The sequence below is a fragment of the Anopheles stephensi genome, chromosome 2 (assembly GCF_013141755.1).
Source record: "Anopheles stephensi strain Indian chromosome 2, UCI_ANSTEP_V1.0, whole genome shotgun sequence".
Lineage (NCBI taxonomy): Eukaryota > Metazoa > Arthropoda > Insecta > Diptera > Culicidae > Anopheles > Anopheles stephensi.
Genome location: NC_050202.1, coordinates 35,129,708 through 35,201,796, shown reverse-complemented (window position 1 = coordinate 35,201,796; position 72,089 = coordinate 35,129,708). Strand labels below are relative to the sequence as shown.

The 72,089-nt window shown below is 43.4% G+C and overlaps 1 protein-coding gene across 1 annotated transcript; it reads left to right on the top strand.

Moving 5' to 3' along the window:
- The first annotated feature begins 17,252 nt into the window (after positions 1 to 17,252).
- LOC118508249 (protein embryonic gonad) lies at positions 17,253 to 68,302 on the top strand. Its single transcript, XM_036047863.1, has 4 exons — positions 17,253 to 17,269; positions 17,355 to 18,613; positions 45,118 to 45,195; positions 66,509 to 68,302. The coding sequence occupies exons 3-4, from the start codon at positions 45,118 to 45,120 to the stop codon at positions 67,601 to 67,603; spliced, it is 1,173 nt and encodes a 390-aa protein (XP_035903756.1). The 5' UTR covers positions 17,253 to 17,269; positions 17,355 to 18,613; the 3' UTR covers positions 67,604 to 68,302.
- The last annotated feature ends 3,787 nt before the right edge of the window (positions 68,303 to 72,089 follow it).

The window sequence follows — 72,089 nt, the reverse complement described above, 5'->3', positions numbered from 1 at the left end:
TTTTATTTATTTGAGATTAATTGTGCGTACGTAATCGGAGTTGTACATTAAACTGTTAAAAATACTTATTAAGGTTTTCCTACGTTCTTTCTCCATAAATCAGGCAAAATATAATACATACGCACACCATAGCATCAGAAAAAAACCTCCCTTACACCCATTTTGTTTACGATCCTGTTAAATATCGATGTACCCTTGTTTGCTCAAACACAACAAAGCTGCTCGGTTTTGATGAAGGGATAAAAGAATAACTCCAAACTCGAGCTTCCCTTTCTATACCCAGCCATAAATAGTTGATTAATGAACACTTATCACATGTTCACGGAGCGTTACGGGTGCTGAACCGTGTTTGGCAAAACATTTTAGCCTAAACGCTTCCTAAACTGTTGCCTCAATTGCCGGCGGAGGGTTGTGCGCCGTTGGTGCCGTTTTGTTTGCATGATTTTAACGCTAATTTCTGTCCGCTCGATCGCTCGGGCGGAGCTACGGAGAAAGGTGCTGGAACGTATGTATATGCGTTTCAGGATGCGATAAGATTTATGTTGACACTTTAGTAAGGCTGTAATGTCCTGCTTGGTAGAGGCGGTGTAACTCAACTCGATACAAACGGAAACTGTGAGCTACATGGCGGACAACGGAAAGCGAACAAGTCGGAGGTTTGGGCTGGCTTCTATGTTTGCCATTAAAGATGTATCATTATAGGCTCATGAATGTTAGGTTGATTTATAGAGCGAAGAAGCAAATGGTGCGCAAGAGCCGACACCGACCAAATAGCAGTTGTTGTTGTTGTGTGAAATGCGCGTGTTTGTGTTCCTTTGCGCCGTATTTGGTATCAATAAATTGAATATAAGTGCGAATTTGGATACGGTTGGTGTAATTAGTGCATCAGTCCCGATTTTGACATGATTCCGAAAATGATACTCGATCGCGTCATATTGAAGGCACACCTCTCAAGGCATTCGGTAGGATTAATGGCACAAACTCGCACATCCCGTTGGAATAAATACGGCTGTATGCATCGTCAGATAAATTTGAGGTTATCACAGCGACACGGTTGAGCGAAGGGGAGTGGAAGATGCCAGCGTGCTGGAAGGACGTGGAAGTTGTTTTGCTTTTTCGCTCATCACAAAAAGGTAAAGAATTTCACAAGTGCAACGATGCACCACAGCAAGTTCCCTGCAGTCGCGGAATGGGCCAAAGCATCCGTGAGTGATTGTCTTGCTGTTCGCATTATTCTTGTTATTAAAGTTTCATCGCGTGAGCATTTCGCGATATCATCTCTGCCGCTTAAATCACGGTTACGGATACGGACAGCCTTGTTCGGCCAGGGGTTGTTGTTGTTTTTTATTATTATTTCTGGGCCCCAACGGGTCCGTTCATTTGGTTTGGCAAATAATTTATCTTCATTTAATTTTATTTTACCGTTTTTGCCACCTTTTTTCCCGTGGCCGGAATGCTCATTATAAGCAAATTTGACATGTGAATACGTGTCGTTGACACTTGCTGGTGCTGGTGCTGGTGCTTACGCGTGTTCCTCTATCTGGCACGTCTCGGTCAATCGGTAACTGATGATCGACTGCGCTCTCGCCGTGAAGAATGCTGCCCGGATGATATTCAATTCCTGTGACCTCATTTACGCGTACGCGTTCAAAGGGTAGCAAAGGAGAAAAGAAGAAACTAACACATAAATAGTGCAATACACGGCCACGTACTTGATCCGCTTAAAATATCATCCCGAAAACGAAAAACCCCGGTAGTGTGTACTAAACTGCTCGGAAATTCCCACGCTTATTTATGAGGAGGAAGTGAGTGATAGGCTTCCATGGTAGGGGCGCTTTCTGCACACTGAAACGTTTTAATTTAAATTATCTCACTTCACGAAGTGAATCACAGTCCCGAGAGTGGTTTGCTAGCGATGTCCATCTCGTACGTATGTACCCACTCCGTATCTCGGTGTATCTTATCGCATTAATGTAAGACGGCGATACTGTGACGGTAACGCATTACTCAACAGCTCCCCACGAGAGACGACGCAGCAAGTGCTACGTCCGACCCACCGATCATCCTGAAGAGCAATTTGAGATGTTTTATGACTGTTTGAAGCTGAGTAGAGCAGAGATGGATGTAGTCTTCACGTTGTATTTTTTAAGACAAACTCTGTCAAAATATGGATTAATACTTCAATATGTCTTAAATTGTTGATCGCGAGTGATCATTCTCTTGGAAATAAATCTACGCAACTAAGGAACAAGTCCACAAGAGATGATAAACTTTTTGTAGACAGTGCAAATTCTATTAAAACGTTCATACGCCAAGCGACGTCTATAATGGTCCTACCGTCACCCAAAAGAAAGCATATCTCCAGGGCATTCCGAACGCGTTCCTCCTTGGTATGCCCTTCTCCAAACAGAGTCTCTGTTGGCTCTCTGGCCTCCAACTCCGGTGTCCGACGGTCAATAAATAGAGCGTTTTTATGGTTCACGTGAATTCATTAATCCGGCAAAACAGTGGGACGGCCCCGAGAAACCCGGAATCGAGGCTAGCTTCCCCAAAACCTAGCGGGGGCAACTGGTCGCAAATCTCACACATGGTCACAAAACGAGCGCATAGTGCGCCCGGAATTCTTGAGCGGGTGAATCTTCCTTCGCGAAGCCCCATCGCACTAAGTGGATGGTTTTGATTGTGCAATTAAGATAGGTAGATGGAAGCCGAGCTCATGCCCAGCAACAACTACTCAAGCATCCCGTCGTGACATTCGGCTGAGGTACGACTGCTGTGGGTCGTAAATCGTCTGGCGACTCGAGAAGGCGAGATGGGTTTCACAGACTGCCCAGCGGTAGAAGTGTTTGGAAGTTGAATCGGTCAGAAATTGGACCAGTAAAAGTGGTCTGATGGGAAAAAAGTGAATGAGCTTTACTTGCGCTCAGGTAAGTTGCAAATTTAAGCATCATCTTCGTCACAGTAGCTCAGTAATGTTCATCCGAGAAAAAGAGTTGGACCAGTTCTAAGAACTCTTCTGCCAATGCCAATAAACGCAAATCCTTGTGTCCAATTCAACTGCGACTATCCTCATTGGTTTGGTCTCCTGTCCTACGAAACACCTAGAGCGAATTCGAAGCCTAAAAGCGAATAGCACCCAGAAGCACGTTGCTCCTATTTAATCGATGATTCGTGAAACATCTCTAGCTCCTTCTCCCCACCATGTTCGCCGTGTTCAACCATACGCCATGCTTGATTGACTTCGCGCAGACAAACTCCTTCCGTGTCCGGCAGCAGCAGACAACAAGGGAACGGTGCAGAGGCACGCTGTTAAAAACGAAATGGTAGCAATCAAATTTATTAAACTAGATTTTCGCTAATGAAAGCATTTCAGCATCGTAATAATTTTCATTTAAAATATCACCTATCACTATCGGGGGCCGTTTACAATCGTCGTCGGCCTCGTCAGGTCGTCAGGGGCAGGAATATTCACCATCCCACGGCCCAGATGAGGCAAATGCGTTGTTGTTGGATGCCCGGTCCGTGTATGAATCAGCACAGGTTCACCCTGAGAAATCGGTGGGGAAGCTTAGGCATTCTCCTCTTGGCATGCTCGCTCGAAGCTAATGGACTGGCGCACACCGTCCTGCCCGACTGGCTGACTGACTGACTGGCCACATTTAGCGGACCGATCACGTTGAATGGCAACTCTGTGTCGAGCTGCTGGGAAATGATGATGATGTTCACGATGATTGAATCTTGCAGTGGCACAGGTCCTAGTTAAAGTAAATGGTAAGTTTCCTAATGCTTTGTTTTGTGGCGCGGATGTCTCCATCGGGGTACTGCGCCAACCGTACGACAATGCCGTGCTAACGGTGCTGTCGGTGCTCTCGGTGCGATGCAGGTTGGCTCAATAAAAAAGGGCTTCGAATATTTTGTTTTGTTGTGATTAATAGATTTTGTAGGTTTGTATCAGTCTGCGCTACCGGGCTGCTGGGAATGGGATGATTTGTGAACACGTCATCACAATAACCGCTTTGTCAGGGATGGTGCAGCTTGATAGTGGTTTGCAGGGCTATACGGCTCCAGGCCAATTTTTCCAGGCCTTTCAAGTCGAAACGTTGAATTGAAACAATTTAGCTACAAACAAACAGAAAATGGCTTGATGCAAAAATGTTCCCTTCCCCGTTAAGCCACTATCCTATGCTTGCAGGTCAATAAAATGAAAATGATTACGATCGTCTGGTTAATTTTGTTCCTTGCCCTGGTTCTAGAATGATGGGCAAGGCTAGGTGATCCGAACATCGTCGAGTAAGAAATATTCCAAATCCAATGATCCATGAAAATAAACTAATAAAACGGTTCGAGCCCCTACCGTCCGTTCCGTTCTCACACGGTGCATCATCAACTGATTGATCTTGGAATGATTTTCTCTTTCATTTTCTGCGCCAGCTACCGGAACATACTGCCCAGCCCGACCCAGAGTGAGCGTGTGTTGAGAAACGCCTCTTGCCGGCAAGATAGAAGCTCGTAAAACGATCTGGATAGCATAAAGTTTTCCTTATTATTAAATTAGATACTTTTAATGATTTAGATTCCGATATGCGGGACCTTGTCCCGAGAGCTGAAAGTTGGACCGTCCAAGTAGCAGCAGCCCTCGAGATCGAAGCCTGGTGCAATAAATTCCGTACGAAAAAATAGATTTTTAATTGACTCGCCAAGATAATAATATGGATCACTGGGTAGGAGTATAAAGTTGAAACCGTTGGAACCGACCGCTTCCTTCACATAGGTTCGCTGAAACGGATCCGTGCCTGTGCCAACAGAGCCGACCCACCTTCGCAGTGCTCCGCAGTTTTGCGTATCGGGTGCAATAAATCTGCTTACTGTCGTCAGGGTACGTTCTACTACGACTGACGAGCAGCAGGCGGTTTGGAATCCGTCTTTGCGGTTCGAAATGATTTCGGAATGAAATACTTATGGCGTTTGTTGCAAGATGTGCAACGCACCGCGGCTATGCCTCATGTAAGGTCAGTTTTATTGCCTTTGGAGAGCGGGTATGATGATAACAATCTTGGCAGTAGCATTGACCCTGAGAGCTTTACGGACTCTACGGAAAAGGTATCTCACAAACTGGAGCACATGCGACACGAATGACGCACTCGTTAGCAGATTCGCTTTTTGTGCGGTTCACCGATTCCTGGACCTGGTATCGATGAATCTCAGGCAATGATTAATCATTTTTCAGTGCATGATTGTGTGTGTGCGTGTGAGGGTTTATACTTACACCACTGGTCAACATCTATCCAACCACAAATGCAGCTGAATGCTGAATGCCCGCCGACATCCCATGCCGTGCAGCATTTGTTTTACCTCTTTTGAGATAATTCGTCACAGATATAGGACGGCCTTCTGCAGGCGCAGTCATCGAAAAATCATTGAACTGTTCCGATTCATCTTTGTCTGTCGCAGCGAGGAGAAATCCTCTGCCGAAAACTGTTTTGCGCTGACACAGCGTAACCGAAACAATGCAAATGCACCCTCGAGAATGAGTAATGACCGGGGCAAATATGGACTTCGTGCTGCTGGGACAACGACCCATCAGCTCCGCCGCAAGACCGTATCGGGCGAAACAAATGCATTCATTCTTGGATGCAATTTTCGTGCTGCGTTCGTGCCGTTTTCGATCATCCGTTTGGTGTGGTCCCTTTTCTGATTTGCCCTCAATAGGACAACTAATCGGTTCTGGTCAGTTGGTATTTAGCGTGGTGAAGGAATGGGTTTTTGCAAGCCTCTCCACGGCATCAACCGGCCAGAATCGGTTGCTAATGATGGACGAATGGACGGTGGCGAATCGAGGAGGGCTGAAGCTGGTCACATCAAACAAACGCAAGGTGTTGTTTTTGAAGAGAGTGTCAGCTTGCGTTGACCATCTGAAATAAACTTGATATTTGAAGATGTAAACTTGGGCGAGCTGTATCAATGGTGAATAAGTCCTTGTGTGGATAGAAACATTGTGTGATATTTATTGTATTATGTTTGTGATGAAAAGTTCACACTTAACGCAGGTATTTCAGACTTGAGTTGGTGTTTTAGATTTTTTTTGAACTTTGACCACACAAGATATCATCGGAACTTAAGTTCTCCTTTACATCTGGGCCCCTATTAATCCTGGCCCATGGTAAACTACGTCAAAAGAAGGACAATGGAGGAGCCGCTACAAAGACGAGCTCTACGAGCTGTACGATGTACTCACCATCGTGCAGCGAATTAGACTCGCCAGGCTCCGGTGGGCTGGTCACGTCATGAGAATGACACCGGACAACCCAGCCCGTAAAGTCTTTCTAGGTCGTCCGCACGGACAGAGGAGGCGTGGTAGGCCCAAATTGAGATGAAGTGATGGCGTTGATGCTTCCGCCAGAACGACCGGGATAACGGATTGGCAGAGTACGGTGTTAAACCGAGAGCGGTATCGAGGATTGTTGCAGTAGGCCAGGATCGCAAAGCGGTTGTAGCGCCTGATAAGAATGTAAAGACGGTCAAGGATATCCAGATTGAGATACTATTTTGAGAAAATAGTATGATAGGATGAAGATTAAGAAGAAGGAGTACATGTATTTTTTTAATTTTAAATCATAAGTTATGAAGAATATAAACAGGTTCGACTTGATATTCCGTTAACATGAGCTGAATCGTCATCATTAAGCTTACTTTCCCACTGGTCGTCATTAAGTTGGAGTTTACTTCTATACATAAAATATCAACTTCTATATTCTAACTTCAATACTATATACAATAATAAATATATAATTCTTTATATAGCTAGGGTAACTGTACCAGTTTTCGGCACGTTAGTGCAGCTGATCAGAAAAAATACTAATACAATTATTAAACTCAATAATTTTGATTGTAGGTGGTATTATTTTGGTTGTAAAACTATCAAAGAATGTTTCAGCACTCATGATTTATTGTTTAAACCCAGTTTTGTAGAAATATTATCAAAAATGCAAACATTGGTTTTGCTTCTATTTTGGGCAGAATGCTCCTATTTTGGGTAGGCTGTGCTCCTATTTTCGACATCACGAATAGACGATTTGAAACACTCGAATAGGTGTAATTAGTTAAAGAAAAATATTTTAATCATTTTTCTACTCTTACTTTGCTGAAATTCTTGATAGAAAGTTGTTAAATAATTAATTGTATATTGCCCATTTTAAATATCAAACTGCCAGATTTTGACGTGCCTCGAAAATCGCTCTGAAATTGCACTGGATTGAGCTGTCAAAAATCAACATTTTCCATGTACCTATTTTCGGCATCCTTTAAAGTGGAAAAATAATCATTTATTCGATTTTTAAATTATCAATGAGCTTTGAATAAATTTTAAACTAATTTTATTGTTCAGAAAAATTGAAACCCCAATTTTTTTAAGCTTTAGTTTGCTTAATCTCAGAACTGCCGAACTATTGGCACAAACCCAATCTGACGAAATGTTTTGAGCTCGGCACAAATAATTCGATATTTTGGTAGATGTCGATCTAAATGCGTCGAAATTTCGTATTTAAAGAATTAACAATGATTTATTCCTTTAAAAGCAGTTGAAAGATCATTTCATTTGCGTTTTTTCCCATAATTTTGCTATTTTTGCCGACCTGCTGAAAACTGGAGCAGTTACCCTTTATATTCTAAACTATATATTCCAAACTTCTATCTATAGAGTCCTGCTTCAGAGATGTCATGTAAAGTTCTAAATGATTGTGTCAGAAGTGCTTTATAGGGTTCAAAAGTGATAATTTTGTTTCGAAAGCCGAATCACGTATCGGAGCGTCATTACAGTTTGAAGATACATAACTTGAGACCAGATCAAGTTCTACTACAACCACAAATCGGGATGGTAAAGACACTTTTAGTCATATTTAGTTAGACATTTAGGATAATTTAAAAACAATATAAATGATTCCTAAAATTGTTGCCCTATGAACTGAAGCCATATAGCAATACGGCCAGGCCGTTCTTTATGAATAAAAAAAAAAAAACTGAAGCCATAAGACATTGAACGTATTTTATTTACTTGTGAGAAATCGCTCCAACTGCATACTTCATCAACGAAAGCCAAACTGTTTCGAAAATCATGTTGTGCATCAGCTTATCATTGGTGGAATCAGCTTATGGTTATGTTGTCTTATGAGTTGCTGCAGCCAAACGAAATGATAGCAGGGAAAGTCAAAACAGTTGACGCGTTAAGGTCGAGCGTCGTACGAAAAAAGTCCTAAATCGACTGATCGACTCGACAACGTCATGTTGCTGCACGATAATGCTCGGCCACACGTGGACATACTCGTGAAAACGTGTTTTGAAATGATTAAATGGGAAGTTCTACTCAAGCCACAATAGTGCCTCGACATTGCATCTTCTGGTTTCTATCTCTTTGGAATGATCAATCTTGAACCATTTCTAGTAAAGGGATCCATCAGTTGTTAAAAAATAGATAGAAAGAAATAGTAAGCGATTAAAAATACTTATAACATTGAACGCACAACCCATTCTACCCAAAAAATCTTCAGTTTGTCTAAAGTTAACTGCAGAAGTAATTTATATATAGTCCTGATAGTACTTTAATTAAAGTTGATATTCGAGGGATTGTTTTATTCAACAACATAGCGATAATACAATTGGGTCTAAGGTAGACTTAGGCTATTAAAAGTGGCTATCTCTCCGCCTATAACTACTCAGAACCAAATTGTCATGTTCGACCTTTTAAACCGTCCTCACGCGACAGAAAATTTCTCAACGCTAAATAAGTGAGCAAAGCGGAGGATTACGAGCTCAAGCTACGACCAGTTTAAAGCAATGCAAGTCGCATGTTTAAAGACATTTGCTTTAAAGACTCGCCAAATAATTTACCCAAATTTAATACTCACTCGACGAGCATCGTTGGGCTATCACCGTTTTTTCCCTCGTTCCCGATGATCGCCCAACACCGGAATCGCTCTTTTTGGCGATCGCGGTAATGATCAACGTCGATGGATGTATTTACCTTTATAAGCTTTTAAATCTGACGCTGATACGTGTTCGAATTCAATATAAAAATGTAAATCCGCGATCATAATTTTGCTCAGCCGACGACGCAGCCGACGCACGAAACACGTGCGCATTCCGCTCTGCTCGTACATGCGGATGACAGAATCTCGGTCTTGCTCTTGATGTGAAAAACAACAAAACAACATACGACGAAAGTTAACGGAGCCTCAGGTTGCGATGAGTTCGAATTTTGACGCAGCTCGATTTAAATTTACACTCATACGAACTTGGATACACATTTTGGCACTTACTGGAAGGAACTTCCTAAAGGGACTCGTCGCATGTTTGTAGATTGAAAATTATATCATTAAGTCGTCTACCTAGTCCAGAAATGGTCTGACAACAGTTAGGTCACTAGAACCATGAGCAGAAAATCTTGATTACAAACTCGCTTGAAAAGGTAAAGATAAACTGCAATATGCGCTTCAAAACTCAGGTGCATCTCAGGCGCGAGCTCGAGTCAAACAATATATTTTTTTATAGCGAGTCACATTTGCTTCTCGCTTTGCATCAGCGCTCGTTTTTGCCCAAGATGGCCGCAAAGGAGATTACTGTAAGGTCACAAACATGGACAGAATTTATGTGCTAAATAAAACGTAAAGTTATTCACAGTTTCAGCCGAAGCGAAGAAGAATGCGCCTCACAGTCATTAACATCGATACGGCAACGGCACACAACGGTTGTTTCGGGTGAGATTGCCTTATGAAAGGTGTGTCCGGGAGATGTGCCGGAGGTTAAAGCTGATATAATTACACCTCTTTGATTTACTGCTCTGTGTCATACTGTCAGAGAGCAAAGAGAGACTCCCTGGATATTCTGAAGAAGTCTTAATAAGGGTAGAAATTAATTGTTTTCCGAAAAGATTAGTAATAAGAGCTAAAGTTGGCTAACGTGTTGCCGTTTTTTAAGCGATTTCAAATTCTTGTAGCGCCAAACTTGAGTACCTCTTCAATAGCCGGGGTTTTGTTTGACTTTAAAATGTCCCTCGAAACTAGATCGATTGCGGCCGATGAGCGGTGCAACGCTCGATGGGGCAATTACTCCGTACGTGCTACGATTGCTTAGCCAATATTTACATTTCAAGTGCCAAGGTCCATTATTGGCCGGTGCCACAAAGTCCAAGGCAACAAAGGCTAGGCCCACGTGGTGATGCGCACCGAGCTGAGCTGGTTTTCATTCGAACTATCTTAATGTTTCGCAAATATTTGTCCAGACTCACGCACTCGACCAGTTCGGGATCGGTCTCTTTAGCTCTAAATGGTCCACTGCTCGAGCTACGCTTCACGGGATTAGGCCAATTTAGTTGTGTGTAGTATTTTGTTTTCGGACCAACGACAAATAGCCTCACTCTGTTTGATCGGCTCACCCTTTACGGATCTCGGGCTCTGAGACTCTCTATCTCTCTCTCTCACACACTCTCGTCCGTTTTAGCCGGCGTTGCGTTAGTTACCGTATCTGGACCACCTTTCATTTGACTGGGCTTAAGGAACATCATTGGGAGGGATCGTCGGGGACATTGCGCAAGCGCAAATAGTAGATATCATCCCTACCGAAAGCAGCCACGATCGATGGGCCTGTGAAAATTTATTAACCTCATAAAAGTCGCTCTGCTTGTCGGTCAGCGTACAATGTCGAAGCCGTTATAGGTGAAGGGTCCGTGGAGACGATTTGTTCTACCAGTCCCCTTCAACAGCACGGAAGCCTGCATTCGAAACTTCCCCTTCTCTCGTCGTGTAGAGGATCCGCTTTTGGTCTAGACCTTAGTCCTAAAAGCTAGACAAAAGTCAAACCAGCAAAAGGGACAACGGAGCAACACATCAAAACATTGTTAGAAATTCATAATCAATGCTCGAGCGGACGAACGAAACCCAGGCGCTTCTCTGCCAGCCTGACAGCGCTTGAAACGGCCAGATCGTTTATTGTGCTTTGTATGATTTGGGGTGTTCTTCTTCCTCCGGTTTTTCGGGTTACCTTTACCGCTGCTCCGTTTGTTGCTCCTGCGGGCTTGGTTTGGTTTGGTCTCTTTTCACCGGTTGACACCTTGGGATCATAAATTATGCCTCATTGAGTAATGAAAAATTGTCACGCTGCCAAACGACGGCGAGCGATGCCGTGTCGTCTAAAGGTTCGGCTTGTGTTGTACCAAACGGCGCAGGACCCATGGATAGACACTCGTAACGACCTATTGCAGTTTTGCGAACAATGCCGGCCCGGGACTGGTGGTGTGTTCGAATATTTGTAAATATTTACACACAACGCTAAGATACAATAGTATTGTTTGTTTGCCGAGGGACGGGTCAAAGTTTTATACCGTTTTGATGAACTGAATGCTCGACGATCGACTCCAACGGTGTGGTACTTCGAGTAGGAGGAGCGATACAAATCCGTCCTTTGCATTGACCATCAGGTATTCGTTTGTCCTTGTGCTAATGATTAGAATTTTGTACTTGATGTTGTATTACATCTAGACAAGTTCTTTATCTTGACTTTTGGAAACCTTTATAGATTTGTTAAGGTAAATATTGTATTATATAGTGTCTCTTACATGGCAAGGCTTCATCTAGACCGGTACTACACTGATGTCACTATCTATAACTATCAAAAACTAAGTAAGAGTTATTTTTTCAATGCATTTTTAAGCAAACAAATATGAAATATTTTGCCAAAAGAAGCAAAAAAGAAACAAAATAGAAATAGAAACCAGTTTGAAGAACTGAGATTATTGTGAAAGAAAGGGAACTTTATTCTTCGGCAATTGGTTTCAAATGCTTTTAATTAATTTTAAGGCCTCATGTTTTTGACAATTTATTCGTTTTAATTGCCATTGGCATGTAATGTTTGTACTTGTACATCAATCGAGTTTTATATACTTACTTTCACTTATTAATCATAAGATTGGCCAGTGTTTTTCACTCATTTGCTGAGGAATTTGAAGTCGCAACATGTACTTTTATTCAATGTTGAGTTTTTATGTTTGTTATGTTCAGTAATGTTTTTCCAAAGATATTATCCCTTTTGAGCAGTTTAACACTGTGTATTTTTAACTGTGAGATAAATAATGAATCTGAATAAATCATACATAATTTTTATTAATTTTTCACACTACCTTTACTTTTAATTGAATTAATCTTAACATAAACCGTAATTTAAACATCCTTCATTGTTGAACATTTTTAAGATGCAATTTTTAAAGATTTGTGATGTTTTAGATTTTTTAATGTCTTTAGCCATGCCACTATTAATTATTGATACATGAATGAATAAACCATCCTGCGAATTTGGCTTGTCATACAATTTTAATATTTTGTTATTTTTCATACTTCGAGCGAGCGCCGTATTCCGATATTAAATCACACAAACTGTCTCATTTGCACGCAGCCTGATGTATCTGATGAAATGTATGTTGTGCACTCCCACCAAAACGTACAACAAAATAGTTTTACCCGAATTGACCCATTACCCAAAACAAAGTGCACCTTTTGCACGGATGCTGTCCGGCCGCTCCTTAGTGCTCAATTCCTTCGGGGTTACTTACTGCCGCGGAATGGACATAAATTTGCGTCCAAGTTTATCGTGTTGCGTATATTGTAGAATTAATTGGAATACATATTTTTTCGGCACCGATCCGTGTGCTTTCTTTTTCTTTAGCCTCACGCGTATCCTTCGATCGCTGAAACTGAATGGGATCCGACTTGAAGTCCAATCATCTGGGGAGAGCTTCCAGGCCAACGGTATCAAATGTAGCTTTTGGATGGGTTGGTGGTGACTTGCTTCAGAGCGCAATGAAATCATGCGCTTACCTTAGGCACATTTTGAATGGGTGGAAAGTTTGTTCGTTTGTTGTTTGTTTTAAATCTTAAGTTCGTATATTTTGTTGATTTACTGGATTACTGTTCCGTGTGTGCGTGCGGAGTGTTGAAGAATGCTACGGTTTATTGATATTAAGTCATTTTTATTGGTTTTGGTTATGAAATAATGAGGCATGGATTTTTTGTTGTTTTTATAACGGATTGGTCAAAATTTTTTTTGAAGAGCTGGCTCAGAAGATACGCCAAATACTAATGTGATGTTGTCATATAAGAGAAAATCAGTAAGTTGGAGTTGTGCGAATTATAAAACTATTTTTATGATTTAAGTTTTTCAATAATAAGTTGTATTAGTTAAGGGCGGTCCTGTATACACCAGTCTTAACACGGCAGCACTGTGGATCAAAACTCCTGCATTTCATCACCACCCCGTACGCAGGGTAAACTATCCAGTTTCGGACCACAGACCTAGTCATAGAAAGGCAGAAATAGCAGACCAAGACCTCTCAAGGTTGTGGTGCCAAAGAAGAAAAAGAAGGAGTTGCATGAGTTTTATTGTTATAGAAGGTTACAAATCATATAATGGAACTTTTGATTCACTAGACCAACTGGAAAGTGGAATATTACAACCCCGTTGTGGAATGGATTTATTTGTTCAGTTAGCCTATCAACAGAAAAATTACAAAATAGATTTGGACGGCTTTAACGAAAAAAATTTGTCTGATTTTTTTAGTAGCTACTTTCTTAATTTGAAGCTAAATAAATTAAATTGTACCGTAGTTACGTCTCCCCTAATGGTGTGTTAAATTACATCAAATGAATGCAATTTTTCCACAACGATCTTGAAATATTATACTATCTGCTTGAAAAAATCCCTTAAGTGATTCAAGACATCCATTACTTGATTAAAAACCCGTTGAGGTAAAGTAAAAAAAAAGTTTATTTTGAAATTTTGTTCAAACTAATACGTACTAGAGGCAACAGCAGCGTCAGTGTCCTACGGCCAGACCTTGGTTCAAATCCCACCTGGGCCGCTCCGCCATAGTGAGGACTGACTATCCAACTACATGGTATCATAGAGTTTAGTAGTTTAGGGCTAGTCTAAGAGATCGTTTGGCTAAGTAAAAGAAGAAGACCCTTAATATTATTGAAAACCGAAAAAAACCTGGAACCAATCAGATCAAATTGAAATGACACATCGGAAAGCGTAGAAGAGACTTAATTTAGAGCAAATGTTTAACAAACATGCCGCTATTTTGATTGGCGTGGATAGTTTTGCCTGACGAACAAATGCTATTGTTCTATATTTGATAACAAATTTCCTGGAATGTTCAAGAGCACGATAAAACATAAAAGAAATCGCGAGTCATTGGATATCAATGAAATAAAACTGATGTTATATTCGTACTTCTAAATATGCTATCAAATTTGTTTATCTCGAAAGAAGGTATAATGTATCACTCCTCGGTGAAGAGGTGAGGTGATAGTTCTGCAAATGTTGCGCTTTAATTGAAAAAAAAAAATCGCTGTTTCGCAAAGCAACTTACCGTTTTGTGATTTGGAGGGCTACATTGTTTACAGCCTTTGGCATTCTCACACTTCGCGGTCACACGTGGCCAATTGAAACGGCAAACGGGGGCAAAATATTTCAAATATTTACCTAAATAATTGAAGGATGCAATCGTGTGCTGTATCACGATTTCGTGATTGCGTTAAATCATTGCGTCCTGTTTGGGTAGGTTGGTTGGCCGCATGTCGATAAACGTGAACAGCGCGCGTTGCTGATAAACGCACTTTCTTCTTGCGCATCTTGACGTGCGATCATTCACGATCGTCGCCAAGCTAAGCGTCAGGCCGAATGCCCGTTTGTGGCTGGAAGGCATGCCGGAGGAACCATATCTCTCCTTCTGCTGCCCTGTTCGGGAGAGGGAAAAGCAGAAGCCTTTCCAGGAGCTGACCACGCAGCACACCGATCGTCCACTGGATCCGGTAGACGACGCGGGACGAACATAATCACCATTCAATAACTAATCGCGCCAACTCGAAAGTCAATTTGACCCACAAAAATAAGCAGACATCGAAATGGGAAATAGCGTGGAGGCGCATCATCATCGCCGGTTTGCGCAGGTGAACGGGCAGCTTTCGGTTTGCAACTGAAGCCGCGTGAAAGGGATTCATGGACGCATCAGTCCCGGTAGTCGGGGGCTTTCTGTCCGAGCAGCAGAAAAACACGCCAATTCGCTATCGAGCGATCACCAAACCCGGCCGCCAAAGTATTCTGAGGTGACAACCAGCGAACCAGGATAGTGGTGGATAGCTTGAAATGTTGGCAAAGCGCATAGTGCTTCACTGTGAGGCGGCGATAAGTTGCCTGGTAGCCCAGCACTGCCGCTCCGTACCCGTCCCAAGCGCACACGACTATCGTTTGCTTCATCGGTGCAGATTAGCTGAACAATCCCAGTGTGTGTCCAGCGAAAAAGTCTGCAACACGACACGGGGACCCTCAGATGCCTTCCCTGACTAAAATCGGGTTAGCCGACGACGACGATGGTGGGAATGGAACGGTGGAACGGTGGGCTGGTGGATTGGTTGGCAAACATGAGGGACAGGTTGCTGTGCGATGGCGACTGCTGAAGGCAATCGTTCCCCGGTGCCTTACGGGTATGGCAGATGCGCAAGTGTGAACCTGCGCCGTGACCGCCGAATAGTGAGCTGCGGATCTGAAACGGGAATGAACGCGCGAAAGGAAAGGACAAATCTTTATGGAAATAAATACATTGGAATGGCTCACTCTTTGCAGCGCGATGTAAACGACGGAGACGCAATGTAGTTTCCTTAAATTAATTCGTCTTGTTTATCTGACGCTTCGGAATAGTGTTTTCGGTTTTTTGAGACATACATTTACTTTCCAAGCCCTCATGATCGCTAGCGTTGCATGCAATTCTTGTTCGTTTGAATTATAAAAATGAAGTAAGACTCTAGGTAATAACATGCATTCAAAATTAGAAAATGTTAGTTTAAGCACAAAGTAATGCAACAGTTTAAGTACAAGTTTTTAAGTAATTTTTATAATAGAAGAACATAAAATAAAATATAACAAAAAAAAATCAATATGATTCTGAGTGACATAGAAAATTTAGAACACTTTTTAAAATAAAATAAGATTTTCGATAGCAACAAAGCAGAAAATATGAATGTTTCTACTTCTTCTTTCTTGGCCTAACGGCCATATCTGGCTTACTAGACTTAATACAGTAAAGTTGGATAATTAGTCCTCACTATGCAGGAACGGCCCAGATAGTATTAGAGCCCCGGTCCTGCCGTGTGAAGACCGGCGCCGCTGTCGCATCTACGATCGGTACGCTCTGCTCAAAATTTACTTATGTCAATTAACTGATTTATCCATTTTAAAGAAATTATTACTTTCCTATACAATATTTGTCATACATTATTTAGTGTAAGAATAGTCCATAAAAACAATTATAACGTAGAAGAGCTATAGATTTCTACTACAACAGTCGAAAAATGTTTCAAGTTATGATACTTTCAGTTGACAATTTAATGAATCTCTAAACAACAATAATTTTTTTTGTAGATATATTTCTCTTTCATCTATGAAAAGAAAAAGTTTTATTATTTTATTCGATAATAATGAGCATTTTGAATAATTTGTTTACTATTAAGACTAATGCATAAAGGTATTATTAGTCTTACGCGCCCTGTACTAACCTTACTAGCAAACAAAATCATGATGAAAGAGATAAAAAAAAATCTCAAGGCATACAACGTAAAGTAAAACAGATATTCAAACAATAAACACGATCATGAAGGCAAGAATATCATAAGTCAATCTGGTCCGATCGCATTAAATTCTTGAATTCACATTCTTTACATGTAAAACAAATTTCATTGTTTTAATATTCGAAAAAATATTCTAGTTAAACTTTATCCATCAAGTCTCATAGCATTTTAAAGAAATTTCAAGCTGACTCCAACATGTACTTCAAGCAATGTTTTGTTTACGAAATAAAAATAAAAGATGCGCCTCGATACATCCCAGCGTAACCGGCTCTCAGCAGGCACTCACAGCGAAGGGATTGGAAGCCGTATCTCACCAGAAGAGCAGCAGGAACTCAGAAGATGATCTCTTGTTTAGTTACATGTGCGCACGGGACAGGTTCGCCGGCGGTGAAGGATGCTGCGATGCTGCCGCTTGGCTCTCGCACATTGTTGTGGCTCGTGGTGCGCAAGCCCGAGTGCGAGTGCCCGTCGTCGTCGTCACGAAGACGACGCTGGGGGCTTCCCTATACACAAGGTGGCTTAGCGCATCCGCAACGAGTTCGAGACGTTCGAGTGATGAGCTCGATGGCCTACGGCGAGGGCGCCTACCGCGAGTGCTACGGGTGAGCGACGCAGGCAACAAAAGGCAGCCAGGGAAAAAAATAATAATATGGGTTTACCTTGATTTTACTTATATGATTCCCCCAGTCGTGATTTGACTCTTCTCCGTTACACATCTCATCTGCGCTGCGGTGCTTGTGGTCGTTTGTTTGCAGTTTGTTGGCTGTTGGCCGGCATCGCTTCTATCGCTCTGTGAAGTGTGTGTGTGTGTATCCGGTTCTGAAGGTGGTGGGGTTCGATCGGTCACCCGGTTCGCGAGAGACCCGATTACGACGGCTGGTGACGGCTCGCTGCTACCGCTGGGGCCTTGCTGGGGCAGTGTTGGCGGAGTTCCGGAGTGTGTGGCAAACGTGCGATCGAGCAACATCCTTCGAGGCCGGCATGGATCGTGTGGATCGTGAATCATAGGAACCCGATGGCTTCTTCTCGATCGCTCGATATAGATCGGGTCTCACGCGAATTGCGCGCAGCGGCGGTTTCGCATTTGTTTGCGTACAATCATTCCGTTTGGTTCGTGCGTTGTGTTACATGCTAGATGAGCAGGCGGAAACGGTTTAATTTTGCGCGGCGTTCCTATTGTTGTGGTGTATGTTGCGTCTGAAGCCGCTCGCCCGAAGATTCCCCAACCGGTCGTAGTCGCAGGAAGTAAACAAGCAATCCGCCTAGGAAGGCAATCAATTTTTGATTGATCTGTGTTTGATGGTTAAAGTGAATCGAAAGAACAAATCGTTGTGCAGTACTTGCCGAACATCAATGAAGCGATGATTGAATCGTATTGTGGGTTGTGTAAAAAAAAAAAACGCTTCGTATAAAATTATGTTCCTGTTGTGCGCTTGTGAATGACATGTGTTACACTGCTCAATGTTAAATGATGATAAGTTTTATCTGTAAAGTGCGTGAAGTTTAAATAACCTCAAACCCAGCACTGCAAACAAAATTCCATCGTTGTGGTGCTGACGGCAGCTGAGCTCGTTGCAATCGACGAATAAAAGACAAGTGATTTGTGCGCTGTGTAAGTGACGAACCTGTATGTGAAATGTCAACGGTCAGTTCGAAGCCTTCTAAACACGAGTGATGTGCGGATATGATGCAAAGTTATGTGTAGCAACATCAGATGTATGTATTTTGCTCGTGCACAAATAATTTGTAAACTTACCCACGTTTAGTGACAACCGATCAAGTGATGTCGTATGGCCGTATGGCCGAACGAAATCGAGAAGTGATACTGTTCGCTGACACACATTTGCTGCTTGCTTGTAACGCGCTTGTCACCTAGAAAACTGTTCCTGCTCACTACAACCATTCAGCTTCGACAACCGACAGATTCGACAATTTTTTGCAGAAAGGTAAGGCCCGCTTGGAAGAAAGACAACTTATAAATATGTGAAACTTTTACCGAAGAGTATTGCCCAAATCCAAGCACCAAGCAACAAAATAAGCCGTCTGGGAGTTCACCCCGTGTGGAATGCTATCGTAGCAGGAAGCATGCCCGAAAGTGATGCGACACTTGTGAGACCTCCGGCGAAGACGCTGGGGCGGCCTCGACATCGTGGCATTATGAAGCCTTCCTTCCGCAACGGTTGGTCCACCTTTTGCGGACGAGTCAGCCAGCGAGCTTTACTTGTTGCGGTTCAGTTTCAGTTCGGGTATGCAGTGTACCCTCGAAAGGAGAAGAACTTTTATGCTTATGTTAATTACATTGCGAAAAATTGTATCCCCGCGAGTGATTCAGAGGATGTTTTCTTTTCGGATCGATTTGGTTAGTGTGATTTTGACCGATCCTTGGTTCTCTGTAGTTTGGCTATTCCAAAAGGCAGTTTCCGTGCCTTGATTCAGTTCGGTAAAATTCAACGGGTTTTTTTTTGTTAAGGGTCGTTCCCTTGAACCCGTTTACCCTGGAACCACCCCGGGTTCTGGGAAGTCTTTGTGTCGGGAGCTCGCGTTTTATGGGTGTGTTTATTTTTAGTGTTAGCGTGCGATATTCCTCGCAAAGCGGGAGTCAGCATTCGATTGCCTTCAATAGACTGGTTTCGTTTTCTGAACCGGATAGGATGGATTAGGTAACGACAGAGATCTGACCGTATTTCCTGTGTGTTTGGGTGGGTGTTCGACCTGTAATTAGTTGATAATGGCTTTAATCAACAGCAAGGGTTCCACGTTAGCGGGGTTTTGCTCACCTATGTGGCTTGGGCATACACTGATTAAGGTAGAACTGGAGCGGACAACTTCAGGTTGCTGGTGGGTGTGTCGCATTGTAACAGATGTTGCCGCAGTTTGTCACCTTTGAAGCGATGACTAACGGAACCTCACAACCTGAAAGATGTTAATGAAAAAATGGGAATGCTCGCAGCGGATGCAGGTTGCATGTTTGAGTAAAGGTGAGCCGGTGATAATTGTAAAGGTTGAGGTTCATTGACGTAGAAAAATGTGTAACGGAATCATAAGAATTAGATTTTAAAGTTTAGATTTAAAAGATGGAGTTATTGTAAAAATTAAGATATTACCATAATAATAAAGTCAATTAACTATCCTGTCAACTGCTGCAAACACTTGCGGCTTCTAAAGGAAAAGAAAGTCTTTGACTGCGCCGTTGACAAGGACATGCTTGCAACAAATGAGCTGTGTTGTACGACTCCGGGGCTGGGGCCCAGAAAGGCTGTGTGCGAATTTCGCCGTCCCAGGAGCCAACCACAACCAAGCAAACTGACGGAAACATCTCTCCCTGCGGTGAAATGAGGCTCCAAATCACAGCATTCCTTAGATCACACAGGTATCCATGCGGCCACAGTGGTAAATGGGAAACCATTATCTTGATCTCTTGATCACCTGCCGTTGTAAAAGCGGCGCACCAGGGCCTCGGAAGGCCCTGCAGTTCACTTTCAAAAGTCAAATTCCTTCGCGATCATCTCGCACAATGTGCGCCAGCGAATGAGATCAAAATGTCGTGAGACGGATTCCCGGTTACCGGGTACTGCGACTGCACAACACGGCCGCCTAAAACTGCACCGTACCAATGTGGCGAACTGCATCTTGGACTTGGTGTATCACCGTGTGTGTGTGTGTGTGTGTGTGATTGTTTACACTTTTAGAAATGCTGCTGGAGCTAGTGAGCGTGTGCGAGCGCGCGCGCGAGAATGGGAAAAAAGATTTATCGCATCGATAGGGGCAGACGACATCATGATCATAAATATCGACAAGCGTAAAAAGGCGGTTCCAAGGGTGGCGAAGGAAGGACTAGCCGACCGAGCGGCCGTTTTGCTCTGTCGACGGCAGAGGGTCGCCAGAAAGGCTAAGGGGATTTCCGTTTTCCCCTCTATCCGAGCAAGTGTGGACCTAAACTCGGGTGGCAACGATAATGCGTCTCGCGGCATTAGAGAAAAGCGAAAGGCCAGAAAGAGTAGAAACAAAAGTAAAAAAAAAATCGGCCAGCTTTATCTTTCACTCGGTGGCCGCAGAAAGTGACTGTCAACAAATGTGTTTTCTCGGGCTTTTTCATGCATCGTTCGTGCTTTGATGGTGGACGGGAACAGGCCGAGGGAAGGGTTAATTTGATAACCCAATGCAATGGACGAGCGACAAGGCGAACAAGGCGAGCGCGAACGCGTAACGCTTGATGCATTTTTCTAATGGTGCGCTCCCTATAGCGGTAGGGAGGGCAAAATGTGTAATGATTAGCTCGAATTGATTCGTGTTTGCAAGCTCCGCCCATTGTTGGCGCTTGATAATGCTTTTGAGACATCGCAATAGTGAAACAGGCGTTGAAGTCTTAGCTGAAACAGGGCTATCATTGGGAAGACTTTCGATTGCCGAACTAACCAGCTGATCGTTTGACCAATTATGGTGTTTAAATTAGAACAGGAGTCGTAGAGGATCAAACTTAAACTTAGTATATAAAATATGAAAGTCTTTTTTCCTTGGCACCAATACAACCTCGAGAGGTCTCGGGCCTGCCATTTATGGCTTTCTGTGACTTGATTTTACCCGTAGCAAAACAGTCAGCCCTGCGTACGGGGAGGCGGTTTTGATGGGATTTGAACCCCGGTCCTGCCGTGTGAAGACCGGCGCCGTTACCGCACCATGAAAGTAGTTGTTGCTATTCTCCAAATAACGCATTCTGACCAACTTTGGACGGCAAATGTCCATGTTCGGATCGGATCACCACCTGCTGGCGTGAACAAGCTACACGTTAAAGCTCGGTCCGTGTAAACAGACGCTCCGAAAGGACGCTCACACAAGAATCCCCCGCCACAACCGTTCAACGAGCGGGTACAGTAAGTAAATTGGTATCCCCACTCGCTGATGGATGAGTGAGGTAGAATGCAAGCCTGGGCATTAGGTCAGTGATGCTAATTTGAGTGCGTAAACGAATACGGCATACTGATCAGCGTGGATGACTGGAGCCAGCAAACGGGTAATGATTTACGATCCTTCACGGAAATTGGTTTCCGCAGATCAAGCCGTATAGCGATCGTCTTGATACGCGTCAGAATGTACGGGATCGTGTGATGTAAATAAGATGAGAACTATAAATGTATCTACTTGCTTTCAATCGGAATGATGTTTTGAAACCTAGTTAACGTGTTAAGAAGCTGCTTTTTTAGGAAATCAAGATTGGTGGGTGTACCACGTCAGGCGAGATCACGTCTGATCTATTGGTAATAACCTACTTAAATTTAGTTATAAAATAACAATCACGTGACAGAGTTTTTGAGTCGAACTTACAGAGTTTGAGCCATTTCAGGACCATTGTCTAGGTGAAGTGAACTATTGATAGGCAGAAGTGGAATTTGACGCTTTTTCTGGATCATGATCAAGTTTAACTAGGCTCTTGTTAGGATGAAGCAGAATTTTGTCATGGAGAACTGTTCTACTCGTCAATAGTCCACTTCATCCAGATCACGGTCCAGAGATGCCTCGTAAATTATCAGATCTTCTCAGGAAACTTGTATATTCGAGTTAAGGCGATCCGGTAGGACCTGGGCTAGAATCCCATCCAGACCTTACCTTTGAAGTGGGTATTGGCTTTTCAGCTTCATGGTATAATTAACTAAAGTCGATGAGCCAGGAAGCAAAATCGGATTATTTGGCACTTATAGAAATCTGGTGTTCTGGCACAACTTACAATGTGTGTTATGGACAATTAGGAACAATTAAGTGCCTTACAAGAATTACGAATCAGTTCAGTGATCTCATACTAAGGTACCGTTTTGCTATTCTATTTGATTTAAAAAACGCCTTTGATTAGCCTACGATTGTCGTAAACCGGGACGTTACCATTGACCCTAACCATTGCAATTGCACGTCGTGGTAAGCTCGAAGGTGATAAATATTTAAATTATTTATTGCATCGCTTTCAGGTGACACTTGTACTATGCAAATGCAGCCCCATGTCGTTTTGCCAATGTAACACATTGTTCGAGCGACGATACTCGGGTCAACGCAAAGGCGCACAGCCACCGAGTCTTGGGCCTGGGATTCACGGCCGTTTTCCGTCGACTTTGAACCCAACAGTTCGTGTTCGCTTCTTTTGTACGGCTGCCGTTACTGCGGAATCGTTGGTCTGCTTGGCAATTCATTGGGAATTATTAGCGATACCATTTTATATGCTCACGATACGTGCCATGGAACCGATGCGATGGGAAGACCTTATGGGATTGAGGGAATCGATTTTGGGCATGCCTTTCCTCATACGTTGCTGATATTAAGGGGGGAGCAGCAGTTAGCATCAAATGTAGCATCCTTTCGAGACATGTCTGTCGCAAAACGTTTGTCGCAAATTTAAGTGCCAATCGAATGCGCTACATTATCATATTCTTCCGTTTAGGCGGGCACGAATTAAAACGCCCTCAAGACGTTGGCGCCGTGCTGCAGCCATCCACCATTGGCAAGGTTGTGAAGCGAGCTGGTTTCGTTTTTTTTTTCACCGAGTAAGCCACGCTCAATCCTATGATCCTAATCCTGTAACAAAAGGTAAGGGTAAGAAGCCCAAGATGCCGAACGGAGAAAAGGAGCACGTAAGAAGAACCTTCACCCATACGAGATGATATGTTTTCATTCAAGCAGCAGAACATGACTTCTGTTTATGATAATTTGCTCACCGAACATATCCTCGATCATCTCGCATTACAAGTGATCGGTAGCTACCGATGCTGCGATGCGACGATCATCAGGGGGCGGCAGAACTTGTTCACTTCTGGGCCAGAGCGCGCCAGCCTGATGAAAAGAATTCGATCGTGTTCGAACGTTGACATCGATCGGGGCGACATAGTGCTCCCCGGTAGCCCGGTGAAAAGTGTGTGTTTACCTCGGTTTCGATCGTTGCCATGATCAGGAGGAGGCCTTGGTGGTGTCCCCAACCGATGGTGGGAAGATCAACGATGAGGCAATGTTATTCAAATATATTTGTCTGAGCCCGGATCGTTACAAGATCACGAGCTGAGCGGTGTAGCAGCAAAAACCAGAAGCGAGAAAAGAGAATCGCTCCAGAATCCAGTATCCTACACCATCACATCCAGGGATGCTACACCACAATCCCTGAGAAGCGTAGATTCGCCTGCCTAGGCCAATTTCTTTCCACCGAACGTGTCGAATGTAATGCCGTAGAATTGCAAAGTAGTAGTGTAGAAGCTGCTGGGCATGCTGCAAGCACTAGTGTCCCGCTGTGTCAGCCCTCGTCAGCTGGTTCTGTTTTTTGTTCTGGGAAATAGATAATGTATTTAAACTCTATATGTGAAGGCTGCATTTTGTGCCTAGGTGTTACAAGAAAAAAATCTCAAGTTTAACAACTTCCTAACAGTTGGATACGTATTTAAATATAGCTAAATTTAGCTTTGAAACAAAACTTGGCAGAAAAATCAACTTGATAATCCAATCTCGCTATGTGTTTCAAATCTTCTTTCAAGTGATTTGCAACCTCGAGTCGAAGACTTTCTACACGATGCAGAATGTGAAGTGGTACGTGATGGTAATGCGCTCGTAATGAGACAGCAATGACCGACGCGTTTGATCGCCTCAAGTAGCAGATCGTAATCTCACCAATTTTGACATCAATACCTCATGACGATTAGGCCGACTGGGCAGACCCGGCTGAGGTACACATGTGCATGTGCCTTTTTTCTCTCTTCGTATTTTGCAGCGTGCTAGTAGCTTCAGGGTCTTGAAACAGCTAACTGGATCGCTGATTCCATCCCGGCGCGGGTCTATAATTAGACGAACGTTTGCGCTCGCCCACCGTGGGGCGTTAGCTTACCAGTAACCAGGTGCAAATTGTGTGTGGATTACCAAAATTCATACTTTCGAGACCCACTCCACACACACGCTACACTTCTGGCCGTATCGGGTGGGTAGCGCCTACTTTCGCCTTCCGTCAGCACTAACGAGCTAAGAGCGACGCTGTTATGACATCTTAATAATAGCCGAACGGTATCAATTTCGTGGATCAATATTTGCTTAGAGTTTGCTCCATTTTTTGTTGGTCTTTGAGGATCTTTCTCTTTTGGGTTTCTTGGAAGAAAGAAGGTCGGCAGAAAAAAAACGGCCACAACCACAACAGTGCACTGTTGGTTTACGTTGCGTTCCAATTTCAAGTATCCAGCAGGTCGAGATGGCTGTCGAAAAAGTGTTCTGTTTTTAGCGCTTGCGCTTGGCCTCGGATCGTAGAAATGATAGGTTTCTCGTTGGCATGATGTGTTAAAGATACTACAGCCACACACACACACATTGATCTACACAGTGTGTTGAAGAGTTGAATGAGTTCGTGATGTTTTCGCGTGGACACACGCGATCATCGACGAGTCTTCCCTGGGCGTTTTTAAATGTTTCTCAAGCTCTCGGCTGTGAGTTGGAGGATCCGGTGGCAAACAGCAGTAGATAGGTCGTCAGCAGCGTCATCGTAGCTGATCATTGCTGGGGAAGCACGTTTTTAGATTTTTTTTGTGTTGGTGAGTTGCTCGCTTGTTGACTTAGACATTCGGTGTCTGTGACAGCGATCAGGTCGGTTACTGTCGGTGCCTATTTGTCCTGTGCTGGGAGCTACATTGGAGCACTTAGGGTTTTTGTAGTTACCTGATTAGCTTCAAGGTTTTCTTTCATATGGGAAGGTCCATTCTCCTCTAAACACCCGATATAAATTTAGCCGCATAAAGCGCCTTTAGAGCATTGATAAGAGAGTTGAATATCTCATCTTTTACCAAGGTTCATCTGATACTCAGTATCTTACTGTTGCATCGTAAAAAGGACATCAGGTGTGAAAATTTATGCACAAAAACCTATATTTCATCGGTGTTAAAGTGATCCACAGCTCCAATAACCACTCGCTAATTGCACTTGACTGATACAAAAACACGAACCCACTTCAACGATTCCTGGCCCCACAAAGAAGCTCACAAAACGCAGGTCCAACTGTATCGGGCAATCATCATAATGATGAGCTGTCTACGCATAACTGAGCATTTCAGTCTGTGGTATCCCGGTTTAGCCAGCGTACTGACCAGTTCGTAATTGCTGTCCCTATATGTACGCAAGCCAGAGACTTGCGGCTTTTGTGCAGAAATGGCAAACGGGTCCGAGTGAAATGAATTCGAATGATATTTTGATTGAGATATTTCGAGCATTCGTAATTTATTGAGAAATTACGAAGAATGCGATGATACACCCGTTTCGGAACCCTGGGTCAAAGTTTAGTGCAACGCAAAAGGGGAAGTTTTTGGGTGCGGCTCGTTTATCTACCCGTAGTAGTCGAGTCGGCAACGAAAGCAATGCACTACTTAACGTTTCGGCGTGGTAATTATTCACCTGATGAATATGTAACATCCATATTGGGAAGAAAGGATGGATACTGCTGACTGTTGCAGGACAGCATTCCACGGAAACGATGGAAACGTATTGAGCGAATGAAAGCAATCAAATATTTTGTCTCTTCGAGAAGACTTTGGAGCTGTAGATGTCCTTAAGTTTCCGTTGGTGACAAAACGGGCTTATTTTGGGAATCGATCGCTTCCACTAATCCTCGCGAATTTAGATTAACTCCTAGTTCAAGTCACAACGCCAGATCTTCTTATCTAAGGACAAGGACGTGACAGAACCAAACATTTGCCTGCAAGAATTCGTGATCTTAAACGTAGGAAATGCGTACCAAAATCTTTCAAGCTAGGCGTTGCAGCTACACAACATCTGTCTCCTGTTCAGGGTGAGAATTTTTCGAAAATCGTCCTCATCCTTGACTTTGACAAATGATTCTCTGGATGACACATCACAAAATAAAAAGTGACGCATCTTGACACATTTAAGGTAGGAGATCCTCCCGGTTGTTTTTTTTTGTCACCGATCAGCTTTTTCGTCTTCTTTGCACCTTTGTCTTTATTCTAACAACTGCACACACAAAGGCACCAGGTTAAAGATGGTCCGTGAGTAGAAGAGAAGAAGGCACTACGGCACAACACACTGATTGGAAGTCCTCTTTGGTACAGTCTCCATGAATTGTACTTTGCATAAGAAATGTTTCAAATCTGATTAAACAAATTCCAGGGCACAACTGTCTCCGCGGTGACATAGTTGAGCACAATATAACAGGTTGCTGGGGCAGAGTGGAGGGCAGAGTCTTTCTCTCTCTCCATGTACGGGTGTTCGGCAACAGTCCGTAAAGATGGCCAGCGGTCATCCAGCAACAACGAAAAAAAAGAAGCAGTTCGAATTGGAAATTATCGTTTTGAGAGCGTTTTACCTGTGTCGGTTTTTGGTGCTTTTTTGAGCTGGGCTGGTCCGATTCGATTGGCCGCGAACGCGGAAGACATATATTTAATTATAAGCCTGATTTATGGAACTTTTTCAAATGAAAAATGACGTCACGTGCGTTTTATTCGGTTGCGCTGCTTACGTTCCCCCGTTCACTGGGCCACCGTTGAATGAAGTCCTCACACATAAAAGGATAAACAGTCCGTTTGCTGTAGGATGTGAAGATGAGAGACGCGGCGCTGCTCTGTCTGGTTCGAAGAAGGTTCGTAAGGATCGGAAGCTGCTGATTCGGGACAAGCCGGATGGATGGTCGCAAATAAGTCCTGCGATGGCTTACAGTGTCCTGGTGCTGCAAGCAAAGGGAGTATCGAGCATGGAGTATGCAGCAATCAAAGCCTTCCAGAGCTGAGAATGATTAATGAGTGGGCTCCATTGCACGTTGCACAAGTTTGTCACACTGTGGTACGGGATGGGTATATCATCATCAGCTGAGGCTCTGCTACGCTGCCTCCTTTCAACAGCGCTTCAGGATGCGCACTTTGTGTCGAAAGCCCTTCCATCTTCGACTGCGGACTTCATGTTGTTTCCGTTTTTTTCTGTTGGTGCGTCTCGTTCCCCGTCCCAAAATCCCGGGAAGCTCACCGGGAACGAACACACCCTTAATCGACAGCAGTGAACCGAACCGGTTCAACGTGATGACCCTTGCGTAAGGATTGTGGATCCTCGATAACAAGCCAAAGATAGCCGGAAGTGAACTGTTTTGGGGTGACTTCCAAAAAACCTGAAATATGTTTTTTGTTTTGTTTTCGCGATCACTCGCTCGTGTTTGCATCGAACGTCCTCCATCTGCCCAGTGCACTCCCACTGAAAGGCGGTCATCTTCGAGGCATTTTTCCCAATTGCTCATCTTGCGGACGAATGCGTAGAGCCCTGTCACGAAAGTTGATCATTATTTAACAGATTTTTTTGTTTGGTGTGTGTGTGTGTATCAGGGTAAATCTCTCTTTCTCTCTTTCGCTCGTTTTGCCCTCATTGATCTTCGAGCTGCATTTCGGATGAGCCATCCACCAAGCTTACCACCGGACAGTATCTTCTCCAAACGATCTTCTGCAAGCAATGGATGGATCTGGTCCGATGCAAACTGCACGATCGTAAAAAATCTTCCAATTTACGGAATGTCGTGTCGGGAAAAATTGAAATTAATTAATTATGAGCATAAAAATCAGCAAATTGTTTTTAAATTACTCTACAAGCTATATCGCATGTTGATTCCGATTTTTAACTGATTTCGGCGCAGTGGGCGGTGGAATGTAAAACTTTAGGATGATCGAATGGCACTCCTCCGCTTGGACATCCAACGGTGGTACGTGTCGTGGTCAAAATGAAGATTAAATGTATACTTGGTGAAAAAGGGCCAAGATTCATGTGAAGCACACATTTATCTACAAACTTTTGGGGTTATTGAATGTTGTTATATGTGCTCCAGTGCTGATAGTTCTTTTGGACGAAGCTGACTCTTTCTCATCATAATGATCTCAATCGATAAGTTATTTAGCATCTGCATGATAAAGACAACATCAATAAAGCGAACTGGAACTAGGAGCAGATTGACTTACACTTGTTCCACCCAATCACGGCTATAACACTGAAATTAATGTCCATCGCTTACTTGACAACTGGCAAGTAAAACATACGGCTCGTCCAAATCGAACAACGACTGCTCGTATATTGACAGTAGAGTAAAAGTCGTCGGTCGTTTGCTGTCGATTTAAAATTATTAAAATTACCTCAAGCAGGGTGTGTCCAACGCGGGAACGGGGAAGCAGAGGCGTGTGTGGCGCACCCGGGGTTCAATTAGTTCTTGGGTGGTCGATCTCACCGTGCACCGATACTACTGGTGACTTTCAGCTTGCCTCGGAATTGGCTTCACTTTCGGGGTGGAGGATGATACAGTACAGTAGGAGAAACGAAGAAGTCATCGGTGGTGGAGAGCTCTTCGCTGCGTGCAGAGGAAAAACGTTGACCAAAATAAGTTTTAAAATGGCCAGTTTATGAGTTCGCGTTGCCAACGGTGGATAAAGTGCTGGAGGTGGCGCTGGGATTCGGTAGAAGCGTTGGTTTTGTTTTTGATCTCTCCCTTTCTGTTTCCTTTCTGCATCAGCAGCTTATGCGGTGCGTCACTTAACTCGAGCATGACACTGCTTCAACGGGCCAAATGGCTTAAGTCCCATATATGAATCCGTAATGCGATAGGATTATGGAGCATTTAGTAATCCGAGAGCCATCGTTTGCGTAAAATGTCGTGTAATTCCTCGGTGATGATTGACTCTCAGCTAATCGGATTCATTGTTTCAACTGTTGAGCGAACCAGAACTACCAGAAAGCTCGTAGGTAGCGTGTGTGATCCTACATTCAAACGTTAGATGTATATGATCTGTCGCTCCTTTTGTTGATCTGTTGATCCATGAAGTTGGCAGTCCGTTCGGCAAGAATTGCTTCAAGCCACCAAATGCCCTAATCGTGTGTGGTATCGAATGTCTCCTTTCCGGTTTTTCCTTTTTTGAGAGGAAATATGTGTGTGTGTGCGTTGTTTTTATCATCCATTATTTTGCCAGGGCTAGATATGAGGCTATCTGGCTGAGTACACTTTCCAAAGCACGACATATCACTGTACGAATCGATCGAACTGAGACTATTGAAATGTCTCTTGCTATAAATGACAACGATTGCACTCGCGATCGCCGTGGCCATTAATCTCTTTTTTTGTGTTTAATGTGAAGACCGTGCGGAGGGCTCCACGATCACGCTGTACTATCACATCACACACAGTGGTAACAAAAATTGCTCTGCTCGCTGTGTAAAGCCTAGCGTTTCGAAATTGAAATAAATCACTTTTCCCGGTGGCATCGTGTACATGCGGGTCATTCGATACGCAGCAATCTTCTATTGGCGATGGGTTTCTCGATGAATGATAGCAAATGTGCATTTGGAGAGCATTATCATGCACACACAATCACAGACAGAGCGAGAGAGAGAGAAAGAGAGAGAGAGAGAGAGAGAGAGAGAGAGAGGGACAGAGATAGAGCCGCAGTCCGGACGATGCGCACCTTACGATGAGATTTGCACAGAGTGGACGGACGACACATCAATAGATAAATCATCCATTCATCATCTCTCGAAAAGTAAACCAATCAAGTGGAATTGAACGGTGAAACGATTGAAATTACTTTTATTATCTCTCGGCCGAATGGAATATTCATGCTGGGAACTGCATCTCATCTTTGGCTGCGTCATCGACGTCCAGCAAAAGCTGGAGCGACATCGGCTGCGTTGTTCCGACGGCTTCCTACGATGACAGATCGGTGGTCTGCCGCGATCGATGTTATAGAGTTGTCGATGTTTAGGTTGAAATGAATTAATTACAGATCAAACATTACACGCTCTATCGTCTAGCGGGTCGGCCGGCTGGGCAGTGGAAGAAGCAGCAACGAAGCGTTGGGCGATGGGTCTCCTCCGTTTTCCCGTGCAGTCCACACGAGAAAAACGGTGGGAAAATGTGTGAGCCACAGGACTGAAAATACTGGAAGGTATGCAGCCAAACGGTAAGCAGCCGTGAGCAGTAGCCGCTTTATTAGAACCATTGGCTGAAAGCGGACAAACGAAGTATGTCGAATTATTTTGAGTGATTTATTGCACTGCTCTAGTACGGACAGCCGTTTGCATTTCAAGCAGATTCCAGAGCAGATAACTAATGTGCTGTGGTAGGACCGTTTAGCGCCATCCCTTGAGGAACCCTTTCAGTTCCAAATTATGAGGGTTTTTTTGTGAGCATTTGGCACCTTCTTGAACGATTCTACCACTCGAAACATGATTTTTTAACCACTTCAAACATGGTTTCCTTTCATCATTTGGTAGGAACGGGGGTTGACACGTCCCATCCCTTATTAAAAATTCAGTGACTTTAATCATAACCAACACCCGGAGAAAAAAAACGTTTTAAAAACCATTTTCTTGGATTCGCTACCTATCAACCTTAAGAGCGATCGAGGTAAAGAACCATTTGCATAAAACGGAACCTTTTTCCTTCCTTGTATCCTTGTGTAAATTGAAGTATAGGTATAAACGATCGTTAAAACAGAAACGGGAGCAAACAGTTTCGTTGAAGGGTTGGCTATGTAAGCGCAGCGCAAACAATTGAAGTATACCCAATTGATGAAAGCTGGGACAGCTGACCAAGAAAAGGGGTTGCAGTGGTTGAAGACCTGACAAGAAAACAAGGACCACGAAGGACGGAAGTAATTGTTTTTATGACATCATTAGACGTCTACTGCGGATCAGCATTGCCAGTTGCCTTCGAATGATGGATGAAGGCAAGATGTACCTAGATATTCTGAGCAATGCCAGATAACGCGAAATCGTGACGATGGATAAATGTTTCAAGATTTTTATTGTGTGGAAGTTCTCTAAGGTTAGAAAAAATAACTTGTGATGCAACTCGGTGATTGTGGTATCTTTTGGTCTGGAACTTTTTTTGATCATCCGTAATACAGGACTTACTCATTATTTTATTTTAAAGACATTTAATAAAAAAAATAAACTCCTCTTTTTAACCCTAGTATATCTTCTTCAATAGAACTTCAATCTCGGCATGTCATTTGTGAATTCAGTGACTTCATTATACTCGTAGTTGAAGAGCTGGGCTGATGGAGGGATTGGAAGACAAATCTCCTCTGAAACCTAGTCTTTAACACCGGTATAACATATTGATAGAATTTTAAGTCATAACTCTAAGCTCCATGGTATATGGTCCAATGGTATATTAAGTGTCCAAGTTCAATTCCATTCGTTTCAATTGAGATATTGAGCCGTCCGATTTTAAGTATATATTTCGATATGAATTAATTTCATTCTAGTTTAATGTATCTGTTTCGAAAATATAGCAAGAAAACTCGAACGAAACACCAAACCCTTTGTCAGCAAATTAACTTCTCTCACGGAGCAAGAATCGTGTCGGAACACATTCAGGACAAACTCTTTCAAGCATACGCATTCATAATTTTTGCTTCTTCACAGCGTTCGCCTTTCCACGTCTACAGTCAATACGATTGCGATTTGTTGATGCGCTTTTCCGTAGTTAAGCGTAGTTCGAGGGTAAGCATTTGCACTTGGCACGCCTGCAGCTGCATAGTTACCGCGTCACGAGCGTCTGCGAAATAGAGATGCTTTCAATCCCGCATGATTTATTGACACCTGTGCTAAGCATTTGCATACGGCGCGCATTAAAATGCGTGTGTGCGGCGTCGGCTAACAACAAAAAGGCGCTCCCTCCATCCCGCCGGGCAATTATGACACTTATGCGTACAAACGACACGCAAGACAATTATAATCTAAGCTCGATGCTCACCTCCACCAGTATGCCGGAGATGCAAACGGCCGCAATGTCCGAATGTCCCTGGTGCACCAGCAGTAGGGTCATAGAAAATGCATTTTCTATGTTTTCTCCATGCTTTCGTGAAGTTGCAAGTACGCGTAGTTGTATGTGTGTGTGTGTTCTGTTTGCACACCAAAGTCTACTTTCAACCGCAAGCCGGCACATCCGCCACGGCTGACCATTAGCTCGTGCGACAACAGTTCGTCCGCGATCTGTGTGAGTCTGTTCCGCCCCCTTGACGGCACCAGCGGCGACGACAAATTCCTGGCCAGGTTGATCTTGCCACCGATCTGGCGGCAGACTTTGGCAGCAGAGCGTACTGCCGGGCCGGAAATCGTCGGACAGGCGATATAGATGCGCCGCGGTGTCTGGGTTGCTGCCAGTTGCCAACTGAAAGCGCGGCTTTTGTGGCTTGGACCACAAAGTTCAATTAACACAATGCGGCAATTAAAGAAGCCCCCATAGGATGGAGTTTTATGCGGGAACTATGGTCCCGTGACAGTGTACAGCCGCACCGTAAAGGTTCGTCCGACCGTCCGTCCGGAGGTTTAAGTGTGTTCCGACAAACGTCGGTCACATTCATGGAGTTCCTCCACCATACACCATTTATGATCGTGAGGCTCGTGTACTTGGTAAAACACACTCACCACAGAAAGAAAAAAACCGGACGGGAACACAAAGATTGGTCGCATTTGAATGCGCGCTCTGTGCTCAATTAGTTCCATTTGCACTGTAAGACCAAAACAAGTGACTTCACTATCTCAAGTTCTTGTCTTAGGGGGTTGAGCCCTCGGGCGGGAACAGTTTCTACTTGGTAGTGCAAATTGTTTATGGACATTTTTCAATGAGTTGCGTCTTTTTTCACCCCGATTAGTGCAAATACACTTCCAATAATCCAACCCATTGACTCAGGAACACAAGCCGACGATCACTGCAGAAGAACTATACATGATTGGTTACCAATTCCCCGATATGGTTACACCATCAGCCGCCGAGGCCAAATCGTAAGGCTCCTCCAATAACGTTACGCAAGGCCGATTTTACAAGTTGAGCATCTTCTTGCAGTAGGCGATCGGAAGATCCGAACGAAACGGTACGGAGCGCTTTTGGCAAAAGGGTATGCTACTATTTGAGTATGGCTGCCTTTGCTCATCCTGGCGTGCCGGGGAATGTGAGTTTCGGTTGTGGTGCACCTGCGATATAAACCTTTTGGTCGATCTGAAAACGAATAAACTCACCCGCGGGACCGCTCACGGGCAAACCGGCACCATTAATGCTAAACGGATAATCCCATTTGCCCATTTAGCCCCCACCAGCACAACGGTGACAAGCGTAGTCATCACACTGGCCACGGCCAGTTTTATAGCCGTCGTCGAGTGGACGGATTTATGGCTGTCAACTCCGCTGGTCTTCGTTCGTCCTAGTTGGTGACCTGCGAGGCGCTATAAAACAATGCCCATTTACGCGCCGAAGATGCTCCGAACAGTGCGCTGCGAATGCTGCGTTTCATTACTGGAATGTGTCACTTTTAGCGTGCTAATAAAAAGCGTTTTGAGCTTTAAACTGCACTTGGCCGCGTTGCAGCCAGCCGGCCCCTTGGTGACGGTGTGGCCACCCGGTAAAATGGGAGTTCTGGTTTGTGAGCTCGGTGTTTTTGTTTTCATTGCTCATTTGGTGCGTTGTTGGGTGCTGGATGGATTCGGGGTATGTTGGGTTGGTTTGGTGGTTTGGTGGCCAAGTGAACAGCGTTGTCAACGGAGAAATAAAGTTTATTTTAGGTCACTGCGGCAGTCGTCGCCGCCGCACTGTAGCTTCGGAAGGCGGATATTGTTTTGCGTTGAAAGTATTCATTCAACAAAATTGTCGAGAGATGTCCAATAAATGTGTAGCGCTTTGAGGGGATTTAATTAATGTTAAATAACTCGATAAAAGTGAGGAGTTAGTTCAAAACGGAGGCTTGAGATCACCAAAAGGAAGTATCTCTGAAAAGAGGAGGAATTCACGAGTACATGGACACATTGAACAGTCGATGCGGTCTACATACATTAGACACGAAGGTAACACTGTGTAACACCATTGATCGGAAGAGAATTGCATCAGGTGCTTCAGCATTCGGTGGAAAATATTGAATATCATAACCCGGTTCCACCCATTTGCCGAAAGGCAGCCCAACAGTATAGAAAACGATTTATCATCGCGCACGACCAGTTCGTTGCGCTTTGCTCGCATCGATTTAGTTGTTTATAACAATATTTAATAGTCCGAAATTTTCGTGCGGTAGAGATGAACTCGCTCCGTCGGTCGATCGGTCGCTTTCGGTTTTATTTTTCGAAGGTCCGGTCTCCTTCGGTGCCCCGAGGCCAGAGCCGGTTGCCAGGAAATCAGTCACAATGGAAAGCCGCTCATCATCACGCCGAATTAAACCGTATCAAATCAAAAGTAGACCTTCCCGATACGTGTAAATGATTTTAAATGATCGCTACACATTCACGCAATCATTGAGGTTTTGCAGGTTTTGGGCATCGTACAGTTGGACATCACGGGGTTTTGCGTTTGATAGTTGACTCGTGGCTGTGTCCGATTGCGGCAAATTTTCAATCGGATTTCGTTGACGGATGACCTCCGAGCTATTTGTTCTGACAACTGCACGCTTTTGTGCCGAAAGCGCGCCTTCCTCAGATGTTTCGGAGGAAGACACCCCGGTGTAAATTATTCTGCGCACGTGGATGCTGCGTGGAAGTCGTGCGTTGACAAAGCAGCCAGATCAATCTTAAGCTGGGGCGAGAAGATAAATAACTAATTTTTCTTGTCCGAGGCCCTGTTGCCACAGCATCAAGATAAATTGCCTTTACAGAGCACCGCTGTAACACCTCTCTGCGGCTGGTTTAGTTATTGTGTGGATTAATCTACAAACAGATTTCCACAACAAAACAATTTCGTCCACTTGTTCGGTTTTGTACACGGTATACGGGGAGAGAGAAAACGCGACCATTACCTTTAAGCCGGCTCTCGATCAAGACGTTTTAAAGCTGTGAAAACGCACCAAGATGAGCGGCCACTTTGCCACTGGGCCTTCTCGCCCACGACGTGCTTCTACTGTAAACGCGACCAACGCCCACGGTAAAGGTGCAGAAGAAATGCTAGCTGAAAATAATTTGAATAATTTTATCATGCTCCCATCGGTCATGTACGGCCGATGTCATCCCAATTGGATGGCCGGAATAAGTGTGTCCGGTTTTGCGGCGAGGGCAGTTAACCGATACTTCGGGAGGCACCAAACTTGCCGCGAAAGCTACCACGCGTTGACGGAGTACTTGCACGGCTCAATCTTCTCGGTCTGACAGGCGAGCATCTCAAGTGCGACTCTACTTAATTTACCTCCGGCCGGCCGGGACTCGCACGGAATAACGTGTATTTGGTGGCCGGCGAAACAAGTTGGCACCCGAATCCTCTACATGCGATGAAATTAAAGTACTCTCCCGACAAGAGCGCGTAGATGATGATGCGATCAGCGCGCCGGTCGGCCGGATCGTCCAAAAAACGGCCAAAACGGTTCGGAGAAATCTGGGAGATGCTCCGGCCGAAACGGCTCCAGCAGCACGTCCTTACATAAGTTACGCTTAATCTGGGTCATTTCATCAGCCCAAAGCCGAGAAAGCCAATGTGGCATGCGTTGCCCGCGTATGTTGAAGTTCACCTTGATTTCGGTGGCGGGTAACAGCAAGATGCGCTGCACGAGGTGCTTGAAGGTTTATCATAATATTTGCAAGTAATAAAGTGCTGAAACAAAATTAAGATTTTCTCTCGCAAGTTTAATAACGATGTTCAAAACTTCCAGATGCGATAATGTTCGCTCAAAACAGTGATCAACAAACAAAACAAGTCGTTTGAGTTAGGAAAAATGGACACAAAGACACAACCAGAAAACACATACAAAAAGCGAGTTACATCGAATCAAAAAGCGCGCATGACCGAAGCAGATGCAGTTTTGTGGAGCAAAAACGCAGTCCAAGAAGGGAAGGAGACGAACGCAAAAAAAACAGGCGATGCGATTTAAGACGCAGAACAAATCTGGTTTCCCGATCGTACGTTCCGCTTTACGACGTGTCCTTCAAGCCGGGCAGAAGTTGCCGCTAGCTGTTGTGTTGCAACGGCAAATTACTCCTCGGACGTCAAGAAACCGAGGGCGTTAACCAATTAATGTTTTCAACCTACTGACTCAGTGACGAGCTTAACGAAGGCAAAGCAGCAGTCAGCTTCCGCCGCGGAGACTGGCGAGGATCTCCTTTTTATCTTTGGAGGTACAGACTCGTCACTGCTCGTTGTTAAGCTGAGCTGGACGCCCCAAAAACGGGAACCTTTCATAATATGGTTTTAATTATTTGTTATGAACCAATCCATCCCTGGCGCGGTGGTTGGTGTCCGGGTGTTAAAAGAAAAGGCACGGAATTTTTAGGACGAAAACTTGACCCGTCGGGAACGAAGATTTCAATCAGAAAATTGGTTTTTTGTTGTCGTTGTTGTTGCCACCGTGCAGCAGCTGTGTGTGTGGCGTGAAGGATCTGGTAGCACGTGATTTAATTTTTAGCAAGTGAGTGCGAGCTGATTTAACGATGGAGATTAGTGTTGAGGTAAAACATAAGAAGTATATGCATCTGTACATTGACTCATTTAATATGCAATCAAAATTTGTTGATCAAGCAAATCGGTATTTTATGTCATAATATAGTTTAATCTTTCCGTGGAATTGATCTTCTATTCATATTACGAAGTACTGTTCAAGAATCCAGAAAGTGTTATTTTTGAGCCGCAACTCCATCGAACTTCAATAACCTCCAGTTACCTTGCCGATCGCCATGGGAAAAAAATCAAAATACTGAGCTCCAAATTTGGCTTCAGTTTGTATACTTGCAAGAGCTGTAGCGCTGCGAGATGTGCAATCAAATCACAACTTGCCGTACGAATATTACCCGTTATGCATATATTTCTCAACAGAGTCATGAAGTGGGCTTGCTTCGTGCGAAAATAGGTGAACATGCTAAACACCACTCACGCTGCGGTGTGCAATCATCATAACCAGCCGCGAATACCATGGTTCACAGCATAGCTGTCAGTGCATATTGCTTCTCACCGCGTCTCAATCGAAAACAAACAAGCCAGGTGCAGCATAACGCAGAAGCCTCCTAATAAGCGATGGACTTAATCCACTGAATCGACAATTGCTGCATTCTTCCTAGTGATTAGGACGACGGGTAGCTGCCAGCTGTAGCTGCGTGACGGGATCGACAGGATTAGCTACTAGCGAACTGACAGCCCCAATAATCGAGACTCGAATCTGTATTTTCGGAGACTTACCATTAACACTGGGTTGCTTATTATTGGAGCTGTGTGTTTGTGGACGTAATATGGCAATTTCACGCTGAAAAAGCTTAAGTTATAGCGATGGAATGATGTGCAAAGTACTTCTATTACCAGGTACGCAAAACTCTGAAGAAATGACAAGATTTTAATATGATAAGCCACGATTACTCATGTTGACCTTTTGAGCACCTATGCGTTACTCTAACGCCGTGTCAACCGGATCATCAGTTAATCTGGAAAGCTGTGTTGTATAAGTGAAAGTGATAGAATTTCAAGCGGACATATATGTTGAACAAGAGTGAGAAACCTGCTAGCACTGTTTTGTTGTAGGTGCCAACTGAGTGACAGCATCCGATGACATCTTGGCAGAAGTAACGATTAGTTACGGATTTTTGCACATATTCGACTAAGAAGCATTACTTGCCAGTACTTCTAAGAATTCAATTTGCGCTAGTTAAACAATCAATTATTGCTGAAATCATTGACCTATGAATGGTTTGGAATATCAATCAACAACTAGGAATCCCTTTTCAATTTATTTAATTGAAATTCCTCCATATCTCACAACTATAAGAACACCAACTGCAGTACTAAACTGTGGTTCTGTTGCTAATACAAAAGCTGTTCTGGGCGGTGATCGATAAAGATAGCTGCAAGAAGTAGCCCTTGTTGCGGGACGCAACAATGAGTTTTAGACAATCTAAATGTACGTTAATATATTTTTGAATCATTTTACAATTTCCTATCTCTTCTCCCTGCCATGCAGTTTTTATGGATTTTGTCCTATTTTGATTTTCAGGGTTTTCGAAATGTAATACTTTAGTTACATACGCATGTAATAATCCATTTTTAATGACTTAAGGCATTTTTAATAATCTTATAAATTATGTATTTTTTAAGGAAGTGACTCCAACAAGCAATGCAATAAATTGATTGAAAAGCGAATTAATAATAGAAATAAATATAAGAGTAAATAAAAAAATCATACCAATTTGTTAAATTAATTATGTTAACGCAGAACACTTAGAGAATAAAATTAGTTTAACTCATTGCAGCAAATTTCAAGGTGTTTCAAAAAATAACGCTAAATACGTTGATTCCAAAACTATTTTAAATTTAGAATGCTATGGAACGATAACAACCAACAGCTATTTTTAACTGATGCTCTCAGACGCTACAAGTAATCAGCAAGAAGTAGGATTGAACAATAGCTGAGAATCGATTTATCAACCGGAGTTTTTACTACAAAAGTAGATGAAACATTCAAATAGAAACACATCTTCAGTCTTACAGTACCCACTTCAAGAAGTACTTTTCTGCTCTCCTGTACGCCATTTTGTTTTCTTTTAAGATAAGTATGATAAACTTATTTAAATCACATAATGCAGACGTTCACTGATGCGAGTTCGGACGAACCAAAGTTATGGGTAGCGCGAATCGGTCAAAGATCAGATCGACCATCCATGAATGTTTGAGGGAAATGTTAAAAATTTTAATAAAGCCATTTATCACGCCTCGATCCGAAAGCGCAACCGAAATCGATTCTTCCAAGCCTGGAATGCAAGATCAGGTTGAATCGATTTCATTCCACGCTGTCACTGGTTCCGCGTGTCCCGAGTGAGTTCCGACAGCTCACAGGGCGCTCGAGATTTCTGGCCGGTGACCGGTTCGGGTTTGCTCCACTTAAGTTTTTAAATTTATGCATCATTCTTTTATTTTCTTGCCCCCGTGTTCGCACCTTTTCGCAGGCAGGCAGGCCCGGCCGGAATGGTCATGTCGGATCAACGCCCATGTGTAGCTGCCAATTCGAAATCGATAGAATTTCAATTTGTTATTGTTTGGCTGAGCGTTGCATCGGCGAATTCGTGGAAGTGGTACCTGTTCTCGTATTGCTGCACTGCATCACAATTGTCCGGAGCACGAGATTCTGCTGTAGTGCAGTGAAGAGTTGCACATCATTATTCATTTCAGTTTTTTTGTGATTGTGGCATTATTCGGTAACTGCGAACTGCCTTCATTGGGCGTCCTACATCCACCTGGAGCTTTTCAGTCAATATGTTTCTTCCTTGATGTTTTGAGCAAAGTTTCAAGTGAACGTTGCTTTAAAATAAGTACAACAGCCTCATCTCAATCCAAGTTTCTCGCAGGCTTTTTTCTGCAGAGAGCGCATTGCAGAAGTAGCACCAGCTAGCTATTGCAATGTAGCTGTTTGACGTCGTTCCCGGTACCAGATAATATCCCTGTTAAGAGCAGATCGGGCTCGGATTTTGGCTTTTTAAGCAACACAGCAATTGATGCTGTGTTTTCCATTTTATTTACGACAGTTTTGGGGGCCGCAAATGAACCGACTAATCAGCTAATGTTTAGGTGAAATCCCTGCTTCACCGATCCATGGATGATTTGTTACTTTGTCCTTTTGCTTTACGCTTCGGCGTTAGTGGTTAATTGATTTCTCACGGATCAGTGTTGACAGCTACTGTGCGCGTTCGGGACCCCGGTATCGATTGGGCCATCTCGGCCCCGACATCCGAGTGACTGACAGCGCTAGTCGTTTATGGCTCCGGGGCTCAACAGCCACCAGCCCGTGGATTGGGATCGTTGACGGCCTAATTAATTATAAAGACATGGTTGAAGTCGAGCTGCCACTACTAGCGCACAGGAGATTTCCATCGGTTTGAATTAGATTTACAACTTCTTCGATCCGGGCGCGATCCGGTGTGAATTGTACGTGACGGCCTGTGACTGCGTGTTTGTTTTCGGTGGGAACGAGTTTTTCATGTTTGCTCCGTCCGTTCGGCCGTCCGTCCGTCGGAGGTTGATCATTTTCTTCGCTTCGAAATCGGGTGTTAAACGCTCATAAATAGCCACCAAAATCCTTCTAAAACGCGAACAAGCGTCGCGTCGATAGTTTGTAAGGCATCGTTAAGTCAATGCCTTGGCCGGGAATGAATAATAATCGTATCATTAAATATCTATAACAGCAACCGACCCTGGTGGTGCCGGCTAAATTTGATACAATTTATTTACCACTCTGAATGTCCGCGCTGATTGGAACAAATTGGCATCATTTTCGAGAGCAGCGCTTGTCGTGGCCAATTTTTGCACTTACGCTTTGTCCAGCGTGGTCCAACGGTCCACCGGCGCGAATGCGTGTGGACGCGGCAACCAACACATGCTTCGGCACCGGTACCGGTTTGACAAATTTCGAAGATGCATCCCCGAACGGGGTCAACCCTTGGAGAGTACAAATTATTGAATTTTAAGCGAACACCATATTTCTTCATTTACATCGTAATTGTATGCAAATTTGTGCGTCGCACCGAAAAGAAAAACACAGCCAAATTTGTAACGCAGTTTCCTTATCGGATCGGTGCCGAGATGCGACAGATTACATGGGAAATTGATCGTTCACCGGGGTCGCAGGCGTGTTTCCGTGTGTGTCTGTGAGGAGGAACACAGTACCCTGTATGGTGATGTGTCAAAAGTGACAGGGAAGTTGGTGTTCCAAGCGCGAGTAAGGTGTGACATGAGATGTTGATAAAGTTCGAACGAGATGTACCGCATACAACGATTAGTTTTAGTGAGCATGGTTATTAAGAATAATCAGTTCAATTATAAAATTTGACAAGTCTTTGTATTCCAGCACAGCCAGTGAAGAAGCTTCACTTTAAGACTGTTTTTTAGCAAGTTCCTTGTTAAACGTTTGAATTATTGCATGGATTCTTTATGAAATTCTTAGAAGCCTCATTTTATTTCGTAGTCTGCAAGTTATTGGATTCCGTCTAACATACGAACATCTGTGATCAAAATAAATCTGGCTACTTTCTTGTCAATCAAGTGTATCGTCATGTCTTTTAGGCCTGTACTTGGTTTGCAGTTTGTTTACCGAATTTAGCATCATCTGTGAAATAACAGCCTTTTGTACGACATTCCATACATTGAAATTCGCGATCAAGCAGCATATCTGGATGACCTAGTAATGTCAGATGGTAGTTGGTTTAACACGGCAGGACCGGAGTTAAAATCCCATTAGGATCGTTCCCACGTATGGAGAGCTAATTACGTTGCTACGGGTAAAATCGAGTCATAGAGCGCCAGAAATGGCAGGCCGAGACCTTTCAAGGTTATATTGCCAAGGAAGAAGAAACGAAAGACTCGACAGAGCTAACCCGAGATAAGGTGCCCTTTCACGGTTTGGAAAAGGAAATGTCAATACCATCGTGAATTGTATTAATTTTTGTAATTTAGAAAAAAAAAATACTATAATAGAACTGAAATATGACCGTGAAGAAACGATTCGATTTATTCTTCTTAAACAGTCTTTTACTTATAGAGACTTTGGGTCTCTGAGGCCTCATTTGCCTCATTTTACTTGAACAGAATCGGGGAAATACAGTAGATTCTAGTTCAACCAGAAATCTTTCCAACTCTTCCTGAACGGAATCCAGAAATGCTTGGAACATTGCTAGTTTTTCCTCACTAACTTGACTAACTTTCAGTATCTCTTTGCTCCTAAAGCCCACTTTGAGATGCTTGCTCACTATGTGCAATAAAAATTAAGTGGCGAGAAAGTACTTTGCACCTTAGAAAAATGCTACCAACTTGGAATGTTTTATTCCCCGCCATCCCCGGTCAATTGTGTGTTTACGCGCTTGTAGCACAAAACAGGGAAGTAAGCTCCAGCAACCGTCGATCCAACTAGCCAAATGCCAACAGGTGACACAGTGGTTGGTATACGTTTGACATCTTTGTGCAGCATCTCGCTTCCAGCTTCCCGATGGTTTCACCCGCTGGCAAGAAGTGTGGCTGCGGTAGCGCTGAACTCTAGTGTCGTTCTAGGCCGCCGGGTCTGTCGGGTTCCATTTCCTCTGTCAGCCCTTTTATGGAGTCTTCAATACAAATTGCTTTACGATCGTGTAAGGAGAGTTTATCAAAGCGTTTGCGATCGCTCGATCGGTGGGTCGAGAGCGGTGGTGGCCTGTAAAAGCAACACACAGTGAGAGAGGCAGAACGAGACCAGACTGCGAATGGTGCCTGCATCCTGGAGCTGACGATCGGATTTGCTCCGATCGGCCGAGTGCAGGGATAGATTGGGCTTGTTTGGTAGCGGCAGCCGCACGCAGACAGCAACTATTGTGCCGCACGCATAGAAGGCACGGCAGCCCATAAATTGCATTATAAAAGTGCTAACAGATTGCCGCGGAGACAATCGGCGCAAAGGAAAATCAAATTGGTAGCAGTAAAAGGCGGATCAGTGGTCAGGGTGATACAGTAAACTGAATTCGAAACGGTAGCCGATTATTCTCGGCTTTCACGGTTTGCGCTCGGTGTGTGTAGTAGTGGAGAATCTATTATCTTCGCGCTGGAACTGCAAAGTATCTTTATTGGTTAAAAGGCAAACAAGGTAGCGTTATTTATGGCATTTCGGCACACACGCTGCTAGGACGACATCATGCAAACACCGAGTTTCAATCTGTACTGCTGCGTCTTATAGCGGTGCAAGCGTGGCATTTAAATGTTCAAACAACAGTTGAAAATTGTAGTGTTTCAAAAACAAATTTATTTTTGTAACTTTCCTTCAAAGACCTATTTGGTCCTTCTTCTCAATATGAGCAGCTATATTAAACATAAAACTAAAACAACATTCGAATGAGCAGCACGATTGGCCCGTTCTACGCAGTTTTGTAGCCGATTCGAGTCTTTTTCCTTGCGTGCGGTATGAGCTAGATCTGGAAGTGAATGTCTCGGCACGGCTCATCCATAGGCAATGATGCGATATCGTCAACATGGCTTTGACAGACAGCGACCTGCTTGCGTTCCGACAATAATCTAATTTGCTGCGAAGCAGAATAAAATTACATGGAAATGCTACCTCCCAGGAGAGTTCCAGGCGCGCGCTAACGCGGTGTTACACACACAAAAAAAACTGTCATAGTGTCGCATTCCGATCAATAGCTCTTCGTGCCATCGGACCGCCACATCGCTTAGGCTCTGGAACCGAGGACCTGCCACACTGCTGGCGTAGCGCTAGCGCGAATGCTGCTGACAAATGCGCATCACTGTTCACGACTGCGTGCTCTCATGAATGGTAATGAGGCTGTAATGATTCGGTCCGGGATGTAGCCAAGGATTGACAAGCGAGTTGCGCTTGTGCTCGCGCTTTCTGATAGAGTGGCGAAAGGAGTAATTATTATTCGACTGCAGCAGGGGTTGGATGAGACATGCGCGTTTGTAAGTTGTTCATTTGTCAGCCTGGAGGTGAACTGATTATTGAATGATGCTTACAGAGTGTTTGCTATAATGTTGTCGCTTGAGGTGCTATAAATGTGACTTCGATGCCGGTCCTCGCTTGCGTGTCTTTGAATGTTCTACGGATACAGACCTGGTGCAAGGGCTTGCAATTTAGTAATGTTTCTAAACTAGTGTTATTGGGTTACGTTAACGCTTTTAGCGAACATTAACTAAAAGCTTTAAATAGTTATCAGAATATCAGAGCCGATGTTTAAATCCCACTCAGATCGCCTTCCTGTGCGCAGGACTTACTACTTTGCTACAGGAAAAAAAAAGCCACACACAGCCAGAAATGGTAGGCCGAGACCTCTCGAGGTTGCAGTGCCAAGGAAGGTGAAGGAGTAAAATTTTAAAATCAGCTGTGGATTGAGGACGTGGTTAATAAAACAATATTTACATACTTACTCACTTACTTATGGGCCTCTAAAACGGCTTTACGGTCGCGGCGTGGTTCTAAAGTTCTCGATATCGCCCAAGATTTAGACCGACATCAGCCAACCCAATATGCCCGTGTAAACGGCCTAAAAGGACTTAAATGGCTGGGTCGTCCGGGTTTCTCATAACATGACCAGATCATAATTCGCTGCACAATGGTGATATTATAGGAAATCTAGAATTTTGTATACAATAAGAGAGATTTTTAGTCATACGGCCAGGCCGTTCCTCATGAATAAAAATGAGAGATATTTAAATGCAGCTGAAGAATTTTGAATTCCTTTCTAGATTAAGGAAATGGTAATTTTAACCATATATATTAAAGTATATATCTACACAATTAGATCGCAAATTTTCTCTGCCGCGTTGGCAATTTGTGCTTACTGCGTGCAAAATTAGATTACATGATTGCAAAATTCCAAAATGAGCTGGCAATGTTATACTACCGATTTGAAAGATTCCCTTAAATGTTTAAGTTATTTATATTGTTTATTTTATTGTATGGACCGAAGGCCTGTATCTATGTTGCATATCCTCAAAAAATGGCTTAATAGACAATTTTAGTATACTGATTAATACGTATTCTTCTCTTTTTTCCAGATGAATCAACAATGCAAAGTATGTGGCGAACCAGCAGCAGGATTTCATTTTGGAGCCTTCACATGCGAAGGATGCAAGGTAATAGCGATGGGTAGAATACCACCTTTTATAGACCATAAAATATACATCGTCAGAATTGAACCGTTATCGAACAATTTAAAATGCTTCTTGACCGCTCTGTTACTGTCAGCCACATGTCAAGAGAGTTCAAGCAAGAGAAGCAAATACTTCAAATCAGTAAAATAAACCATAACCTTGCTTCGATTCGCAATTAAAATGAAATATTTCCTCGGCATAAATCTCAACTCCATCCTGCACTCCAAAGGATACTAATCAAATGTGCAATCAGCCGATTCCTCTTTTCGGTCCATTTGTTAGTCATTTCGAATCGGTTGCTCGCGCTTCGTCATGCGCAGTTTTTTTACGCTTGCGGGATACATCAAACACGAGCGAGCTGCATTGATGGTGATAAAACGCAATAAACGGCGGTATCGGCAACGGTCGATGAGTGGACACCACGGGATCGAGCGCGATCAAGTTTTTCTGTTTTTTTTTTTCGTTGCCAGGCAGTGGACGTATAATCAATCCCTGAAATTGGTTCAATCACGGGTAGCAATCAAAATAAAAAGACTACACGCCAAAACACAAAACACCTGCAAATAAAACGCGCATACCCAAATAAGTCTCGGGACGGGATCAGAATTTTCGGCACAGGCTCGGGTGCCGGGCTGAATTGAGCTATCGCGCGAATTGCATCGCACAAAAATGGTGCCGTCGAGTCGACGCCTTGCAAGGGATGGCAAGCGGGCATCAGAGAAGAGGAAGGGACCTCCGCACCGTAGAGAGGAACCCTCGAGTTCGAAGCGCAAATCTCGTAATAAAGTTATAAATTTTTATGTTTACTCGAAAATATAACTTTATAAGGATTTATAACCTTTTTATGGCGAGAGCCGAGCGCGCACCATCGAAACCTTCGCCACCTAAATGGTAGACCACTATTTAGGGTATTCAGGCACTTCCACCCGAAGAACACCTTTTTCACCTTCAAAACGCCATCCGGGGACGCTTCGCGGGCAACGGCGATGAACAAGATGTCCATGGTAAGAAGCAGGTCGATCATCATCATCATCATCGTAGACCGACTACGATCGGACCCCAGGTCAGTTGTGCTCTCGATAATCAGCATAAAGTCGATACTGGCCGTTGATGCACTGGTGGTGAGAAACAAAAGACGAATCGTTTGCAACAATATTTCGGCAGTTATGGGAGCAGTTCCTTGCCTCTTCGGCGACCTGTTTGTAGATCGAGAGAGACAGTTCAGGTCAAGTCGATATCGAAAGGGTATCGAGGCAATGAACGGACAGGCAGGAAGTGATAAAACGAAAATGAATCGATCACTAAAGATCACCTTAGCATGCACACCGTGGAACGAAAGTTTGAGGGGAGAAGTACAATATTGCTTATTCACTTTATGCTCCAGAGGGCCAAACCAAACAGAATTTCGATCGATATGCTTCCCAAATTACAGTGTCCAGCGATGTGACACATAAACACACGGCTGCATAGTTTTGCCGGACTGCGATGCGGCGTGCGATAATAATTTAATAAAGCTCTGAAGAAAGGGGTTGCAAACTCAGCCAACCTACCATATCGGAAACACACGTTGGGTCGACAGGGAGCTCATGCAAGCTCGCTGCTCACCGGCAGGACCAAGACGCAAGGGTCCTACACAATACACCGAGATCAAGGGTCCCCAAGAACAGCTTCTTTGCGAAACGTGCCAGTTTAATAATAATAATGCCATCAGTTTTTATGAACAATCATTAGAGAGAGCGAGCAAGCGACCGAGCGATCGAGAGTCCTGAATCTCTTGAGGCCTCAGCTTCAGTTGGTCGGTGTGAACCGCGCGAAGGTGAAATAATTTTATAGTTATGGAAGACTTTCACGTGATGCTGGTTATAGGTGGCTAGCGGCATCGCATCGATACGGTACGTACGGGCCGAATGTTTCAATTCGTTGGAGCGCTCGTTCACGAATCACCATCGTTCGCGGTTCGGTGGCTCTGTTTCAATCTGTGATATTTCGGATTCGTTATGGTTCGATCTTCGATCTACGTGAGCTTCGGGTTCAATGTTAGCATAGTTTCCGCCTTATGGCTTTACCTCACGGTGCACCGGTGGGTTTTTTGTTTTGTTTTTGTTTCGACAAATAGTGGTGTGCACTACAAGCGAGCGACACCAGGAACGACGAGTGTTCCTTGGCCCAAAACAGAGTACGGGGAGTAGTCGAAAACGAGAGGAAAAAGGAAATTGCTTCATTTATGTGCTTTTCAAGTGCCGAATCGTGCAAGTGATTCATTTAATTTTACTACCGCTGGCTGATGGCTGTGAGTGATTGTGTTGATTATTTAGGCTTAATTAAATATGGATGCGAATGGGCACAGCGGCTGGCATTTTGTCATTCAGGAAGCGACTGATAAGATGATCTTCTTTTAATGCTTTTCTTATAGAACAGTATGATTTTGACTGGCGGTTTAATAAAACTCTCAAACTACATGAGGTTGTATTATGTCCAGGATTCGCTCAAGTTGAGGCCTGATTAACATGCTCGATTGTTTGACATAGGCTCTCTTAAAAGAGAAGGTTGGAAATTGGTTGAAGCTGTGACTGATTTTGTATACATTTTTCATTATTCTGGCAGCTAAGTGCGTCGCGACTAGACGAAAACGAAACCTTGACGAAAGTTTGACTTCTCAAACTCAACGCCATAAGGCCGATCCACTCGAAATGTCTTTTCGCGAGGTTTGTTTGATATATAATATCTAACCTTCGAGATGGTATTATCAATACCGGTAAGACATGAACAATGGCTGGACAATACACATACACATTTGTAAACAATTATCGTAAACCTTCCAAGAAATGCTTCCGGATCGGGGATGGTAATTTAGGGTTCCCTTTATAACAAAACTGGTAAACATTCAATCCATTCATTATTATACTAGACCCTAATTGCTCAATTAGGCAGTCAGGGAACGGTGCCGGTCGAAATCGGAGCGGCTCAGCAGTGTTGGCAGAGAACCTGTCAAGTTTTATTGATATTCTAATGCCGTTTGCTGCGTTTGCCAAACTATAACGAACAGACCACAGGGACCTGTAAAAACATCGCTCTAATGTGGTTCGGTTCCGTATGCCATCCTCCAAGTACTTGTAACATCATCTTGACTTGATTCAAGGTAAACAAATGGCCACCTTCCTCTCCGCGTGCTGACGGACGGTAACAATACAACACACACATACACACAAAAAGGAAACTAGTTCGATAAACAGTCATAGAGCGTATGTGTATGGCCACGGCACGGCACGGCGGTGAAGAATGGTACACAACAGCAAGAGACCTCCGAAATTGGTGGCCCTGTGTTGACCGATTTGCATAGCCTGGTGTGAGCTCATCGGCATAACGTAGGAAGTACGCACCGGTTCGAAACTGTTTGATTGATGATGTTTTTGATCCAATTTATGGTCGAACAAATTACACTTTGACCACGCAATTGTTGGCAGCGGGAAGAACGGTGTCGGCAGAGACCTTTCTTCAGCGTACGTCGGCTCGCGTCGGCTCGCGGACATTGTGGCCCCGTAGGTAAAGGTTGTCGGAGTGTTTAACCCAGGGTCGGCCCGGACTAGTGCTAGTGGTGTCTACTTAGGCTTCCGCGATGGGTGCTGCATGACGCAGCATATGGAATCAGCGTGAAGGTGTGCTTTTTGTAGCATTTGATCAATTTTGTGTGAACGGTCGGGTCATTAAATCAAGCGGTGCAACCGATTGACCGACAATGGCAGCATCACAAATGGCTTCGTGTGTTTTTTTTTGGCAACCAAGTTTCGATGCGCAGAGGGCAGTTAAGGTGTTTGATAAGCTGGATTCGGTTAATATGGTGGTATGGTTTCAAGAAGAGCACCTTCAAAATTCTACCACAAGATTCATGGACCGTTCAATCGACAGAGGGAAGTTTCAATGACACATCTTCTACGATTCATATTCATCAGTCAGATGTAGCAGTATTACCTACTTTGTGTAAACTTGTTTCTGACTCTCATTTAATCATCCAGATCATTTTAGTAGTATTCAACTCCGTTGCCGTTCAGCCCACCTACAGCGTCTAATTAGGCGCTAAACATTCCACGACTCAAACACGGTGCAGATAGTCGACTACAAAGGGTAGCTTACGGTAGCGTATTGTATAGCTTCGTCTTTTTTTTTTGTTCGATGCAATGATTTATGAGCGAAACTTTCTTGACCATTTGAAGCTCAGGAAGATCACGAAGCCGTGTTACGTCAAATTATCTTACCCGTGCGGCTACCGTTCGAGATGGTGCGCTTTGTAGTTCACATTCCCCCGAGCTGCTCTACGGAATATTATGTTTGCTTTGGCTCATGGTGATAATTATCGTTTTCCAGGCTTGTGATTAATGATCTATCTAAAGCTCCGTTATCCGAACGCTGGTTATCTGGTGTGAATGTGTAGAAGGTTAACTTTTAGCTTTACTTTACTTTAAAATACATTTTCCAATGTACACGACAGCTTATGAAAGCTCTGGACGCTACTTTATCGATGCCGATTATCGCCATTTGCCTGCTTCCGCAAACGGTAGTGAGTGTGACGATCTTGATGACGAGCCCGTGCGGTAGTGAGCGACATCACAACGCATGAGCAAGCTGGTCTCCATTCGACCGATCCGCAAGATCAATCGATCCAGTTTTGAATAGAGTAGGATGTACGATTACGGAGCGCCTGCCTGAACAGGCGACTGCTAGTGCCAGAAATCTATCGATCTTTAGTGCGATTGAACGTCGTCGTCGTCGTCGTCGTCAAGCATTCCCTAGAAGCGGCTTGACACGAGCAGTCAGGCAAGCAGGTGGAGGTAAGTTGAAGGCTCTTGAAAGGCTGAAGAGGAAATGAGAGGCTTTCATGATCTTGTTTCGTCGATCACCGTACGCTTGGAGGAACGCCGGTTCGTCGATCGTATTCGATCGCAAGGGGAGTTCAGCAGAAGCCAAACCGGAGCTTCTCCTGGCACCACCGAACGCTGAGGTTGTCGATTTAGTACTTCAAGCCGATCGCAAATTGACGTGAGAACCTTGCTCTTGAGCTGATTTACCGATCTGCCGTGTTTGTTGCGACGATGATGGTGATCTTCGCGATGGCATTGGACGCTCGATACAAGTGTTCTGATTTCGAAAGGTTAGTGTGTTTTTATGACGTAGCCGAGTGAAGGTAGATCAGTTAGTCGGTTACGAACATGATCGTACGTTAATCGCCTTTTGCACAGCATTGCCCAACATCCGTTCCCATTGTTGGTAGACGTGTACGTGGCGCTTTCTTTCGATTTCTTGTGGATTGTTTATGTAAACGGCAGGCAGAATAGTTTTACAGCTGAAATAAAGCTATGGCAATATTGTTAAGAAAATTCCAAAAAATAGTTATTTAAAGTCAATCTTTCACTGATGTAATATTCGAGTTCTAAATGGTCGCTGGTTGGAACAGTTGTTAGAAATTCCGAGCAAATCGAAAATTGCAAAAACCACTCGAATCGTCCAATCCATCGTATGCAAGACCTGCAAGAACAAATGCTTTGCAGCTATTCAATCGAGAAAATGACCTAAAAATGGAAAATTGTTGTGCGTTATTTATGGGGTTACGGAAGTTAAACGGGAAACCCATTCATCCCATCCCCGAGCCAGCGAGATAGTGGCGCTCGGACATTCTGGTGTTTTCTAATTTCGCTCATGCTGGTACGGGGAGCAGACTTTGCAGTAAGACTGGTATCCCAAATTGATACAATTTGTACACCACCGGATGCATCAATAAACCCGTTTTGCGTTCAAAACCCGGGCGCCAGTTTCGCTCTCGGCTCAGCTCAACCGAATCGTATCGGTAATTGTTGAATAATGGGTAAAATTAGAGTAATGATCATTATTGATGAGGTTAACGTTAATTTCACTTTTGATTGCAGCTTCCCCCGGTCGCCCGGTGCTCATCTATTTTCTGCAGAAGATTCCCCAGCACATTCCCCAGCCCATCCCAGACGAAGGTCTGCAAGGGCCCTGGGGTTTTTCGGCCAGTTTGGTCTGTGAAATTATGCCCGTTTTAGTAAGTTACAACAGCAGCAGCGCCGGCTCGACAGCGACAGTAGCAAACGCCAATCGGAGCAGCGCTACTGTTACTGCAAATAGCTCTCGGTACGGTGATTACCATCGTTTTTCTGTAGCAAAAGTACACAGTACAGGAAAGTGTCGCAACATTAGCTGCCCAACATGATCCAATCGGTTGTTTCAGCGACAGATTGACCAAGGCGCTATTCCTTGGTGCAGGCCGGGTTTTTTTATTTCTCTCCACCTGCTGTCTAATGAAACCCACCACGCCGGTGGCTGGTTGCAAACAAAAATGAAGCAGATCATTGAAGAGGACTCCCTTGGGGCAAGCGCATCGCATCACTTTCCAAAATCATCACAATGGCTTGATGAAAAAATATGCCACATAGTACGTGCACTGGAGTAAAGAGCATGGCAATACAAATTGGATTTGATTCAGTTTCATCAAAAAATCAAAACAGACATAATTTATCAAAATTTAGGTTAAGACAATCTTAGGCCAACCGCCGTCCGTGTGCCTGGACACCGCGGCTATAAAGCGTTCATGAAACGGAATGGGTGGCATGGATATGTGTGATCGGCAGGCGAAGCTACAAATTAAATTAGATGAAAAGGCCAAACGCTCATTAATCATCGCTTGTGCATACAGTAGCAAGTAGTGCATGGAACGCAGGAAAACTCCAAATCTGCTTCATATCGCTTAACCAGTCGTTTCGGATACCCCATCGACGTGAGAGCGTGGCGGTAAGCGAGAGTAAAAGTACAGCATCCTCTTGATGGCGCCGGTAGCCCTTTTTTTTGGCCGGAAAGCACCAGTTAACAAGTGCTGCCATAACCAACTATGGTACATTTACGATCCAATTTATGCAAGCCACTGCACAGTGCCTATTGTAATGAGCGTTCGTAGTTATAAAGCAAAAACTGTGTTCGTATTTTCAAAAAACTAGGACACACCTTTATAAGCGATTATTACCAATAAAATGGAGCTTAACATTTTATGGCTTATTGTTATGTGAGAAATTTAAATTAAATAAAAAGCCCAAAGGCCCCAATTTTTAAGAAAAAAACAAGTACGTCAGGTATATTAATGGGTTCGTGTCTTAGCCTGTCGCACAAGTCATTGATACTCCTCACGCTCCAGCTATTGATGCGGGTTCTGGAATGAACAATTTCGTTCTGTTCGTTCAGTTTCGTTCCGTTCCTCAACTGAAACGAGTGGAACTAGGTTCAAAGTTTTGAACCTTGCATTTCCACCGAAAAGGAACGAACCTGGTGAAAGGAACAAATCTGGTGAAATGAACGAACTTGATAAAAAGAACAAACCTGACAAAAAAAAAAAACAAACCTAGCTACAAGAAACCAACACGGCAACGTTATATTTGCAAAAGAACCCAGCTTCATTCCGTTCCTTTTTTCAAAACATATCCATCAATAGCTTTAGCGCCGTCAATCCCTGCTTACTACCATCATCGTCAGGCTAACAAGACGACAAAAATCGACTGTATTAACTTGGCAGTCCGGCGCTTTTCTCATGACGTGATTAGTCGACTGGAGCATGGGAATCCTTTTTGAATCCAGGTTCGTGTCAGGTATTTTGAGAGAAGGAAGGATGAAACAGTAGCACATAACAAGTCAGAAGAAGCATCAGTTCAGAAGTGGTTAAATTTCCACTCAGAGCTATCTAAAAGATAATACAAATAATACTACATGGTATGTCTCTCAAAATGTAAGCATTCCTCGTATAATTTCATTAAAAGTTTCACACGTTTGAACGCTACCTACTAACTACTCTGCCTTATTCCCTTAATGATCAAAATGTTGTACACATTCTCTTCCTATTAACAAACTATTTCTTTCCCGATCTTCTATTCCCGCCAGAAGAGAGGTTAATTGAATAATAAATTAATATCTTTTAACACTATCGTCCGGTTGTAATCTGTAACAGGTACATTATGTATGCCGGGACGCGTCCGCAAGTCCGCCTAGATCGGTTCCATCGGCAGACACGACCACGGCCCATTGCCTTGCGTGCCACGGCATGGGTAGAAGATAGTACCAAAGTATAATCGTCGCTTTAAGAGCAGCCCTATGGGCAGCATTGGTGGCGCGGTAGGAATGCCAAGAAATGCTAATGGAACTGCCCACGGCTTCTCTTACGCCTGTTTGCGCTGCTCAGTCGACTCCTGAATCCTGACCGCTTCAGTCCCCGTCCCGTCGGTGAACCCCACATTCACGGAGGTGTTATCTGCTGCACTTAACGAGAATAAATTGTACACAGCTGCTTCACGCGTTGCTGTGTAAATCAACGGGCGAAGAAGTTGTACGAACGCTTGTTCAAACAAATTGATAGCTGATAGCGCCGAGCGATAGCGCGAAAGTGGATCGGTTCACAGCCTTGAGCTCCATTCGCAGGTGTATCGCTGTACGGGCTTTTGCTAGTTAACAGATCAAAGATCGTGTTAAAGATTGACGCCGATAGAAGACACAAAAAACACACATTGATGGTAACTTTGGCGAAGCTTTCGTCCGTAGACTACATCGTGCAGAAGATAAATGTTCTGCATTGTTTCATATTTCTCCCGTTACAACAATAGTATGTTATGGACCAGAATTTGTGTCCGTAGCATTTCGCACAAGATTACAGCTTTTCGTTGTAAGATATTCAGACTGGAGGTCGATTATAAGTTGGCAGCGAAACGCTTGCTTAGTGACATACATCCTTGCCTTGAACGCACGATTAGGTTAAAAGTTGAAATGCACGATCGAGCGTACGGGTGCCGTTGCCTGAATATCTCCACAATTTAGCAGGTGATGGCGGCACTTGGCGTTCGGATCAATTAACCTTTCTGCGAACTTCTTTGTCCGGGTGTAGCAATGTAGCACGGCGCTGCAGTGCAAGTAAAAGCGATGAAGCCATACTGGCAAGGCGCGACTCCGTGTTCGTGTCATGACAGACCATAAATCACATTCGCTATTCCATGGGTCAGTTAGGGTTTCGAGCGGACCATCGGACGGATTCGGTCAGGTTCCATCCACATTCTGAGTTCCATCTTAATACAATGTGTTGTGTAGCACAAATTGGCACTATACCATTATTGCCCTCGCAATCACTGCAGCGGGTGCAGTGGGCTGCTCGCACTTCACCCCAACGACGGTGAGGTCTAGTTTTGGAACAGAAAAGGCAGCTGCTAATCAGTGGTAGGGAATAGATGTTTATAAATAATCTTTTATTGCGTCGTAAAATGTGTACTTTCCAGCACATTTTATGCGTGATCGGTGGGACAAATAAAACCAATCAATGGGCAGTCAGTTGGTTGCGCGTTTGAGAGCAATGCCCTCTCTCTGTCTCGGTCCCGCGTTGGGCAGGAAGCTACATACTTCACCACATCCCGAGCGTAAAGGAGATCCACGTACGATGGTCGCTCCTCGTCGGGTTGTTTAAGAACTCCTCGTGCATGCGGCGCCCAGGAAAGGCAGCCTGAATACAGTAGAAAAGAGCGATCGCCTGCACTGCTTCCGTGAAGCAAATGTGACTTTTCAGGGGGTCCGACAGGTTGAGATCGCACTAAAAGTCGTTCAATGGCAACGAACGACCATTTGTTTCATCCCTAGGTCTTGATCTGCGGCGGCTGCGAAAGGATTGGAACTTATGCGTCTGCATTGCGGTACTGTTTTAATTTTATCGATTATACCCATTTTATAGCACTTGTAACCTTCCTGCTGGTGAGCGAACCGGGACTCCTGGCTGGAGCCAACAGCAATAAAAGAAACTCTTAATTTAATTGATCTGCTTTGCTGTACGGCACATAGATCGCCCGATCGTACCGCACCGTGCGCCACGGCCCACTGTGCGGCTAAATGCGTCACAGCGGACACAACACCACCACCGGTAACTTACTGTTTCCTGGGCCGACTTGTCTGCAACCGGTGCGGTTTCCGACCCGTTTCCCAGAGACCTTTCGCCAGGCTCTGGTTCGTGCCGTGCAGAAAGCGCGAGCAGAGCGACAGGTCGATTGCCGGACTCGCCATTCGCTGTCAATGCAGGTCCGTTGACAGAAAGATAATTGTTCGTGATCATCTTCACTGGGCGCTCGGCTGGCCGGTGCGCCGGCATTCCCAAGTTACTTATGCGATGACTTTTTTCTCCTGCTTCGTAACGATGTACGACTCTGTTTTAAAATTAATAGTCTAGTTAACAAGTCGTATGTGCATTATGAGACTCCGCGTCCTGGGACGTTACCCGGACTTGAACGTCAGCTGTGTTGCGATGATGTTGTTTCGATCGATGACATGCGGCCAACGGAAACAGGCAACTGGTTGGTTGCGTTTGGAAGACTACTGGTGCTGCTTGCATAGCTACAGGAGGAACGATTTCGAGGGCAAGATACCAATTTCGGTCACATTTTCTCCAAAATTTGCTTACTTTAATTTGATTAAAAATTTCTGCAATCGGAGACGTAGCGGACAAATAACAAATAATGATCTGATGAAAATAATGATCTATTAATGGAAACAATTAGATTAAATGCTCCCAAAACTCTTCTGCTACGTCTTATCTAATGTCCCGAAAATACAGATACTCGGTCGGGCTTTGCGTTTTCCCGCGATGTAATCATGCTATCAACTACGCGCGACGCTCACTTATCGAAGACGCTCTAGCTGACCTTCGCTTATCGCCTGTGTGGTATTTTGAATTTTACGAGGCATCATTAAGCTTAAAGATTATCGAAAATTAGTGCCCACCGCGTTATCCTCTGCCAGCAGCGCAGGCAACGAACGGGAGAATGCTTTAAAATAGCAGAAAATATCGAAAGGAAAAAAAGCCGACCATCCCGTCTCCGCGGACACGGCAGCGCGGCAGTTTGGTGAACGGACACGGCTGCGAGTAAGTCTCCGCCGGTGGGATCCCAAAAGACGATCCCAAAAACCGCGAAGACGACGCTCCAGCGGCCCCCCCGTAAGAGAGCAGACGGATGCTGAAATTGAAATTTTTACGATCCAATTGAGAGCACTCTTAAAAACCGATTCTCATTCACCGAAATGGGCCGCCCGGTGATCGCAATGAAACGCACGAAACCGAAGGCAGGTGGCCACCGAGTACCACCGGGGCACGACGGACGGCCGACCACGGGTGAAGCAGGAAACCACAAAATCATGCTGCTTAATTGTGCTGCCTCATGCTAATGCTTCTGTGTCGCACTTCCCTGTTTCGCGATCTCTCGCATACCACCCCGACACCGCCGGGTGACCGGATCAATCGTCAACGTTTCCCTGGTCCCTGGCGCGGTTGAAACGCACCAGCGGCGAGCATTCGAATGTACAAGTGCGAATTTTATCTTTTGCAAGATCTGTTTTCCCACCAATTTGGCATCGGCAAACAAAAATCAACCCAAATCACCTACCATCGGGCCAAATCGTGTCATCAAAATGCAATCGTCATCAACGGCATCGGTAGGATGCAGACGGAGCCAATGCTTTACCTCAATATCCCCGTAATGCACGCCCTAGCGAGCTGGCGGTTATCATTGTAAATACAGTGTTGCAGTAAGCTTGTTTTTTGGAAGAAAACATGTTTTGTGGCATGATTTTATTGAATATGAAGTTTGCTGAACATTCAAGCGAAGCGCATCATTTTTGCTTATGCGCCACAGAACTAGTAGTAGTAGTATATTCTTCATGTATTTCAATTTAAATTTGTTTACAATAGTTGTTGAGATATTGTTGATAGTGGGTTCAATAATTTAAATTTTTCCTCACTAATTTTAAAACATAGTTTGGCTTTGCCAGTTTAAATGCTATTTGATCAAAGTGCAGATTTAAATTTGGGAGTAGGAAAAATTTCGGTAAAACCTACTTCATAATACGAAAGAAAAAAAAAATATTTTAAACTTAATCCTACTTATTAAATAATTTTACAGACTAATTCTTACTTCAAAATAATGATTCATTAAACATTCAAATCGCTTTAACGCTCTCAATAACTAAAGGGAAGTTTTGGGATTAAGAAAATTGGGATTGTTAGTGGTTCATGGAAGTTTTGGAATCATGAATAGGATTGGAAGAGGAAAAAAAAAATTACGCATGATGTATATTTAGATTGTTGTTTCGGCATCTTACTTTGTAATTATAAACTAATTTACTGTTAAATTCAGCAATGGTAGGAATTTGACAAATTCTATGCAGTGTTTTAGTTCTGAACCAAGGTGGCACATTTAAAATATTTTTCAGACACTTGTTTTGAATTCTTTGTAGTCTAAGTTTGTGTGTTTTGGCGCAGGAATCCCATACTGGAGAAGCATAGGTAATATTAGGCCGTATTACTGTAGCATATAACAGGAGCTTATTGTCTAGATTTAACCTGGATTTTCTGTTTAGTAAGCTATACAAGCTACGAAAAACTTTTGTGCATTTTATAATTGTGGAATCAATATGTGCTTTGAAAGTTATTCTTTTGTCAAAAGTCATTCCAAGATATCTCACAGATTGTTTCCAGGGGATGTTTGTATTGGATATCTGTACTTGTCTGTTGGGTATTTTTTTTGTACACGTAAATCGAGTGAAAAAGATGGCTTCAGTTTTACTATTGTTGATTTTTAATTTCCATTTTTGACAGTAACTAGTGTATGCTTTAAGAGCGGAATTCAAAGTGTTAATTATTGTATTGGATCTTTTTCCGGATGCTGCTATGGCGACGTCGTCGGCATAGAGATATTGCTGGCAATTTTTCATTTTTGGAATATCGGAAATGTATATATTAAATAAAAGTGGAGAAATAACGCTTCCCTGTGGAACCCCGGCACAGGGGGTGTATGATTGTGAACTGGCGGAGTGAATGAATACTTTATTTTTCCTATTTGTAATGAAACTTCTTATTATGTGGATTAAATAGTTGGGAAACTGGAGTTTTATAAGTTTGGCAGTCAATCCGTTGAACCAAATGGTATCAAAAGCCTTTTCAGTGTCGAGCAGTACGAGACCTGTAGATTTTTTTAAACTTCTATTATTTACTATGTTAGTTTTCAGTCTATCTAGTTGATGGGTTGTAGATAAACCAGGTTGAAATCCGTATTGAGCTTTTGGTATTATGTTAAGTCTTTCGACATGTGTTCGTAGTTTCGTAGAAATGATTTTTTCAAATAGTTTTCCTAGGCAGCTAAGTAAACTTATTGGTCGATAATTTGAGGCAATACTGAGATCTTTTCCTATTTTAGGTATGGGAACTACTTTTGCCGTTTTCCAACTGTTCAGGAAATACCCCAGCTTAAGTGAACTGTTCATTATAAAATTTATGGTAACGACTATGTTTTTGGGAAGATGTTTTAGCATTTTGTTATTTATTTGGTCTAGTCCGGTTGATTTTTTACTTTTCAAGTTTCTGATTGTTTTGATAATATCGCTAGGTTTTATGAAATCTGTAGGATTGAATTCTGGAATTGGGTGAGTACGAAGAAAATTGTCCACTGCTGTCCTTACTTTATTTTCTAATGGACTTACAAATCGGCTGGTTATTTTATGTGCTTTTTCAAAGTGTAATTTAATGGCCTCGCATTTCTCTTTTGAGGTCAAAAGAAGATGCCCATCCTTTTTAAGTGGTTGGATAGTATTGGGTTCATTTTTCAATGTTTTAACTAATTGCCACATTCTGCTATTATTGTTATTATTATTTGGTGCGTTATTCATTGCTTCAAGATTGTTTGACCAAGCATCGGTTCGAACTATGTTCAATTTGGATTGAATGGTCGCTTTAAGCCAGAGATAAGTCAATTTGAACGTTGAATTATGCCTATGTCGTTGCCATTTTTTCCTGAATTTATTGCGAATTTTGATGAGTGACAAAACATTATCAGGTATTATAATATTATATTTTCCCGGTGTTGTGCGTGGGACAGCAATATTATGGGCTGCGTGAATGGCATCTGTAACTTTAGTTATTAACTCTTCAATTCGCGAAGTTTGATCCATCATACTTTGATCCAATTCATTTGTGTTAATACTATTTTTCAAAACTGTTTTGTACAAATGCCAATTGGCTTTGGAATAGTCATATATTTGTTTATCCGGTTTATTAACAGCGGATGTGTTTTCGATTTGAAAATAAACCGGTAAATGATCGGAAGTTAGTTCCGAGAGAGTGATCGGATCAGAAATGTTTAAATTGTTGTTTGTTAAAACTACATCTAAAGTAGACGGCATGAAGTTAGAGTTTGATGGAATATAAGTAGGAGAATTAGGAAAGCATATAGAAAATTGACCTTTTTGAATTTCCTCAAATAGGGATTTTCCAGCTTTGTTAGCAGATGCGCAGTTCCACATTCTGTGCCTTGCGTTAAGATCTCCACAAATGAAATAATTATTGGCTCTACTAGTTAGCTTTTTAATGTCTTTTTTGAAGCTATCTATATTAGTATTTCCTCCAGGATGGTATGCGGAAATTATAGTTATAGGAGTGCTATTCACAAATATTTTTACTCCAATGGCTTCAATTATATCCAGGTTAAAACCAGGCAACAGCTCATGTTTTATGCTACTTTTTACTAGTAATAGTGCTCCGCCTTTTGGTCCGTCCAAACGATCCAACCTATAAACTAGGTAGTTTGGCATGCTAAAACGCTGACCAGGTTTTAGAAATGTTTCTGTGATTGCCATAACATCTATTGAGTGAACGTGAAGAAAATTAAGTAGGTCTAGTTTTTTAGTTGAAATGCTATTTGCATTCCAGTATGAAATTTTCATATTGGTTGTATTAGCCATTTCATGGGAAACAGAATTTTTGAACTATTTTAAATACAACCATGATTTGGTCTTCTTTGGAGGAACAATTTCGAAGATTAGAAAACGTTTCTGTAATTATTAGCGCCAGCTCATCTGGTCCGAAGAGATCTTTTTGACCAGTATTGGTAACATCTGCGTATGATGCCGACTGGGGAATGCGTGTGTTTGGATTATATGTTTTTTCTGTTCTTTGGTACTGGGACTGGGAAGAGTTTGGGTTATTCAGGAGAGGAAAGTTATTATGCGAGAGCGTTACCTGCCTTGTTTGAGATGTGGTAGTGCGTCGGCTTGTCTGCGTAGCTTCGAACTTTTTTCTGTTAGGACAGCCCGTGTAGTTGGCTGTGTGGTTACCGCCACAGTTCGCACACTTTAACTTGTGCATCGGTATTATACCGTCCTCACATTCTTTCGCTAACGGGCATGTCGAAGATGTATGTGTTTCACCGCATTTGATACACTTAGGCTGTCTAAAACAATTGTCACCGCCGTGACCGAAGTTCTGGCAATTTTTGCATTGCATTACGCCGTTTTTATTTGAGTAATATTTCCAGCTCACTTTCTGGTGGTCAAGTGCAGTAATCGTACGGAGCACTTTGAGTTCCACCGTCCCTTTACTGAAGTGTAGCAAGTACGCAGCTTGCTCATCGTAACGCTTCTGCTTCATGGCCAACTTCTTTATTGCCACCGGAGTTAATTTCTCTTCCAACAGAATTTTTTGTAAATTCTCGATGGGCATGTCTAGCAGCCCGAGCAGGACTATTTTCGTTGTCTTATCTTCTTCGAGCTGATAAGAGTGGAAACTGAGACCTATCTTTTTAAAGTGGCTCAGTAGTTTTTTGTGATTGTCGATGGAATCCGTTCGCACTACTATTCCTTTGAATGTAACGTTGGTGGTATATCTCACAACACCTGACGCAATTATTTTTTTGTGCACATCTGCAACGTTGGTGCTCGCCACGGTTATTGGTGGTGGTTGTTTCGTTGATTTAACCGTTTTAACGTGTTGCGTATGCGTGTTCACCTCAATTTCATCATCGGCGATGGATTCCAGAATACCAAACGGATTTGTATCCGCTGTTTTAACCGATTTTGAGGGATGGCTAACCACAGATTTATGGAACGAACTAAGAGGCATGGAAGCAAGCCTCTTGGTTGAAGATCCTTTGGCCCGGCCCATGGTAGTCCGAGCAAAAGCTTTGGCTTTGTTTGACTGTAATCACTCTGTTAATATTACTTGTTTCACTGGAGCTATCTGATACACGTCCGTTCGCTATCAGCGGTGAAAGCACTCTGGCCACAGAACTACTTTTACTAGTTTTACTTGTAAATAAACAGTTTACAACGGAGTTCGTGTGTTTTTCGTAAACAATGATAGAATTTATTTTATTATAATATTGTTGTACATATGCATATGGTTTGTGTTTGAAAGTGTATTGGAGAATGTGAAGGAATGTTAGAAAATATGACTACATTTTTCCTGAGTCAGATATTTCCACTGGCAGTGGAATTAGCTTAGTCCAGCTAAGCTGCATTCATGAAAGGAATCACCCAACGTTAATAATTAATTCTGGATTCTGGAACTGGGAGGCAAGCTGGATTTCCTAGTAGTACGGAGAGATAAACTTATCAGCGAAGAAGAGATAAGAAGGGTTCTAGCTTCCGAGTGAAGATGATTTGAGCGATACTTTGGCGAGACCTCCAGATATTGGAACAATACAAGTTTGCAGGGAGAATAAAGGGTTTGTAATGCTTTAGGCTTTAGGTGGATTTTAGTACTGGCTAGATTACTGCCTAGAGGCATCTGTGAACACCCATATCGACCCTATGTAGCAAGGAATGACTGGAAGCAGGTGAAATGCATATTATTCTTCGTTGACACTTACAACCTCGAAAGGCCTTGGCATGCCATTATTTCTGGCTTTCAGTGACTTGATCGATGTGACTTGAAGACCGGTGCCACAAACTCGGGATGAAATGTCGAAAAGAGCCATTATGTATGTCCTGCATCTCTTTTCTAGCTCATACAGTCAAGAAGGAGTCCTTCAAAGGTGATCTTCATTTTGAAAAATTCGGCATTTTGAAAAAAAGATGAATTCTCCATTGTCGCTATCATTGTCATGTCTTGTGGAACAGAAATTCTTGTTTTTTTTCCCGTTCCTAGAATATGTTATCTGATTCTATGAAGAAGGATTTTGAAGAAGATGAGAACCTAAGTGGGACTTGCCATGAGGTCCGTACTTTTTGCTTCCTATTTTTAAATTTCAAAAAAGTCTTGTTGAGTTCATGAGATTCGATTCATTTGCTGTTTATGTACTCAATCCTTACCTGATGCATATTGGTTATATTGAACATTAAAAATATGAACTATCTTATGTACAAACTAATTTTAATTGCAACATCATCGGTGTTGCATAACTTTTTTTGCGATCAGTGCGCACCAGAGCTGTATGCACTTCAATGATGTTTAAATCAAAGCCTTCAACTTATGTAGGATTGTATTAAGTTGCTCATCTTCTAGATGTATTTTTAGAATGCTTAGTGTTATACTCTCCACATGCTTTAATTAGTTTCAATCTTTTTGGATCAGATTACTACTCTTTCCTAGATAGATACGATAGATATATCGTCTATGATCAACTTAGTAAAGTTGATATGACCGAACTGGAAACTGTAAGCGATTTCAAGCAGTTGGTGGTCGATTCAGCCCAAACCTGTCACCTACTTCCGCAGCAATTCGATTTGTTATACTTTTGGAAGAAAACGATGACGCTGAGTTTATCTTTTTTTCTCGGATTATCTACGGAATCTATCACTTTCTTTGGGCACCCCCAAATGCCTCGAAAGACGCAACGTGTGGTTTTGTTTCTCTGGCAACCTGTTGGACGAGGTCATTAGACGTGTGTTGTTGGGGAGAAAGGTTTCAAAGGTTTACGGACACACAAACATACACACACAGCGTGTGGACCCAGCCAGACATACATAAACTTTACTGTGGTTCGTTAATCTAGTGTGAAATTTGATTATACGCTACAAAGGTGCACAAGAGAAAATAAGACTTATAAGATTAGTTAACGAATGCAAGGTTGAGTCATAAGCCTGGCCGAACTACTTTTCTGGCGGTTTTAATAATTTTCATGTCGTGGGTTTTATGTTCCTTTTTACAACCATTTTCTTGACATTATTTGTATTTGTTTTGAATATAACAAAAATCTTTTTTTCACCGATGAATTTGATAAAATGTACAAACGACCGTAAATTTCAATCCATCACAACATTTTAAAACCAATTAAATCGTTCTATGGAAGCAAATTACACAAAAAAATTGTGCTATTTTAAATCGCGAATGTACATCCATAGTCTCAATATTCAGTACATTCACTTTTCTCGTGATGCAAACCTGTCAATCAGTTTGAGATTCCAAATTTTCCAATAAAGTTGATTGTACCATCGCCACCAACGTCAGCAATGATTAAGCTCGAATGAGTTACCAACTCGGATCGTAAAAAAAATGTGTAGGACACTGAAGAGCCTCGTGAACTGAGCGGTTTAAAAACACTTGTGAATAGCATCCCCCGGGTACTACAGGCAACCCATTTGTGTACCAAGGTATGTACGCAGGTGCAAAATTTGAAATAAACAGCGTCTTTCATGAAGAAGTGGTTGCAAGCAATTGGAAATCGTGTTGATGTCGAAGATGTCTAGCTGTCACCGGTGCGCTGACGAGGTTCCTTTTTGAACTCACTGCCCAAAAAACGCAAACCACGATTCCCAATGACCGGTGGCTAACACTGATGATAATAAGCTGATGTTTCAATCAGTTCGCAGCTTCAGCGCTGATGTCTGGAACAACGGTGAGGCTTTAGATATTTTGGGGATGTTTTTTTTTGTTGGTCCGCTCTGCTTCACTAGACTCGGGAAGATGCTTTTCTACGCCCCGGGCGATCGAGTGGTTGGCGTGTTTTCGAAAATTTCTCACGCTTCGAAAACACCCCGGCAGCGCTTGGGCAATCAAATCGGAGTGTCCACACCGTGTGTGTGTATTTTTTTTCTTGCTGGTAATGTTCTCTCTACGCCTAGCCCGGTAGTGTGATGTTATGGAGTCCCTGTCCGAAATGGCAGTGTTCCGCCAATTTCGTAGCAGCGATGAAGGCGAAAAGTAGGAACCGGTAGGTGGTGGTGGTGGTGGTGCAAAAACCCCACCGAGGGACTTTGCCTTCCTTGTGTTTTATGGCCAATTTGCTAGATTTATGATTCGTGATGGAATGCCACGAATAGTGTAGCAGTCACTCGTAAAAGGAAGCACACAGTCCACACATCAGCCCCTAGAAGTGAGGTGGCAAAACATGATGAATGTCTCGTGTATCCTGAACTGGGCCCGATTTAGGTACTGGCAGCACGCGACATTGATGCCTAACAAGTGAGGGAACGTTAAACGTCAGCAATGCCACCTTACGTCACCGTTCGCAGTGTTGCGCGCGGTTGGCACCAGCTCCGGTAGAGAAAGCCAAATCCAGCTCCACAATCACCGGTACAACAAATGTATGGCAATTCTATAAATTGTGGTAGCCGATATGGAGCCGTACTTACTTGATCTTCATAATCAATGACACTTAACCTTCTCGAGCATCCGTGTTGCGATCATGATGATCTTCGGCGAGTTAATGAGAAAGGCTTACCGTTAACACGAAAACGGATGACACCATGCGCGAACCGGACAATCACAATCGAATATTGCCGCCTGCTTGCCGGGGTATCCATTTGGCCCGCTCGGTGAAGGTTGTAGCCTCATCGGATGCACATCTTCACAGCTGAAAGTGCCTAAAAGAGCACGAGTGTATAAATACCGTTCACCAGCGTGCGCAGCGCGAATAGAACGATGATCGCCAATGCCGATCATCGTGGGCCGTGAGTTCTGGGTGCATTAAAGTCTATGCGATGCCTGGCGCGTCCTTGATATTGCCGTTCTTTGCTGTGCGGTGCAGTGGGAGAAGATCAACCAGTCGTTACGAGTGCGACAAGTATCGTCATACCGTAGCTGATCGCAACTGATTAACTGGGAGGATTAGCGGATTTCTTTAGCTCAGGAGCAGGAAGCGCGCGCAGGTGTATGGTGAAACGGCAACAACAGTAAAGTACACAATAACCTTCGTCATTATCATCATCGTCGTCGTCGTCGTCGTCGTCGTCATCGAGTGGAATAGGAGGATGCTCTCGGTGTTCAACACTTTATGAACCAGTTGCACCTCGCAGTTGTTGTTACATTTTCAAACATATGGGATTCCGTGCGCAATCTTGAAGGCAACCAGCGGTGAGCCGAGCGTTGCTAGGCTGAACGATCGACAGAGCAAACGTAAGATCATTAGGCGTTATTTACGATCGTGTCGCCTATGATTGAGATAGATCAAAAGTAAAGGTTAGCCTTTTGAAAACAGTCACTCGAAGTATCAGTACGTAATTGAATGTACGATATTCTATAGCATTTTTCTGAGGTAGACTCACAGTTGAAAGCTAAACCGATGCGATCACCTTGCATAACAAAGGCTTTATTTTTCTGCTAATATATATAGTCTTCTCAGATATTTAAGATGATGTCAAGTAAAGCGTTTTTGTCATGTAACGCTCATAAGTAGATAATTTCGTTAACATCAGATTTTGTTAGGAGAACATCGAGCATATTAATTTGATTATTATGGTTAGGTCTCTAGCAATGAAGATAAGCAGTATAATGCTTATACCTGATGGGTGTCGAAGCGAAAGAAGCTGAACATCGTGGATCGCAATCATTCAAAACCGATGTCAAACCACAAGATGAATAAAGCAGATTACAATCTTCCATTTCCAGTATCTGTTCTGCTTGATAAAACATTGATGAAGTGGTCAATAATATCGTGACTGTCGCTGGTGTGAGTATCGCGCGTTTCGGCCCAGATTGGAATGAAGCGATGAGAGTGCACAAATGCACCGAGCCGTTTTGACAGGAGTAAGAATGCACCTGGAGAGTGCTACCAGATTGAAGCAGTTGGGAAAGATTTATCATTTCGCCGACGGGGTACCCGCAAGGACGTATCCTTGGGAACCATCAGCCAACAACGGAGAGCCCGCATGGTTGCTGTCGATCTTGTTCGATCGCGGTTGTAGCCGGTTGAGCGCGATGCGAATGTGTCGAACCAGCAGCGGGATAGATAAAATAGCTCAGATAAGATTGATGTTTCGCAGGAAACCACTTAATGATTTCGTCAGATCTTGACGTTTTAAGCGATACAAAGTAGATAGAACCGGCTCGCTTCAATACATCGGTGGACGTGTTCATTTTCTAGTGCAATTTAGCTGTACGCGTAGAGCCGCACTCTAAAACAAATGTGCATGTTAACGATTATGTTGTTGCCTTTGCATTGTTTCACCCAAGTAACCAATTATCTAACGATGATTACAAATTTTCTTTTTCATTTCCTTTTTCTCTTTCCAGTCGTTCTTCGGCCGCACGTACAACAATTTGTCATCGATATCGGAATGCAAAAACAACGGGGAGTGTGTTATCAACAAGAAAAATCGAACCGCGTGCAAGGCGTGCCGGTTGCGAAAATGTCTTGTGGTCGGTATGTCAAAGAGCGGCTCCCGTTATGGCCGGCGATCGAACTGGTTCAAGATCCATTGTTTACTACAAGAGCAACAGCAACAGCAACAAAAGACCTGCAACAACAACAACAACAGTAATAGTAACAACAATAATGCTACCATCAACAACACCAGCAACGAAAACAGTAGCAATAGTACCAGCTCTCCAGGGCTGTCAATCTCGAACGGATTTCTGCCAAGTAGTTTCCTATCGAACCTCTGCACCAACAACAACAACAACAACAACAACAACAATAGCAGCGTGAACAATAACAATAACAACAATAGCATACACAAGAACAACAACACGATCAAGAAGAACTTGAAGCGAGCGAACACTCCCAGCGATTCGGGTGCATCATCTGCTGACCTGGATGAGGGGGGAGGAGGAGGAGCAGGAGGTGGTGGTGGTGACGGAAGCAGCTCATACAAGGACCAACTAGCTGGCAGTGGCATCGTGGAAAACGGATTCAAAACACCGGACAACCATGCGGACCCGAGCCTGCCCAAGCTGCCGGTTAAAATGTCCCGTACTTCACCATCGTCATCGGCGCTCCAGTCACTAGCCGAGACGTATCGGCCCGCACTGCTGGATCGCATGTCACCGTACCTGCCCGGCGTATCGTTTCGCACCGATGGATCTCCCTTCTTTCCGGTCTCGTTTTCGATACCGCCCGTATCGCTAGCCATGCTTTCGTCCGCTGGCCATGCCGCCGTTCAACTGTGCAAGCGAGACGAGCAGAGCGAACCCATTGACCTGTCCATGAAGTCTTCTAAGTCATCGTCTAGATCGTCGTCCGAATCGCCCCGGCGAATACGCGACAGCTCCCCATTGCTGCCCGATCCCAGCGAACCGGACGGCCAGTCAGCGTCGGCGACAATCGCTACCAAAACAGTTCCTCTCGATCTTTCAACGTTTGTGCGTAGCAACAGTCTTCCCGGGTGAAGTGTGGGATGCGATGGGGGAAACTAGCGAAGATAAAATTAGCAATAATTTGGTATCCTCGCAGATAGTGGCTGACCAGTGTACGGGAAGAAAGCATCGCGGATAGTAGTCACAGGACCGAAATTACTACAATCATTCCAGCGCGAATGAGTATAAGCAGCCAGTAAGGGACAGTTTTTGCCAGTTATGTTAACTCTCAGCAGAAGAATATGAGAACATGCGTAAAGTTTCAGAACAAATGTGTGTGTATATACGACTTCTAGCAGGTAGCAGATAAGTAGGTCGATTTAGTTCACATATGGTGCCAGATACGAGTGTACAAATTTTTCATTAGCTATTATACCCAACCCGGTTGAGGAAAAAACCTCCGGCGTGCTTCTTAATTTATTGCCAAAACTCCATTTTTTTATTTGATTTTTGAGAATTGGGTTTATAAAATTTGTCGAACTTCTCTAGGAACCATAATCTCCCCTTCATCATGAACGCATTGCATAGAATCTCTATCTCTTATGGGCAGTATCGAAATAGTGTGCTAGACTTGCAAGAAGAGTAATTTATGAATCTCGAGCTGTAGATAGATATGGGCGTTGTTTAGCGAATTTTTGTGTTTTTTACTTTACTATTTAAAACTTAAGAGCTATTTATAAACTGAACTGCATTTGTAGTGAATAAAACGTTTGTTTGTTTGATTGTGTACGATATGATGGCGAGGCGTTTCATTTCAAGCTTCTGGTTTGAGTTGGACGAGATCTTCCGTATGATCACCGCCTTGCGAAAAGGTGTGAAAGAAAATGGATGCGATTGTTTTTTTTATGTAGACCAATTCTTTATTACAACCACGATTATTTATTCGCATCTCTCTTTAACAATTTTCTTGTACAACGCAATTCACCTGCCCGCGATCGTCCATTTGCATTTGCATCGTTTGTTGATTTGCCCGAGTCACGCCTTGTGTGTCGCTTGATGTGCGCGAGACTCGTCCGCGGGTGGCCAGCGCTAAAGAATCGTAACGATCAACAGGCACACGTTAATTGATTGCGTAAACTAAAGCCCTCGCCAAAGCTTCAATCGATCTTGTCCCGTGCGCGTACGCTCTCCCAGGGCCGGGGAATGACTCCATACCAAATACGTCCGCAACTGAAGATGTCTCCTCATCAATTTCCTACAGGTGTTCTACTTATATCGAGTTTCCTTATACAGACGCTCGGCGGAGCGCCATAAGCCGCGCCTGGGTGGAGCGCGGTCGGATTCGGGGCTGGAATGAATCGCGTCAAAATGACAATTTATTGTGTTCGTCGACCAGCGTCGATCGAGCGATGCTTTTCACGGACGGACCCAATGAGCAGCACCAAAACAAAACAGAAAAAAGGAAGGGCAACGAAGTAAGACAATTTCTCTGAATTCGGGTTTGCAGTGTGGCATGAGGCGGTTAACCGCTTCGGCCGGTGTAGAGCGATTTTCAGTTTCAATCTAGCATCATCAGCCTCCCACTGTGCGGATGCTGCTGATGACCGGTGAATATGTTACCGGTGCGTTCGGAAGGTACCAGTCAACCAGTTGAAACATCTTTCGGGGTTTGGCACGAAAACAAAATTTGTAGTTGTCAATTTATTTCTGATTTTCAGCAACATCTTGAATTACGAATTATGATATCGGGATGAATTTATTGTACTTTATTTATTATTATTTATTGAATTGCGATTGTTTCCGTCACAACAATGTGTGGGTTTGTTTTAGTGGTTTCATATTTTCAAAAAAGGGATGAAGGATGTACTATTTAAAACCGTCACTTGTGCACTGTTGTAGTGAATAAATTGGTTCTTGATGATTTTGCCTTATTAGCTTAAAATCCATCCACCCGGGCGGCTCGGTGGTAGATGCGACAGCGGCGCCGGTCTTCACACGGCAGGACCGGGGTTCAGATTCCATCAGGACTGTTCCCCAATAGTGAGGACTGACTATCCAACTATGCGGTATCATTAAGTCTAGTAAGCCAGAAATGACAGGAATGACCTAAGAGGTCGTTAGGCCAAGAAAGAAGAAGCTTAAAATACTTGGAACACATAATGTTTTAAATATAGTTCTTTTTTATGGTATTTGGTATGCAAGAATAATCTGGTTGATCATATGACAGGGTCGAGTTTTTATCTCATTTGTACTATCTCTCCGCATGCAGGTCTAACTATCCAGAAAAGCCTCGGTTTGCTATTTCTGTGTCTTTCTGTGTCTTGATTTAACCCCTAGCTGGATAGTCATTTGTGAGTCCGGGGAAACCGTCTGGATGAGGTTAGATGTCCTACCGTGCGAAAATCAGTGGTCTTATCGCTTAGGCCTCCGAACAGTGCCAGCACTACAACAGGATAGCCCATTTTCCATTTTCCCCATTTTCTCGGTTCAAGTTTTTCTTTTGGTGCTTTTTGAAATTACTTTCCAGCTAGTATCATTATAACCAGATGTGAAGTATCTTCGTCTGCCAATCCAATATCTGGGGCTTTCTGGCAGAATCCGTCAGCTTCATCTGGTGGATAACCACCTAACAGCCCCATCAAGGGTTAGGTAGTGGAAAATGACTAGTCCATCGAAACCAGGTGAGTCTAATTTGATGCACAATGATGATCATTGTGCAGGTTATGGAGCTTGTCATCGGCTCTTCGTTTGCTACTCTGAACTTCTTCTTCTTCCTTGGCACTACAACCTCGGGAGGTCTCGGCCTGCCGTTTCTGGCAGTCTGTGACTTGATTCTACCTGTAGCAAAGTAATCAGCTCTGCGTACGGGGAGGCGGTCTGGATGGGATTTGAACCCCGGCCATGTCGTGTGAAGACCGGCGCCGCTGTCGCCTCGGTCACCGGACCACCCCAACTCTGCTTCTCTGAACAGAGATTTATAAAAAAAGAATAAGCATCTGATTGTTATTATGCTTTGTGGAGTCATGCTCAAGATATTATACAGGGTTTGGATCCATACAACGGAATTTTTGAGTCACTCACGGGAATGTGCCGTAATTAATATTGACACGCTGTGGAACGTTGCAATCATATAGTGGAAACATACATGGGGGAAAATAACCATCGCGTTTATGGAACTTGGGGACGATCCAGTGACTGAAACGAAAGCAGTGCCGGTTTTTAACAGCAGCACCTGGGATCAAACCCCATTCGAATCGTCACTCCGCAGTGAGCACTGGCTATCCAGCTACGGGTTAAATCAAATCTCAGACAACCAGAAATTGGCAGGCTGAGACCTGAGACATTTCCAGGTTGTTTAACATTACAACCACAAGAAGAAGATTTACAAAGGAACTTTGTAATTATCAGTAAATTTTCTGCGGAGTGTTTGACCCAATATTTCCTTACTGTAAAATTACAAAATATTATTGGATCATCTATTTATACATACTCATGACCCACATTCGAACGAATTTAACAGACAAATTTGATCGAATTTCTTTCAGTTAACACTCCTCAACCCACAACTAATTAGAAATTTTTGCAAGATTCTATGATATGATTGTTAAGTTCCAAATTGACGTTGCAATATTCCACTATTCATTTGAAACATTCCCCTGAGTTATTAAAACGTGACGAAACCTTGTATATGTACAATATTGATGTTCTCTTCTGTATTGCATATACAGTACAACATCTTAATTGTTTCAAATAATAACTGTCGAAGATTTTCAAACTTTTTTGAATGTTTTGTGTATGATCTTGGAGAAAATGTTGTATGTTTCTCATTATAAGAATAAAATAAGGCATTGGTTGCTCTCTTTCTCTTCAATTTTCTTGGTCTAACGACCTTTAAAGTCCACGCCTGTCATTTCTGGCTTACTAAACTTATTTCCACTGCATAGTTGGATAGTCAGTCCTCAGGTCAGGTTGCTTATGCCATTGAAAAAATCCATATTGATCACTAAAGCCCAAGTATTAATATTCCACATTTGATCATGTTCGATCCGTATGATCATGCACCTGTCAGACATGGTAAGAGTTTCAATAGAGTTTTACCCAGTTTGAAATTTACGGCAAGGATGCGATGATCGTTTTGCATACATACAGTTCTGCTCAAAAACACCCAGCGATTGTTTGCACTTGTAGCACAACGCAGCACGGCAAACGAAACGGTACGGTGTCCATCGCTACTGAATCGTTCGTTGGGCTGGACCCATTCCCATAAAGTCATTACGCGCAAGGTGACCATTTCCCATTTCGCATTAAAATGGAGTACATTTCAATGCAAATTCCTCAGTCACAGATTTATCTTACGTTCGATTTTTATAGATCCATTTTCCGATACGTTCGATTGATGGCTACTCGGGACGTCAAGACAAGCGCAAGATAGCCAACTTTAACACCCATGTGTGGCGCGTACAACAAAACCGGTACTCCAGCTGCAGCTGGACATCAAGGCACATGCTCATCACTTTACACATAATTCACAGCTACACTTCTGTGGGCACGAACTCGGGTTATGGTCACTGGACGCTTA

What these genes read in the sequence shown, in the direction of transcription:
- LOC118508249 (XM_036047863.1), top strand. Translation starts at nt 45,118, where the DNA reads ATGAATCAACAATGCAAAGTATGTGGCGAACCAGCAGCAGGATTTCAT. An exon ending in TCACATGCGAAGGATGCAAG is followed by an intron (nt 45,196 to 66,508) that starts GTAATAGCGATG and finishes TTCTCTTTCCAG; the next exon opens with TCGTTCTTCGGCCGCACGTA.